The following is a 72089-nucleotide window of genomic DNA, read 5'->3' as shown; positions in this document are numbered from 1 at the left end:
TGCTCTATAGGCTTAACATTAATTATCATATGAATAGGGTAAATTTTATAAGAGAAAAAAGACCAAAATGCCCAAATTGGCATGTTCAGTTGACCGAACTCAGTTATACTGAGTTCCTCGGTCGACCGAACTCCCACCAGGTCAACAGGTTGACCTCTTGGTAGCCAACCAGAAATATATGGGCAACGTCCTAGTCGACCGAACCCCCACGTGGGAATTGCAAATCGCCCGGTCGATAGAACCACATAGTTCAAATTGACCCAATCGACCAAACCGCGCGAAATTGGAAAATCGCCTTAGAACCCCACGTACGATTGACTATCTTCCTAGTTCAAAATTTTCCCGATCGACCAAACCCTACCACTTGGTCAACCGAACCTCAAGTTCAGTCGACCGGTGCTCTTGGGTTGGCGAGAATTACCGAGGTTAAAACGCAATTAAAATTTTATTAACCTCATTTAAACTTTTCCAAAAATCCATAATATGTCCCTAACGGTCATATTTTCTAAAAATTAATAAATACTCCCTCATAACTCTATATTACCAACTTTGATTAACTCTAAATTTCTCTCTAATCCTTTGTTAATCAAAGTTCCCCCAACCAATTTTTATTGCAAAAATTTCTTCTCTGGGGTAAAATTTTTTAAACTAAACTCTCCAACTCTCTTTCCATCCATTCATTTCAAAATCATTTTGTACAGAGAATATATTTATTTTGGGAATTTATTTCGTATTCACATGCTATAATCTCACATACTAGTTATTTTTGAAAATCATTTTTCAGAATATAGTTTAGTTTTCTCCCGGATTATTTCTTTGATAAATATCTTTTGGGAGAAAATTATTTATTGCACAAATACTTCCTTGAACATAAACTCCAGATTCTCCAAACACTTTTATTTGCAAAAATATTTATTGGAGAACATATTTCTCATTTATATATATTCATATATATTATTTGTGCAAAAAAAATATTGAAAGAGCAAAATCCTAGGTTCTCCTATATTATTATTGAAATATCTTTTTGGAGAAAATTTTTTATTAGGGTTTAAATATATTTTAGCACCCTTACTCTACTGAGCATAAATCATATCATATTGGAGTGCATGTATTTAGAGCTTAAATGTGCACATTTCTGCTTGCATTTTTCAGAAGCATTTTCATGTACAAAAATATTTTTCATGTACTGGTTAGGTTTAGCCCATTAATTGAACTGGGGAGTCTCAGCCCCATAAGTGAGACCGATTCGGTTTAGCTTGGAAATTAAACTGGGGAGTCTCAGCTCCGTAAGTGAGACTAGTTTGATTCAACATAGTAATTGAGTTGGGGTTTTCCTCGCCCCATAAAGAGAGGATGTAAAAGGCATCTGCTCCACCCTTTTAAGTGAGCAAGGTTAGTGTAATCCTTGGGAGGTATGCCCAAGGCGGGGACGTAGTCTGATTTGGTCGAACCTCGATAACAAATATCGTGTGTCACTCTTTCCCTATCTCATTTAAATTACTAAACTTTAATTTCTGCATGTGTATGCTTTCATTTGTCATTATAATTATTTGCTTTCTCACCTCTATTTTAAATGAGATATGTTTCATGTGTATGTCTATTTTTATTGTTTTATTAATTTACTTACACACGTGAAAATGGGATATGATATGTGGTGAATCGGCGAAACATTTAAATTTGATGAAAGGTTTTAAAACCCAATTCATCCCCCCCCCCCCTCTTTGCATTGCACCAAAGCTAACATAGTCCCCTAAGTATCTTCCTGATCAACTTATAAGTAGGGTAAGATATACGAGGTGCACTTAAAGAATTCGTGATATGTGTAAATCTTGTGTACATGGATTGAATAGATTCATCAGCAATCATTTTAAATGCTTTATATTCACTAGTAAGCATGTCTATCTTACTATCTTTTACTTCCTTAGTACCTTCATATGTGACTTCTAACTTTTCCCAAATCTCTTTCACAGTGTTACAGGACATCACCCTATTAAACTCCTTTACATCTAGTGCACAGAATTGCAAGTTCATTGCAGTAGCATTTATTTGCACAGATTTTCAGTCTTCCTATATATCTTCATCTTCAGTCTTAGGAACATTTACCTTATCAACTACTTTCATAGGAACATGGTTTCCCTTATAAACTATTTCCCATACTTTCCAATCTACATTTAATAGGTATATACTCATCCTACGTTTCTAGTAAGTGTAATTTACACCACAGAAAATTGGTGGTCAAGTGGATGAGTGTCCCTCACCGAATGGAGTTACACCGATGTGTGTTATGCAATCATTTTACAAAAATAACGATTTTGTCTATGTAAACCTCACTCTAATACCAAATGTGAATTCAGGTGTAATCCCAAGAAGGGGGTGAAATGGGTATTTTGAAAATATTTTAATTTACATCAACAATCAGTCCCTATTTTAAGATTTAACACAGACAAACACCTGAGCTTGAAATTAATTCAATCCAATAATTTTATATTCAATTATACCCAATTAATTACCAAGTGCTTGTATGGTTATTCAACATACACACATGCAAGATAGGTAATGAAATGAGTTGCGTAAATTAAAAAGAGTAAAGGAAGAGAGAAGGCAAACACAATTTTACGAGGTTCAGCTAACTCGGCCTACGTCCTCACCTTAAGCAACCCACTCAAGGATTCCACTAAATCCCTCCTCCTTTAACCGGGATGGAGCTTCCCTTACAATCCACTACCTACAAAAGGTACGGCTTCCTCCTAATCCGATGCTTGCAAGATATAAAGTTTTCACCTCAAACCCGTTTCACAGCCCGAACCGTGATTACAATATAACAACTCTGCAAAAACTCAATAACGCTTCTACACAAGTTGGTGAGTATAATAAAAATTCCTAACAATATGATAAAACTTGAAGTTCAATATGTATGTAACGATGAAATCGTTATATGAATGATATGCTTCACAAAATTACCCTTTAATCAATATCTCCCAAAAATTGATTTCTAAAAGATAAGAACTTTGGAGATCTTAGGGTTTAATCTCAAATAATGTTAAGCAATATTTGACAATAGGATCCTTTAAAATAATATTGAATAATGCTCGAACTTATATTCATGCTATCAAACAATTTGTTAACATGGAATCTTTGAAAAAATATGACTTTGAATATTTTGCAAAGATTTAAACAATACTTTAAAAATATTCCTCAAAAATTGTTTCAAGAAGTTCTGAGAATTTCCAATCAAATACCCAATTAACAAATCTTTGAATAAAAAAATAGCTTTAAAATATCTCAAAGATTTAGTTATTTCAAAAAATAACTTTCTCAAATATATATTCAATCAATCACTATACAATACCTAAATATTGATTTATTCTCCCAATAAATATATTAAAATAATGAATGAGGAAAAATTAAAAACAGACTTGTATAGTCAAAGTTACTCAAACCTCAATACCAACGTTGATGGCTAAATATGTCCGTGAATGCCTTTAAGATCAACGTAACGAATGCCCAAACTAGATGTGAATACTTTGGAGTGCAAGCAAGAGGTGCATTTTCGTTTGATGCTCTCAAGATTAATCAAAAATGTTCAAGGCTCCCAAGATATGTTCAAAAGTGAGGCACTAGGGTTCTTAGATTAATTTTATATGAGTTATCGACCCTAGGTTTAATGTTAGCCATTGGATCAATTTAAATAGACGAAATTCCATGCGTATCCCCGCTAAAAACGCAGTTCTGTGCCTGACATTCATCGACGAGAGGACACCTTCGTCAACGAGTGTTCAATACTCGTTCATCGACATGAACGTGAGTTCATCAATGAGATACCTGTCTGAAATTTTTGGGCTCTCGGTATTTTCTCATCGACGAGAACAAAGTGTTCGCCACCAAGTGGCCTTCATAAGTTTGTCGACGAGGCCTCTAAAAATTTGCCTCTAAAATCCTTTCTAACTTAAGACATTGTAAAAAAATATTTCATAATATGCATGTGTCTTATAGTCAGCGTACGGTATAATTTTGAGCTTCTAGTTATATCATATAAAATATGCAAATACAATAAAATCTAAATACCCATTCCCATGACTATCTTGAACTTGACGCTTGCATCTCCATTCGTCTACTCTTTTAGTTTTATGGATTTTGCCTGGTTGTATATTCTTTAATCCTTATGACTTCCAAGACTTCCCCAACTTCTGTGTATGCTAAATAATGTTCCTATTCACACTCTCAATACACAAATCAAATACCAAACGATTTGTCATTATCAAAACAGGATTGGACTCATAGAGTCAACAATCTTGTTTGAGTTTATTATTTGATTGAGTTTTTTTTTTTAAACTATTGTTGGGTTTATTTTAATTTAAGTTATTCTTGGGTTTATTTTATTTTATTTTTGAATGGTTTTTATTAGATTAATGAAGTCCTCATTTTTTGTTCATTATTTGAATGTTTAAAGGTTTAGTTATTTTGTTCGTTACTTTCGTTATTGTTTATTTGATTGATTGAATGAGTCATTCAATGGATTATATTGGTCGCATTAGTTTGGCATAATTGTTTAAATTTAATTGGTGTTTTAAGGGATGTTTTTAAATACAAGGAGTCTAGGATTTGGTTAAGTGATGTTACACACAAGGTGTTTGTTAAATTATTCGTTAGAGCATGAACACCATTTTTGGCCATTTATTATTAGAAATGGTGGATTAGATGATGTTTTTGAATGAGGTTTAGCTCCTCGAAGTAAGGATAATCATTATTTATTCAACACACGTCCACGATTTCCTATAATTTAGGGACAAAAATAGGGTTGGTGATACAAACATCGGCAGGTGAATTTTTGAACTTGTTACGTAACTAAATTTTATGCCTTACTTGGGTTATTTAAGCATGTTGTGTGTTTAATTTCAATTAGTCCATTGATTAGATTACATACCATCTCACACAAAAGCAAGAAAATAACCATCTTCAGATCATGTCCAGAAACCCCATTCCATTGTGCATGCTGACCTAATTGGTCACATCCCGTTTTGATAATGACAAATACACTTGGTACTAATGTTTTCCCTGAGCTTGCATGCAAGTTCACTCTACGTATGGAATTGAAAAGAACAAAAATGCAGAAATATAAACAAACACATGATATGTTATCGGGGTTCAGCCAACTGTGCCTATGTCCCTGCCTCTAGCTCGCAAGCCCGAGGATTCCACTAATGCTCACTTAACGGGTGGAGCGCCACCGGTTACAACCAGGTGGGGCTAACCTTAACCTACAACCACACCTTACCAAGATTGTGCACCTACCTTTCCTAACAGGGTCTAAGCTAATCTGGGGCTATTCCACAAGGCTAGTCTCCCTCTTCAGACCCACGCCTAGATACAACAAATGTATAAAAATTTACGTACACGGAAATACTTCGTACACTAAGCAGATATGTACCACTACGCACAATATCACAAATCAATGCACACCAAACATGTAAGAACGATAAGCTTAGTGGTGTATATGTGCAATCTACACTCAATACAATGATAATCTCAAGTATGCACAAGAGTGTTCAAACAAGCTAATCTTTGAAAACAAAGTATGTCAAATCTCAATATCAGATTAATGTTTCAAAGATGCTAGCAATAATATTCAAACGAACTCAAAAATATTTTCTCAAATTGTTTCAACCACAGGAATTGTTTGAAATCTAGTTTTGTAAAATATTTTGCACACAAAAAATTATTACTTAAGGAATCTTGCAATGACAATTCAAAGATCCTCAAGCTAATGAGTTTTCCCAACACAAGATTTATCAAGTTAAATCTGTGGGAAGAACCCTAACCAAACTCTCAATGCAAAAATCAAACAATACAAATTTCAATGAGAGTATAGGGCTATTTAGGATGAAGCACTAATAATCTAAACACTCTCTTTAAGTTTGGTTGATCAAAGAAAATGAAGTACGAGAGTATTTGGGATAGTATTTGGCAAAATAGGCTTTTTAAGTTTGAGAGGATTTCTTGCTAATGATTTTGCTAATCTCTTCTTAATTTTCACAAATGAGCCCCTGTATATAGAAAAAGTGAAAATTATAACCGTTAGGGACATATATGTCATTTTTGTAAAAGTTTAAGTGAGGTTAATAATAATAATAGCATTTTTAACATTGGTAAATTTTGACAACCCGAGAGCATCAGTCGTCCGTCTTGAGTGTTCGATCGACCGAAGTGCTCAGTTTGGTCGACCAGGGAAAATTTGAACTATGTGTTCAGTCGGCCATTCATAAGGCGATTCCAGAACCTTTGAGGTTCGGTTGACCGTACTGGGTTCAGTTGACCAAACCGTACAAACTTCGGTCGACCAAGTTCTTTTGAACTTGGAGGTTCGATCAACTAGACCGTTGGGACATCCCCTGAGGTGGTTCAGTCGACTAGAGTGTTGCAACTCATTTCTGGTCGGTTGACTGAAGAGTCAACTTGTTGACCCCAAAAAGGTTCGGTAAACCAAGACGTTGGAGTACATTTCTGGTTAGTCGACCGAAGGATCAAAAATGTTGACTTGGTGAAGGTTTAGTCAACCGAATGCTTCTATGCATTACAGTTCGATCAACCGAACATGCCTTTTTTGAGCATTTCGGTCCTAGTCCCTTTATAAAATTATCCATATTCATATGTTGATTGAATTTAATTCAATAGGGCATATTTTAATGCAAACATGAGGGTCTTAAGATCAGTCTAGGTCTTTTTTAGCTTGCTTATCTTATCATGCATGTAATGTAGGGATTAATACAGACCTTTTTCCTATGTTACTATTACAGACCCAATAATAGGAATTACAATAAACAAATATGTTAGGGTCTTCATTCTTCTTCAAGTTGTCGCATACCATCAATATAATCCAGTTAATATGATCTTGCACACAAACTTGAAAGCCATCAAATACAAAGAGTATTTGTCATTATCAAAACCGAGTATAACCCATAGGGTCAACAAATAATATTATTCTAACCCCAGGGTTAGAATAATAAATTCCTTATATGTTTTAACCTATTTTTCTTTCAAAAGCTCGATCCATGATGAGATAAGGGGAAGACCTCACTTGAAAATGTCTTCTTCCCCTTATGACAAGACAAGGGGAAATTGATGTCTCAAAAGAAGTGGGGATATAATAAAATTCTTTCATTCTTTTTAGTCTACTAAGGTCTTTCACAATAACAAAGTCCCACCAACATTTTCAATCACATGTTTTCAAAAAAAGATTTCTCCCTTCTTTTTTAAAGTGACTAATGATGAAACACTAGACTTCAAAATCCCCAATTATTTCAATGTGGGTTTTTTAGCATCAGTATACAAATCCAATACTTGTTTTTTTTTTTTTTTTCAAACTAATCTCTTTTAAATAGTTCTCCCCATTTTTTTTTTAATTTTAGTTCAATTTCCTTTTACTTCATTCATGTGTTTCTAAAAAGAAAAATGTGAATGCATACCCAATCTTTTCCAAGTTCACCTCTTCTTTTCTAATATCAATTTTTCAAAACATTTAAAATTTGAGTACCCAAGGCCACCCTTTTTAAGAGTAAAATCAAGAGCTCGGTTTCCTTTTCCCATTCTTGCATGATCATTGATGGTAAGTTTCTTAACTGACTAAAAAAGGAGATTGATTTTCTTTTTCTTTTTTTCCTTTTACTTTCCTTCTATCAAGCATAAAACACACATATTTCATAATTGTTCTTATAACAATAGATCATAGGGGTGTTGATTGACATTTATTTTTAAGACAATTGGTTGATCACCTTCTTTATGCACAACTGTGTTGTCAATCACATTCTTTGTTTTTGTAGACTTTCTCTTTATTTTCCTTTTCCAAAATTTAAATGGCGACTCTACTATCTATCTTTTTTAATTGCACGCTAGGTTGTCTATTGCTCCCCCCCCCCCCTCTCCCACAACTAAATCTAGCATTGACACAATATAATGTGACAGATATAGTGTTGGGTGACATAATATAATTGCCAATGGGTGACCATGCAAAATGGTATGTAGATTGTGCTGAGTAGTCTTAAATGAGCCTACTCAAATTCCAATAATTTAAGAAAGGATTATGCAATGTTAATTCTGACTTCACTTTTAAAAGTGAGATAGGGAAAGCAACAAGCCCCCAATTTTAGCAAAACATTTATTTGGAAAATGAATTCTTTGTTTTTAAATGATGTTTGATAAAGAACAATGATGTTTCTCATAAGAGTATGGCTCCAAATCCATTTTGAATGCAATGATGATCAAAAAGGTGCTTTTATTTTGAAAAAAAAATGGCAAGGAATAGAAACAAGCTCCCAAGTTCAAAAATTCCTTGAAAATTTCCCTATATATAAATAATGCATTACATCATAACATACTGCAAAGACCCTCATCCTACAAGAACAACTCAATCGGATTTAAGTTCAAACTATTTTGTTCCCTATATATAAAGAATGCATCACATCATAGCATATTGCAAAGACCCTCATTCTACAAGAACAACTCAATCGGATCTAAGTTCAAACTATTATGATTTTCATGCAACATTTGACCTTGGGTCCTTGACCCCATGCTTATGATCATAGGCTTCCCCTGATTCTCAAGTTCTATGTTGAATTCTAATTACCAATAACCAATTTAAAGCATGTATAGCTCATAATGGAATTTGAATGGATTGGAGCACAAGAATAGCTAAGAGATCAATGTTAAGATAATTAGCATCAAAAAGGCATGTTAATTTCAAGAGATGTAAAAGGGTTTTTGTCTATCGGTAACATCAAGGTTATTCTTCCCTATTAAGGCTTCTAAAATGATACATAACATGCAACCAGATCCTAACCTTGTTGTAATTATGTAAAGTGGATGATGCATTGTTGAAGGTGAAGCTTGCACATTTCAAACTTGATTAGTGTTGACTTCTAAAAGCAAATAATGTATGCTAATCTTGAGGCTATGAAGAAACACAATATATCCAACTCAAAATGAAATGTGTATGAGGGTATTCACTAAGATTGATTGCCATTATAAGACCTTGATTGGTTCCTCCCAAAATTAGTGTCCTACCATTGACTTGCTGCTCTAGAAGATAGAATCTACCTAGGTTGCCCATGTGTGTTTTCAACCTAGTGAACCACTTTCATTATCATAATTTTTTCATCATGCTTATGAAATTTTCAAGTGAATCTTTTCAAGTTCCATGATAGGAGTTGTGACATCGAGGTGGTCTTCCATACATAGGATAAAACGTAGGCTCGTGTTAATGTATCTCAAAGGCACCCAAGCAGGGGTGAATTGGGTATACTTTAACAAATTAATGTAACTAAATTAGCACAAGATAAAACACAAAAGAAAGCAAATAAAGAGTTTAAAAGAAGAAGAAAGCAAACTCTTTGTAGTGGTTCAACTTGCCTAAGTCAATGTTCATTGTCTCAAGGCCTTAACTACATTAATGTTTCACTATTCCAAACTCTTATTTACACTCCCCTTTCTATCAGAAACTCAAGGACACCAAACTTTTCAATGAAGAAGAAATTGCAAAACCAATCCTTACAACAATAAATTTACAAGCATAGCATAAACAATGTTTCAAATATTGTCACAAAGTATGATGTTTATAGCACAAGGAGTTTTTGATATTTATTTTTTTCGAAAGAAAGTAAGCAAGTGTAAAGATTCATAACAAAAGATACCAAATTAACTTGTGTTTGCAAAATATCTCTCTTGTCATAACAAGTTATTTGCAATAGAGTCTCGGCACATTTACAATCTATTTAACACAAAACTCAACTTCAAAGTCATCAGTCACTATAGTTTGTTATTATCAAATTTTAGTTCAATAAAACCTTGGGGCAAACAATCTCCTCCTCTTTTATGATAAATAAATCTTTTTGAAAATTAAGATAAAAGACTACTCCAAAACTTATGCATATAAATTCAAGATTTTTTAACTTAGTACAATAGCAACTTTAACATCTCTATTATCTTTAATACGCATATTCGTCGACATTCAACCTCATAACATATCCATCTAGAATAATTTAGCATTATCTCAACATTCACATTCATAGCAAGAAGTGCATTATTTTTATAAGGAATCTAAATGCCAACATACATAAATGATCATCATCCTAAATCCGCACAAAACAAATACATATTGCACTAAGCATATTTTTCGTACTCTGATACTTGTCAACATCAAAAACCAAAAAAAAAAGATAGGAAAATAGCAAATAAACTAGAAAGATAATGTGCAAAACAAGTATTACAAAATAAATTGTTTCCCAACTGAGTCAAACAAGAAACTACAAAATACACTATCAATCACAGCAAAAAGTCATAATGATCATATAGGAGGCCACATAGGTGGAAGATAATGATGTATCGAATTTTGCATCAACTACTAGAACTTTTATTTGTTCATTTTAGTAGGGGTTGTAAAGGGAAAATCTTCTAATCCAACAATTTGCTACAACTCTCTAACCCTATGTTTGGAGAGGCGTTAGTTTTGGATTTATGTTTGATTTGGATAATATGTTGTTGGAGTGTCAAGCTTAGAGGAATCTGGGCCATCCATTTGATGGGATGATCAAATGGCTGCTGTGTTTTTATTTGTTAAGGAACGGCATTGTTGTAATTTGTTTTTCTTTAGTTGTAATTAAACAGAAGGGGCAGGGGTTTTCATCTTGCGGCTTGGCAACTTCAAAACATTCAGGGCAGAGGAGACGTTTCCCTTCCACAGCCGCGAGTCTTCAGCGCGCGAGAGGGACTTGCAACCGAGAGAGATCCTTCACCTACGCATGAGAGAAGGAGACGGCAGAAGAGCGTTCGGCGTTGGGGATCTCCAACGGAGGTGCACGCTCGGGTAAAGGGGAGGTAATGCACAGATCTATTTCTTGAAAGGGTTTCTTTAGGGAAATTAGGGAGAAGGATAGGAAGAAGCCTAGGGTTCTTCACAGGTGTGAAGAGGGGCTTTCTTGGGTCATTCTTGAGCTGATTTCCAAAGGAGATTGATAAGCCAAGAAAGGGTAAATCTGTGTGTACTTGTATTTATTTCCACCGATTTAATATAGCGTCTCCGAAGGTGAGTTCCTACTATGGATGTAGGCCAATTTTTGGGTCGAACCACATAAATGTGTTCTTGTGGATTGTGATTGTGGCATGTTTATGTTTTGCTGAATATTGGATTGGTGAACATATATTTTTCTTGATCAAGCTTGGCACACACGCACACATTAAAATAAACAGGTTTTTGTTTAAGTGTGATTGTGGTTGATGCTTAGATAAAATCATATTCTTATTGTGGTTTGTTGATATTTGAATAAATTTTGAAAATTAGAGTTAGCAATCAGCTAATACACACAACAAGTGGTATCAGAGCCTGGCTAAGTGAAGGGGACCGCTAAGTTTGAAATAGAAAAATTCACCGGAAAAAATGACTTTAGTTTATGGAGAATTAAGATGCGTGCCATCTTGGTACAGCAGGGGCTTAAGGAGGCTCTTCTTGGAGAAAAGAAAGGGGCTTCCACTTCACATAAGGGGAAACCAACTTTACCCTCCGCCGACAAAGTGAAACTCGAAATCCTCCAATAGGCACATAGTGCCATTATCTTGTCCTTAGGAGACAAAGTGCTTAGGGAAGTTGCCAACGATGATACAGCAGTTGGAGTTTGGTCAAAACTAGAAAGTTTGTACATGAAAAAATCCCTAGCAAACAGACTTCATAAGAAGACTAGACTTTACACCTTTAGAATGACCCCTGGAACATCTATTGATGAACATTTAGATGAATTTAATAAAATTCTTTTGGATCTTACTAATATTGATATTAGTATAGATGAAGAAAACCAGACAACTCTTTTATTGAGTTCTCTTGATTCCACATATGAAAATCTTAAAGAAACTATGATGTATGGGAGAGAGAGGCTGACTTTAGAAGATGTGTAAGCCGTTTTGCACTCTAGGGAATTGCACACTAAGTTTGAGTCTAAATCAGGGTCAAGAGAAGGGTTAAATGTGAGAGATAGGTCTGAAAAGAGGGACAAGAAAGGAAAAGGCAATAGGTCTAGATCAAAGTCTAAGAGTAAAGCACTAAAGTGTTTTGCATGTCACAAGGAAGAGCATTTTAAGAGGGACTGCCCTGAAAGGAAAAAGGTTGCCAATGCCACCACCTCTGAATCAAAGGGTAAGGCAGCTATAGTTTTAGAGGGGTATGATAGTGCAGAAGTGTTGAACGTCTCTGAGAAAGATTCGAGAAAAGAATGGATATTAGATTCAGGATGTTCCTTCCACATGTGTCCATTGAAAAACTGGTTTGAGTCCTTTACATGCTTAGAAGGAGGTCATGTTATCCTAGGAAACAATAAGTCATGTAAAATACAGGGTATTGGGACTGACACTTCTAATGCATGATGGGATTGAAAGAGTTCTAAGAGATGTGAGGTACATACCTGAGCTAAAGAGAAACTTGAATTCTCTTGGTAGCTTAGATAAGACAAGGTACACATTTTAGTCTGAAGGGGGTAGACTAAGAGTATATAGAGGTTCACTGGTAGTGATGAAAGGGATGCTAAAGAATGGGTTGTACACCTTGGTATGAAAAACAGTGATTGGTGAGGCTTCACCTATCAATCACAAGGTAGAAAATCAGGTTTCCTTGTGGCATAAGAGGCTAGGACATGTTAGCCAACACGGCCTAAAGGAGCTAGAGAAACAGGGCTGCTTGGGGATAGGAAACTTGAGGAATTGTCATTCTGTGAGGAGTGTGTCTTGGGTAAGTCTACTAGGGTTAGTTTTAAGAAGTCCACTCATACCACGAAACAGACTCTTGATTACATACATTCAGACTTGTGGGGGACTGCTACGGTTAGTTCTTATGGTGGTTCTAGGTATTTTCTATCAATTATAGATGACTTTTCTAGGAAAGTATGGGTTTATATTATAAAACATAAAAGTGATACTTTTGAAAAGTTTAAAGAATGGAAAACCTTAGTTGAAACTCAAGTTGGCAAAAAAGTTAAAACACTGAGAATAGAAAATGGATTAGAATACTTGTCAAATGAATTTTTTGAATTTTGTAAAGTTGAGAGCATTACTAGACATATGACTGTTAGGGATACTCCCCAACAAAATGGACTAGCTGAAAGGATGAATAGGACTATTCTGGAAAGGGTAAGATGCATGTTAGCCACTTCAGGTCTGCCCAAGATCTTTTGGGCAGAGGCAGTGACCACTGTTGTATACCTTATTAATAGGTGTCCTTCCACAGCTCTAAATTTTAAAACCCCTCAAGAAATCTGGTCGGGTAAGCCTGCTAATTATCAGGGTTTAAAAGTTTTTGGGTGCGTAGCCTATGCCCACATTAGAACTAATAAATTAGAGCCTAGGGCTATTAAATGCATTTTTGTAGGATACCCAAAGGGGGTTAAAGGCTATAAGCTCTGGGTTGCAGAACCTGGAAAATAAAAATGTATTATTAGCAGAGATGTAGTTTTTAATGAAACTCAAATGGGGGCAAAACCAGAAAATTTAAATGAAAGTATTAGGCACTCTGATACTAGTGACCTGCAGCTTGAGGTGGAGCAACCCTCCACTTCTCATAGCCATTTAGTTATAGATGCTGCAAATTTTGAGGAGCAAAACTCATAACCATAAACCTCTGAATTAAGTAAAACCTACCTTCTAACACGGGATAGGAAGAGGAGGGTCATAAGACCTCCTCAAAAGTATAGGAAAGCTGATATGACAGTTTTTGCTCTTTTTATTGCTAAAACAAAAATTGAGGCAGAGCCTAGAACTTTTAGAGAGGCCATAGATAGTAAAGAGGCTGAAAAATGGAATCTTGCAATGCAAGAAGAAATTGAGTCTCTAAACAAGAATAAGACATGAGTGATGGTACCTAAACCAGAAAAACATAAACTCATAGGATCCAATTGGATCTTTAGGAGGAAAGAAGGAATCCCTAGAGTTGAACCACCTAGGTATAAAGCTAGGTTAGTGGCTAAGGGATTTACACAAAGGGAAGGGGTAGACTATAATGAAATATTTTCCCCTATTGTAAGGCATAGCCAATTAGAATTCTATTATCTTTTGTTGTTGTACATGACTTGCATTTGGAACAACTTGATGTTAAAACTGCTTTCTTGCATGGTACTTTAGAAGAAACAGTTTATATGCAACCTCCTAAGGGTTTTGATACATAAATGAATAAAAATTATGTATGTTTATTAAAGAAATCTTTATATGGGCTAAAACAATCACCTAGACAATGGTATAAACGATTTGATTCTTACATGATTCAAAATGATTTCTATAGAAGCAATTATGATGGCTGTGTTTATTATAAATCATGGGATAAATGTCATATATATTTGCTATTATATGTTGATGACATGTTGGTTACTTGTGGAGACTTGGATATGTTAAATCAAGTTAAGTGCATGCTTAAATCTGAATTTGAAATGAAAGACTCTGTTAAAAGAATACTTGGTATGGAAATAACTAGAGAAAGGAATAAAAAGTTTCTCTACTTGTCTCAAAAGTCTTATATTTCAAAAGTGTTGAAAAGATTTGAAATGAATCATGTTAAATCTATTTCTATTCCTGTTGCACAGCATGTTAAATTGTCTAGAAAACAGTGTCCTAAAACTGAAAATGAGTCATTGTTTATGAATAGAATACCTTATGCTAGTATGGTTGGTAGTGTAATGTATGCTATGGTATGTTCTAGACCTGATCTATCTTATGTTATAAGTCAAATGAGTAGATTTATGAGCAAACTTGGAAAACCACATTGGCATGCTTTGAAACAAATTTTTCAATACTTGTCTGGAACAAAACAGTAAGGATTAATATTTAGAAAAAAGGATATGCATTGTGAAATAGGGTTAAAAGGATATGTTGATTCTAACTATGCTGGAAATATAGATACTAGGAAGTCTTTGTCCAGTATGGTCTTTTCTTTTTTAGGTAGTGCTATTAGTTGAAAATCACACATGCAATCGGTGGTAGCCTTGTCTACCATAGAGGCTGAATATATTGTCATGACTGAAGCCTTTAAGGAGGCTATATGAATAAAAGGACTATGCCTAGAGTTAGGAATATATAGTGAAACCGTTATAATTTATTGTGACAATCAAAGCATTATTCATTTGGCTACGAATCATGTTTATCATGATAGGTCCAAACATATAGATGTTAGGTTTCATTTTGTGAGGGATATTATTTCTAGTGGTGAAATAGAAGTAAGGAAAATTCCAACAGAGGATAATCCTTTTGATATGATGACTAAAGCAGTACCTAAATCCAAGTTTGAACATTGCTAGTGTTTGTTTTACAGGAACCGCCATAGGAGATGCTAAGGAGGTGCAAGGGTCACAAGCTTGTCAAGGTGGAGAATTGTTGGAGTGTCAAGCTTAGAGGAATCCGAGCCATCCATTTGAAGGGTTGATCAAACGGCTGCTGTGTTTTTATTTGTTAATGAGGGGCATTGTTGTAATTTGCTTTTTGTTTAGTTGTAAATTAAACAGCAGGGGCAGGGGTTTTCATCTTGCAGTTTGGCAGCTTCAGAACATTCAACGCAGAGGAGACGTTTCCCTTCCACAGTCGCAAGTCTTCAGCGCGCGAAAGGGACCTGTAGCCAAGAGAGATCCTTCACCTGCGCGTGAGAGAAGGAGATGGCAGGAGGGCATTTGGCGTTGGGGATCTCCAGCGAAGGTGCACGCTCGGGTAAAGGAGAGGTAATGCCCAGATCTGTTTCTTGGGAGGGTTTCTTTAGGGAAATTAGGGAGAAGGATAAGAAGAAGTCTAGGATTCTTTACAGGTGCGAAGAGGGACTTTCTTGGGTCATTCTTGAGCTGATTTCCAGAGCAAATTGGTAAGCCAAGAAAGGGTAAATCTGTGTGTACTTGTATTTATTTCCACCTATTTAATATAGTGTCTCCGAAAGTGAGTTCCTGCCGTGGATGTAAGCCAATTTTTGGGCCGAACCACTTAAATGTGTTCTTATGGATTGTGACTATGGCATGTTTATGTTTTACTAAATATTGGAATGGTGAACATATATTTTTCTTGATCAAGCTTGGCACACGCACACATTAAAATAAATAGGTTTTCGTTTAGGTGTGATTGTGGTTGATGCTTAGATAAAATCAGATTCTTATTGTGGTTTGTTGATATTTGAATAAAGTATGAAAATTAGAATTAGCAATCCTCTTATACACACAACAGATGTAAAATAAAATTGTATTAAAATTTGTTCAAAACCACTCAAATCCAAATCTTAGCCTAAGCCCTCCAATTTGGATTTGAATGGAGATTACCTATGGGATCTTTAACACCTCTGTAATATTGAATGCACTTCGATTCAATCCAATCTTTTGTCCGCCAACTGAAGCTAAGTAGTTGAAATTATACAAGAAAATCTAGCTCTTGCCTTGAATCTTAGTTGTTGAAATTATGCTAGATTCAATTCCTTTGAATAGTTGTCACCTTTGCAAAGTTTGTAGGTTTATTTGTTGCTAGAAATTCAAGCATCTGAATGTTAATTCTCTTTAACAAGTTTGTTTGCCTCCTTTTGCTTTATTAGGTCATTGATAGCTCATGCTCCAACAAGAAATTGCACTCATTATTAAAGATAAAGTGACTTGGGTTTTATTTCTCAAATTTAATATGAGATGTTGGAAGCATACTTACCTCCCTCCTTTTTTCCCTTCCATGTTAGTTGTTCTTCTAATCCAATCATTGGGGCTTTTCTTTATTGGCTTGTTACCAATTCTTTTGAGTTTTTTGGAACTTCTCAAGGAGTTTGCATCGTTATATTTTTATCGTTCTCGTTTTGATCACACTGCCATATGGTATTTCAATCTGTTGTTGATCAAAATTTCACTTGTCTGTTCTTGTCTTCAATTCACAACCCCATTTTTTTCCATTTTCACGTTGCTTCTTAGTCTCATTATGTTCCCCCCCATTACTAGGATCCAAGGTCTCCTATCGGTCCAAGTATTTCTTAGTCTGTCATGCCTGGCTCTTTGGTAACTTCTGCCTCTTTCGTAACTTCTTTTGGCCTCCATTGCCTCTTTACCAGTGCAATCCCACAGTTAGGTTTCCCTACATATTCAACATTGATTGCGAGTCTTTTCATGCCTTTCAAACATCCCACTTGAATATGGATCCACAAGGATTCCCCAGCCTCTCAACTTCTAACTTTGAAATGTTGCAGCAGGCCTAACTAATCCTACATATTAATGTTCGGACAGATTTCACCAATGCATCTGCATATTTTGACTCTTGGAGAGCTTGTTTCTCCTTTGGTGTTTCTCCATATGTATCGCCTTTAAAATCCTTCCGGCTATTTCCCCTTTTTTTATTAAAAAAAAAAATTTGTTTCACAGATTTCCAACAAACTGCTTTTGACCCTAGCTTGGTGGTAGCTTTCTGTGGGCATGCCATACTACTAACTTGCAAAGAGTTTTTAGTTTCCAAATTTTTTTTTCCCATTTCATCATTATCATTACTGTTGTTATTAAGAATGTACAATCCAAAAAATCAATTAAATAGCTTTGTCAATCAAATATCTTTAAAAAAACAAAATCAAACAACTTTAGTGTTAGCCAAGTTTTCAAAAACTTGTTTTTCATTGCAATGCCATGTACCACTATAGAATACAAAATATTGAAAATGAATCAATGATTCCCACAGCTAGTGTTATCAAGCAAGTGCAGTAATCACAATTCCAAGCGATTCCATCCGCCACAATTCCATTCGTACATGAATTCTATTGGTTCAATTCTATCCCACAAACCATGCAGGTTAATCTTGAGCAGGAATACGGCACCTCTTAAAAAACCCAACATTAGAAGGTTTCTTCACCCTAAATCATTCAAAGAATCATTGGGAGAAATAATGTATGGCAAAGTTCTTACTTAGGCTCACTGCTCAAGAGTCCAGACTGAAATTGATGCTCAAGTTATTCCTTGGAATAGAAAGATGGACAGGTCCCTTTTTCGTTCCAAACAATATAGTTAAGGACACATTAAACTTCTCTGAAATTTGAAATGACCTCCACTTAAGTATTAAAAATTCCCAAAACTTCCCCTAAACCCTTTAGGTTTATCAAAAAAATCACAAATCACCCCTAACATTTTGCAAAAAATAAAAAATAAAAAAAAAAATATTCAAAGAAAAATTAACCTTGTTAACAAACCTCAGGAAGAATTGTAATATTTTTTAAATCTAAAAACACGTCCACATTTTTGAAGTTATCTTTTTGCCAAATTTTAAAGATAAATATCTTTTACCCTATAATTAAAGTTGAGCCCCAATAGATATTAAAAATCCTAGTAGTTAAAAGGTTGAAACATTAATGTAGGGCTCATGTTCAAGTCTTATAAAGTGCAAAAAAGAATATGAAACGAAAATATACTACCTTCTATCGTGTAGTCCAGCTCAACTGAACCTTCAATCTCCAATATAGCCCAAGGAAAGATATGTTTAGGAACCACCACAAAAATTTGATACATATGACAAGCCAAACATCTTAAAATTTTGAAATTTAGATTAAACTTCAACGCACCTTTAGTTTAAAGTACCAAAATTTGGTACTTTATTTTAAATTGGACCTTATCAAATCACACAAATACTGCAGTTCTCTCTACCTCTTATCTCTCATGCTAACGCAATTTTCAATTTTACATTAGGTGATTAAAAGTTTTCCAACCCACAAATGTAAAAAGTTAACAGGGTCACAATCATCCACAGGCCTACACAATCTGGCAATAGCCCAACCAAAGCTACCTCAATCCGCTACTCAAAACAAGTCGAGCAATTAGCTTCCCAAAAACAACTTATAAGCATGGACAAAAAAATTTAGTTCATTAAATTGGAACAATGAACCGTGAATCTTGGGTCTTCGACTGAACACAGGTCAAGTTAAACCAAAAGCAAGCAACCCAGCATCCACTACCACTACAGTAACTAATTAAATAATAATTTGGTACTACCTGCCCAGACAACTTATCAATCCAGTTGCCACAGCAGTTAAAAGAGGCACAACCCCCTGAAATCTTCAAATGCACAAAGGCAACCAGCTTCCATCCGGAACCCCCCACCCCTCCCCTTTCTTCCTTTTTCCCAAATATATAAATAAATAAATAAATAAAGGGATAGATTAAAACACCAGGTGCAACGGGAAATGAATTGCAAACACAGGTGGTCTTCACTCAGGCTAGTTGCCTTTACTTTGATCAGTAACCCTTGCCACAGTAAATTTGGAGATTTAAAAAAAAAATGGGGGGAGGGGGTGCAAATAAAGAATAGTGTCCATTCCAGCATTGTGCCTAGACTTGCAACCAAGGGCTCCAGTTCTCAATCCATCTCAAGCTTCACCTCTCACCCTAAAACAGTCAAAAAAGAAGAGAGAGAGAGAGAGAGAGAGAGAGAGAGAGAGAGAGAGAATGAGTGAGTCTTAGACTAATCTGGTCAAGGACTACGCTTCACCAAGGACAAATACATAGCAAAGTAGAGCCTCCTACATGAAAATTCTACAAGGAGTTCCCTGTTTTATCAGCAGAATAACTGTGATCTAATAGCATGTGTAATCAAAACTAGGACTGGTAAATTATGCATTCTATTTATTGAGACGCATAGGGAGATACCTATATGAATTAAATCCAAAGGAGATCAAAGCTACATTGGATTATTAAATGAAGAGATAATAAAAGAAATAAAAACCAAAAAATATAATAAATATACTACACTACCACTGAAGGATTGAGAACTTCAAATGACACTGGCTTACTGTGAAATATCTGTCAAGAAAGACGGTGTGGAGTAAGAAGATAGTACCCACCTCACAAGCATGAGAAAATTAAGAATTTAGGTTCAAAAGGTTATTACAACCTACACAACCAACCATCCCATCCCCAACCCCCAAAATAACTCCAAATAATTATATTTAAAAAAAAAAAAAAAAAACAAAACCCCGGAAGAAGATTTTGGCATCTATCAACAAACATTTGAAGACACTAACTGCATGCAATACAACACAAATAGCCATTTGACAGAAAATTACCTGCTGAAAATCAACACCCATATTTCACCATGAATTAAGTACAATAAATCAGCCAAGCTGCTCACACTGAAAATGTGCAACTGCCATGCTATTCATCCCACCATCAGTCTCACTCGAACTAGGTAGTTTACCTAACAAAACAATTTCCGGGGAAGAGAAGAAAAAAAGAGGGAAAAAAAAATGGAAAAAAAAAAAAAAAAAAAAAAAAAAGATGGGGAATGGAGTGAGCCACCACGATTTTAGCATAATGGCAGAAGTACTGGCAAGCTTAGTTTGGAGAAAAGAAAATTTTTCAAGTCCCCAAATAACATTCAGTCATAACTCCCAATTTTCAAGTTTTGGTGAAAAGTCAACAGCATATGCTACCACCAAAAACTTTCAGCTGCTTACCTCCATTTACAATAAGAGAAAATCAGCAAAAGCTCCAAAGGAAACCATTGTGTAAAACCTGCAAGTGTTAAAAATATAACACACCCATGACACCATTAAAGGGTAAATGAACAGAGTCAATGATCAGCCACACCCTAGAATGGCCAACCACAGAAGCCACAATGTTTTCACAAAAGAAAGCAAAAAGGAGGGAGAGAGGGGGGGAGTATATAACTCCAGAAAACATTAACTGAAGGGATTGCATTATTGAAAAATGAAAGCATGATGCAGGCTCATGTAATTGAGAATGATTATTTTATCCACCAAAAAACATATTTGTATGCAGCCCAGAAATTGTTTGAGATGCATATAATTCCTACTCAAAATTGTGTCAAGGACTCAAAACATCATAGAGCATCTTCCTTGCATCAATCTTTGAATGAAGTCTCAAAGGAATAAGAAAACATGCCAAGTGATAATTATCATTAGGACAAACATGTTAATAAAGATAGCAACAGAGGCAGTTATCCAACATACATCAAATAGTAATAGAAACTTGCTACAAACATTGCTGGGCCAATCCCGGAAGGAGTCAGCAGAACACTTGTTGAAATAATTGAATCATATGAAAATCAGCCCAGACTTCCAATTCCAATCTCCCCCTTGATCCTGCAAAAGAACACACACAAAGTGCACATTTATGAAGAGCAAAAAAATCAGCATCAAATTTGTAGTACCGAAATAAACACTGAGCAATCTCCAAATTGAACCAACTCTTCTTTTTAGTAGCAATAGCACATTCCAAGGAACTTGGGACACAGAAATATTTCTTGAAGAACGCCCACAGGCATCTCAAATTAGACCTGAGCTCTGATCATGGTTGTCAGAGTCATCCCCATCTCCCATGCAGGAAAAACTTGAATCAAAGGCAGCCCCAGATTCCATTTGCTCCATCTCATGATGGTTTATATCTTCTCTACAGGGTTCAACATGATTCATTTCAACCTTGAGTGACAAGAAATTTGTCCTGTCAGCCTTTGACACTGGGGATACTGCAAACATATCATCTTCTAACATGACCTTAAAATTATCATTAGCGTAATGCTGGTCATTCAAATTACCAACACTTGATCGTTTAGGGTCCACACCATCAAATCCATTCTGTATGTTTTCCTCTTCCAGAATGGAATTCTTCTCATTAATCATTGTCATCAAAACTGGAATCTCATCATCTTCCATTTTCATCAAATCCCTAGCTGCAGAATCTGGCTCCTTACCAGCATTTTCAATTTTATCAGGTGCTTCATGATGCAATGCTCGCTCATCTCTTCTATCATTTGATAGATGTTTCACTTCTGGAGACTTTGACCTTGAGTGCACTTCATGGAGTGACCTATTTACACTGTGATGCTTTGCATCCACAGATATTGACCTGGACCGCCTTCTGTTTCGATGCTTTATTTTTTCATCTCTGCCTTCATCCTGTCTGTAACTGGAGCGATGAGGATTCTCCACAGATTTTGACCTGGAACGCCTTCTGCGTTTTGATTTGTTTTCTTCACTATCTCTTGCAACCAACCTACTTGATCTGTGATGCTTAGTTTCTACTGACACTGACCTGGACCGCCTTCTGCCATGATACTTCCTCTCATCTCTGCTCTCATCTACATTGTCAAAGGAATGCCGCATACCCTCCAAAGATTTTGACCTGGAGTGCCTTCTGCGTTTTGATTTCTTTTCGTCCAATCTTCTACAGGGTGATCTGCTTCCCCTGTGATTCTCTCTCTCCAAGGAAATTGATCTCGACCTCCTCTGAAGAGGCTTTAATTTTTCACCTCTTCTCTTGTCTAGTTTGTCAATAGATTGATGCTTACCCTCCACAGAATTTGACATGGAGTGCCTTCTATCCCGATGCTTTAATTTTTCATCCCTGCTTTCATTTAGTACATCATTAGACAGACTCCCACCCTCAACAGATTTTGACCTGGACTGCCTACTTCGTTTCGATTTGGTTGCATCCAAATCAATAGGCGACCCACTTCCACCTTGATGATCAATTTCCACAGATACTGATCTGGATTGTCTTCTGCGGCGATGTTTTAATTTTTCATCTCTGCATTCTTCACCCTTGTCATCAGCGCACCGCCTACCTTCGATAGATTTTGATCTAGAACGCCTTCTGTGTTTTGATTTGTTTTCATCCAAGCTTCTAGGAGATGACCAACTTCCTCTGCCACGCTTACCCTCTACTGATACTGATCTAGATCGTCTTCTGTCACGACGCTTCGACTTCTCATCTCTGCTCTCATCTACTTTGTCACTGTAGTGATGCTTAGGCTCAACAGATCTTGACCTGGAACTCCTCCTAAGCTTTGACTTGTTTTCATCACCATTTCTAGGAGATAATCTACTTACTCTGTTATGTCTTGGAGATCTTGAACTAGCACGAGATGATTTCTTCCTATGTGATGAACTTTCTCGACGTCGATTTGGTGATTCTGAATCAACTCGATATGATTTTCTCTTTCTAGGGCTCACACTCCTACTTTTATGTCTTCTTGAGACAGATGGATGATGATCATAAGTTCTATCTGAATCCCGCCTTCTACTTCTGCCTCTGCTGTCCCTTGTGTCCCTGTATGGTCGCCGTTCATAATCATAGCCAAAGTAACGGCGAGATCTCAATGGTGATCTTGACCGACGATCTCTAGAGTGGAGAGATGGAGGAGAGAAAGAGCGAGACTTCCGCCTTTGCCAATAACTGACGGGTGATCTTGACTTGGATCTTGACCTTGCACGAGAGGTGGATGGTGACCTGTGAACCGAAGCAATAAATTGGGTCAAACAAAAAATGATCATTCAAACAAGAAGTCATAATGTTTGCAAGGAAATTTTGAATTAAAAATAAACTAGAAATCTGCATTTTTCCCTGAGAAATAGACTAAGATTTCACAAACAAGGTAGATGCCTATGCAAAACATAATACAGAAGCACGCTCAGCGCACCAGACATCGGCATGTCACAAAATGGACAAGGAGCAGCAGAATACTTAAAAATTTAGAACATAGCATGACTACTGCCACAGCAATCAAATATTAATTAATTAACATGTGAAAATCCTAATATATTGATAATTAATGGGAAAAAAATACATCAATGTCAAAATAATAACTAAAAATAGGCATCCCAAAAAAAAAAAAAAAAAAAAAATCCTTAATGGCCATAATAAGAAAGATGAAACAAAGCAGAAACTCAAGATGATTAGTCCAATTGAATAGCTAACTAGGATGAAAGATATAAAGCCCGCTGTTCCAACATTGCCAAACAACCCTTTTTTTCCCTTGTCAAATGATTTAGAGTTTTTAGGGGCTTCAATCTCCCCTTCTTTGGATTTTGCCATTTCAGGAGCATCTCCCAGGGAATCAATGAAATCAAGGTGTCTTCTTCATTTTCATATTGTTTTGCCAATCAGCCCCAAAGTTGGTTAGAAGAAAATACCAAGTTAAATCAGCTCAGCATGTCCCAGTCCAACACCTTTTTTTTTTTTAAACTTCTGGTCATTCTGTTCCGTGCCTGACATGTGCCCAATTCATGTTTAGCATGTATCTTTTTCTGACACTGCATGGCCCCTCCTAGATCTGTAATGTGCATCATAATGTTCTCATGAGGCACCAAATTAGACGACAAGGTAATCCAATGTGATTAGCAAATCTTTGATGTCTTAAGAATGAAGAACTGAAATATTTTGACTTCAGCCCATGGTTCTATACAAGGGCAATGGTCCGGTCTAGGAGTAACAGTTGCAGCCATCATGGACGTTACATAAGAGGTAATGAACACGATGTTCATAAATTCATTTTTTCCTTTAAACTTGTTAAAAATATACAGATTCACATGTTTTCATCCAAGAATCGTATATACTAATGCTTTAAATGATTTTTAGTAAATTTTAATCAATTTAAATATAACATATGCTACAAGTACTGGATGTTCTTTGGTTGCTTTAGTTGCTCTTGGCAAGAGGAAACATGCATTTGCTACTTTTCACTACTTTATTGGTTACAAGTGAAGTTCAAACTAAGAAATTATAAATATAAAGAAATATAAATATAGAATGCCATCGATTGTGCTTTTAGTGAAATTTTTGTTATCCAAAAATAAATCATAGAATGTTCATATGTTAAACAAGAACAAAAATGCATATCAATAGAACATATTTTTTGTCCCCAAATAAGGTGCGAGGAAAATACAATAATAATAATAATAATAATAATAATAATAATAATAATAAATTGAAAGCATATAGAATATGAGCATATGTAATTTATTGAGAGAAAAAGTTCCAACTTTATTTAAACTCTAGTTATTAAAACAAAAACAAAAAAAACCAAAAAAAAAAATGCATACAAAATGTCATGGAAAAAAACCAAAAATGAATTTTTAGTCAACAAATTACTAGTGAAAATAAATCAACCTAAAATTGAGTTTTTAAGTTTTAATAAAAGCAAAAAACAGAAAAAAAAATTCAAAACAAGGGATTAAAAACCTATTTTAGTCATCCACAAACGAACTGACACTGGAATGGCCAGTAACAGCCCCAGATGGTCCATACAGACTGCAACGGAATGATCCGCAACAGCTGATAACTGTAATGGTCCGTCAAGTTCATGAAACAGAGGACCTCCAAGATATCACCCCTGTAACAATCCCACTGATGCCATTACACATCAGCTGTCAAGCACTAATTTTTGAAACTATGCTTCAGTCACAAGAAGATTTTAAGAACAGATGCCATTACACATCAGCTGTCAAGCACTAATTTTTGAAACTATGCTTCAGTCACAAGAAGATTTTAAGAACAGGAAACCTTTGAAAAAAACATTCCAAAATGCATGAAGTGGAATGAGGAGCATAAATAATTTTATATATATATACTTTTAAAATTAAAAATTATAAAAGAAAATATGGAATTAAACTTAAGATTTTCCAACCATGCCATTGTCAGCCGAGACCAAACACATCCACAAAAATGCATCAACAAACACCCTTAGTGACTGTTTGGTTCATATTACCTCATATCCCCTTTTGAAATCCCATTCTGAAGAATGTGTTCAAGGCTTTGAATTACCAAGACTCCAGGTTGGACATATTTGGTTAGCATAATAGTTTCCAAGGGGCGTAGCCATAGTCTTACATTGTCATCCTTGGTTCCTAAAGCAATTTCCCAAGAATCTACTGATAATTTTCCAATATATCCCTTATTTTTATTTCTGTTTCTATTAACAACAAAAGAAGGAAAAAAAGCCCCAAGCTAAAAAGGATGATAAGCAGCGGGAGAATTTCAGCCCAAAAAATACCCCTTAAGCAGTTGCTGGATGGTGGCTGTCAATGGAAATGGAGATCTGAAATTGAGGATAAATGGTTTGAGGGCTTGATGTGGGACAACCAATAGGAGGAAAGGAGAGAGAAGGAATAGAGGAGATTAGAGATAGAATTATGGGAAAAGAAGAGAGAATACATGGTGAAAAGAAGGAAGAAGAAAAAGATAATGAAGATGAAGGATGAAGGAGAAACAGATGAGAGTGAGAATGAAATCTGAGTTCAAGTCATAACATAAACATACTATACACCCAACAAAGTATTTATACACCTCACATTAAAAGTAAAATCATTATAAAACCATCCTTAAAAGAACAAAAAATACACAAATTTTTACATTAAGTAAAACTTATAAAATAACAAAATTTTCCAAACTAAAATGAAAATCCAACTTTTAAAATCTATAGCTATAACATAAGCATCTAATATTATCCATTGGTATTCCACCATCAAACTCCCCCTGTTGAAGAAAACTCAACCTCAAGTTCTGAAATGGCGCAATAGCTGCAACTCCATGAGTGAGACAAAGTTATCAAAGGCAAACATTCAATAAAATCAAGAGGCACAAACTGCATTGCATCATCAACCACTAGGGGAAAGTTTCTACAACACCCTCCAACTACATGCAGCAAAACGGCTCCAAAGTCCTCTAATAAATAGGAAGTTCTCTGAACAAGAACTAAAAAAAAAAAAAAAATTTAATCTATAAAGAAACTTCATCAAGAAGCAAAAAATAAATAAATAAATAAATAAAAAGTTAACCCAAAAAAAAAAAAAGAACAAGTTCTTACTCAAATTAATATCCAAATTTATGGACAGCTCAAAAAAAATATGCATTTGGTCCATATTCTAGATGATGGAAAATGTTCTTCCACTAGATAGAATATGTGGAGGGAAAATACGCTACCGATGGAGGCACACATTTAATGGAATAAGGAGAAATCATCTCAAGGGGATCTCCAACAATAGGTTCCATGACTAAGGAAATTTCAACAAACTCTAGAGCAACTCTCTCCATGCATGACCTCGTGCAAGATGGGCACATGGGCAGTTACCCAACAACAGATTCCAATTCCCAACCAGTTTGAGCAGAAATTAGAGAGAGAGATGATAGTGATGGTATACGAATCTCCATTTTTTTTCCTCAATTTGCCTCACCTCATTTACCAATAATAAGACCATAAAATACCTTTCCCAAGTTGCATGCTCTCATGGGAAAGTGTCTAAAAGACCCTCCAATTACATGCAGCACAGAGCTTCAATGTCCTCCAATAAAATAACAAATCCCCAAAAAAGAACTAAAATTAAAATCCAAATCTGTGGAATACTCAAGAAAAAGTGCATTCAGTACAAATTCTAGAATGACAGAAAATGTTCCACTAGATTTAGTTTGTTTTTTTATTACAAAAGAATGTATATTAGATAGAAAGAAGAGATGGTACGGTGTGCAGGTACAAGGAGTCCACCATATAAAGACACTCACAAAAGGAAAAAAAGCAAAAAGAAAACCCCAAAAAAATAAAACACACGCACACACAAGATCCAAAATAAAACTAAACAAAATTAACCAAGAAACAACACACCCCCCCCCCCCTTTGTTTTCAAACCCTTTCCATCATAATTTACCAAACTCTTCAAATTTGTTAATTCCCTCTAACTCTTCACCTTTGGACTTCAATGAATTCAGTAGAAATCATGTCAAAGGTATTTTCAACAATAGATTCCATGACAAAGGAATTTTCAACAAACTCTAGAGCAACTCTCATAGTGTGTGCCCTTGTGTACAGCAGGCCCATGGCCAGTTATTCAATAACGGATATTAAACCCCAAACATCTTATGAGGAAATCTTTTAATATTATAGCCATGCTCCTCTCTTGAAAAATTTCTCCCCACAATTCTGCAAATTTGTAGCCCTGTTTGCAAGTACCGTGGCTGCTGCCATCACCACACATCTATGGCTACCTTTTGTGCCCAAAGCAGCTACCCTTGGCCATCAATGCTCTTCCAGAGCTTTGCAATGTGGCCATAATCGCTGCAACACCACTATCTCTCTCTCTTTATGATTGCGTGAATAAAATTGAAAACAACAAGGAGAGGTGCATATCTATATCTCTCACCACCATCAGGGCCCACGGCAACCACACTCAGCCACCGTTTCTCTACCAACGTTCTGCAATGCTACAGCCATCGTTGCAACTCTAGTATTTCTCGTGGCCATACTCATTCCACTCCAATTAAATTTGTACAATGGAACTTGTGGCAATGGAAAATTTCTGACTGGTTGCTGATAAATTGCAGTGAAACTAAAGAATGAAATAAATAAGTAATGCGATGCACAGTAAGTGGAGAGACACATAATTCAGTTTTGTGAAGGAATATGGGTTTTACACTTGTTTCAAAGAATACAAGCATGAAAGTATTTCTTGACTTGATCAATTTGAATGGACTCATCAATCTGGGAAATTCCTTTTTTTTTCCAAGGATTGCAGTCTCCTCCTGGAAAAAGTTCTCTAGGAAAAGTATTTTCCTAAAGTCCAGTCTCCTACTACCAAGGCCCACCTCTGATCATTTCCAACCCTCCTCAACAACATGAGAATTATACGGGCCCAACCCCTTTCTGTTTCGAAGACATGTATCTCGATCATGAGGATTTCAAAGATCTTCAACTCAAGTTGTCATGGTCCACCCTCCAAGGTCATGGCCATGCTAATTTCATCCTAGCTTCCAAATTGAAGGGGCTCAAAGAAAAACTTAAATTTTGGAACAAAACCACTTTCAGTGATAGAAGTTTAAAGAAAGAAGCAATCCTCATGGACCTCAAAGGGACTGATGAAAAGGAGGGTAACCAGAAGCCTTTCCCTTGAAGACAAGAAAAATAGGATCTCTCTAAGGAAGAATCTGTCCAAGATCATTAACATGGAAGAGATTGCCTGGAGATAAAAATCTTGAGCCTTTTGGCTCAAAGAAGGCGACCAAAACATAAGTTTTTCCACCAAACAGCAATCTCTGATAAAAGATTTAATTCCTTAATCAGGTGGAGATCAACGGGGAGGTTTTGGAAGAGGACAGGGCTTAAAGAAGGCATTTGCAAGTTTAATGGGGATCTTACACCAAAAGCTGATGGAATCAGCTTTATAAAAAAGATAAGGTTAGCCACAGTTGAGAGGCTGGAAACCCCCTTCAAAGAAGAACAAACCATTCATGCCCTCAAGGAGGGCAATGGTAGTAAAGCCCCTGGCTCCGATGGTTTAACTATGGCTTTCTTTCAAGACAACTGAGACATCCTTAAAACTGACACCATCAAGACCTAAGAAAGTCAGGGCTAGCAACATCAAGGACATTCGACCCATAAGCTTGGTGGGAAGTGTCCACAAACTTATCACTAAAGTGTTCATTTGGAGGCTTAAGAAAGAAGTCTTGGAGGTTATTGGCCAGCACCAACATGCTTTTGTTGAAGGGAGACAAATTATGTTTCAAAAGTGGACTCTCACATTAAATAAGGCAATAGGGAGATCCTGTGAAAGATGGACAAGGAGAAAGCTTTTGATCACATGTATGGGAATTCCTCCTTTTTGCCTTTTAAAAATGGATTTGGAAGACTTGGTAGTGCAAAGGGATTGAGAAATGCATCACCACACGACTGTCTCCATTCTTATTAACAGCTGTCCTAGTAGTTTCCTCCACCCCCCTCTAGGGAGCTGAGACAGGGGATCCATTCTCTCCTCTGCTATTTATCCATTTCATGGGTGTCCTTAGTGGGCTGCTTAATAAAGCCATTAGGGAAGATTTTTTCAGGGGGGCAAATTGGAAGAAATTGATTGGAGATGAAAATATCTCACCTTCTCTTTGCAGATGACACCATCATATTTTGGGGACTAAATCCAGTTCTGCTGTGCTTTGAGGCTATTTTGGGTTTTAAAAGTAAACCTTTATAAAAGGAAGCCCATCCCTATCAGTAACGATTGTTCTCTCCTTGCAGGAATTCTGGGATGTAGGTTGGGGGCCCTCCCTGTGTATCTTGGGCTGCCCCTAGGAGCTAAGTACAAACACAAAAAGATTAAGGATCCCATTGTTGAGGAATTTTGCCGGGAAAAAAAATACACTTGCAGGCTGGAAGAGATGCTACCTTTCAAAGGTGGAAGACTTACCCTCATCAAGAGCGCACTCTCAAAACTTCCAACGTACTGTATCTCCATCTTCCCCATCCCTTGCTCACTAGCTAAAAGATTCCGCTACAGCGCTGGGGATATTTTTAAATTTCGCTAGGGCAACTAAATATTGTCCAACAAACCTCTTCAATCAGGAGGTTTAGGCATCAAATCGCTTGTAGATTTCAACAAAGCTTTACAATTCATGGAAGAAACCATTACTGGAGAATGATTATTGTGGAAAATATGAGCTTGATCATAATGGCTGGATTTCCAAAGAAACTCACGAGCCTTTCAAATTGTGGGCTAGGAAGTGGACTAGAAAGAGCTAAAATAAGTTTTTTTTTCTCACTCAGCATCATGGTGGGTGATGGAAATAGCATGTTCTTCTAGCAAGATATTTGATGTGGATCACCTCCTCTTCGCTAACTCCACCTATGACGCACTTAATGTCCTAATCTTTTAACACACACCTGGTCCCAAGCCCGAGTAAAGGAGGAGAGTTGCTTAGGTAGTTGATAGTCAACGTAAAATTTGTCAGATCACTATGATATGAATCTTTACTGAATATTCGTTGAGGCGTCCCCTACGAGCAATGCATTGCACTTATACCACCCATGTGTAGCAAAAAGTGGGCAAGGGTGGGCTTGGTCGTCGCCCCAAAGCGACGCGCCGTGTCGTCGCGCAGGTATGGTGTCAAATATGCAAGGATTCCCACATCATTCTGGACATAGGCGGGTAAAGAAGTCAATTCAGGAGACTAGGATTAGATTCGCAACTTGGAATATAAGGACACTTACATGTAAAAGCATGAAAATTGTGGACAATGATTAGAAGAAAAATTAATATAATTTGCCTTCAAGAAACTAAGTGGCTGGTGGAGAATCCTAGAAAAATTGATAAATCAAGATTTAAACTTTGATACACTGAAAAAGAAAAACATAAGAATGGGGTAGGAATTATTGCATACAAAAAATTAAAAATAGCATTGTAAATGTAAATAGAGTAGGAGATAGAATTATAAAAATCAAGATGGTCTTAAGCCAAGAGATAATAAATATCATTAGTGCTTATGCTCAATTAGGCTTAGCAGAAAATCTTAAGAGACAATTTTGAGAATATATGGATAGTATTATACAAGGCATATCAAGGATGATAAAATATTCATAGGAGCATATCTGAATGGACACATTGGAAGGAATATAATAAAGGTTATGAGAGGATACATGAAGGATATGGATATGGAGACAAAAATGAGCTTGGGGAGATTATCTTAGACTTCGCTATGTCACATAATTTTATTACAATGAATATTTGCTTTAAGAAGAGAGAAGAACACTTAATAACCTTCAAAAGTGGATAAAATAAAAGTCAAATAGATTTTGTCTTAACTAAAAGGGTAGATTGTTTATCATGTAAAGATTGTAAAGTTATCTCAGGTGAAAGCTTAACCATGCAACATAGAGTTTTTATGTTAGATATATGTATTTAAAAATGGAAGAGAAAGGATAAAATAAACTAGTGTAAGAGAACTAGATGGTGGAATCTAAAGGGAGAAAATATAATAAAATTTAAAATAAAATTATCAAAGATGGTGATTGGACTATAGAGGATGATAAAGACAGCAAAAGAAATTTTAGGTAAATCAAGAGAAAGATTCTCAAATAGCGAAAAAAGTTGGTAGTGGGATCAAGATGTCCAAAAAGTCGTAAAGACAAAAATAATTTGTTATAAAACACTGCAAAAATGTAGAAACATGGAAACTTTAAAAAGTATAAAAAGGCAAGAAAAGATGGAAAAAAGGTCGTTAGTGAAGTTAAACATAGATCATTTAATAATTTGTATAATAGATTAGATACAAAAGAAGGGGAAAAAACATCTATTCAAACTTGCTAGAGCTAGAGAAAGAAAAAGTAAGAGGTTAGGTAAATGTAAAATGTATAAAAAAATGAGGATGATATTGTCTTGGTTAAGGAAGAAGACATAAAAGAAAAAAGGCGAAGTTACTTAAGTAAGCTATTTAGGCAAAACCAAATAGGAGGCTTAAACTTAGAATTGAAAAATGAGGAAAAGACTAAAAATATGAGATTTAGTAACAAGATTAGAGTTAGAGAAGTTAAGTTTGCACTAAAAAAGATGAAAAATGGAAAAGCCATAGGACCAGATAACAACCCAATTGAAGTTTAGAAATGCTTAGGTGATAATGAATTATATGGTTAACAAATTTATTTAACACAATTATAAAAACTAAGAAAATGTCAAATGAATGGAAAAAAAAAAAAGCACTTTAATGACTATATACAAAAATAAAGTAGATATCCAAAATTGTAATAACTATCGTGATATTAAACTTATGAGTCATACAATGAAATTGTGAAGAAGGGTAGTTGAACAAAGATTAAGACTTGAAACGAAGGTCTTAGAAAATCAATTTAGTTTTATGCCTAGGGAAGCTACATATCTTTTAAGAAGATTAATGGAAAAATTTAGAGAAAAGATGAAGGATTTGCTTATGGTATTTATTGACTTAGAAAAAGTGTATGATAGGGTACCTAGGGAAATTCTATGGTGGGTTTTAGGAAAAAAAGGTGTATGTAGTAGGTATACTGATATCATTATCGATATGTATGATGGAGTAACGACTAGTGTAGGACTATAGGTAGAGAGACTAGAGAATTTCCAATCACAATAGTGTACATCAAGGATCTGCTTTGAGCCACTATCTTTTTGCTTTAGTGATGGATCAACTGACTATGAGTATCCAAAATGATGTTCCACAATGTATGATGTTTGCAGATAATATTGTATTGATTGATGAAACAAGAGGTGGAGTAGAGGCCAAGTTAGAATTATGGAGAGAAGTTTTTGGACCAAGAGGCTTTAGGATAGTAGAAATCAGACAGAACATAATTTTAGTAATAGTAGGAGGAATATTGGAGACAGAATTAAACTTCATGATGAAGAAATAAATAGCACTAGTAGATTTTGATACCTTGGATCTATTATGCAAACTGAAGGAGAATTGAAGAGGATGTAATGCATAGAGTTAAAGTAGGTTGGGTAAAATGGAAAAATATTTCAAGTGTGCTTTGTGATCATAGAATACCCTCAAAATTAAAAGGGAAGCTTTATAAGATGGCTATAAGACCAACTATGCTGTATGGATCAGAATGTTGGGCGACTACGAAACAGGATATCTGAAAAATAAAAGTTTCCGAGATGAGAATGCTTTGATGGATGAGTGGTATAACATTGAAAGATAAATTAAGAAATGAAACATTCGCAGTAAGTTAGGCATAGTTCTTGTAGAAGATTAGAAAATGGAGGGACGACTCAAATGGTTTGGGCACTTGCAATGAAGCCACATAGCGTACCAGTAAAGAAGAGTGAGTTAGCTAATGTGAGAGGGCAGTAGAAGGTGTAAAGGTAGACCTAAGATAACTTGGAATGAGATAGGAAGGATTTAACAGCCCCTGAATTTGTCAAAAAAAATTATCCATTATCGCATAAATTGGCCAAAAAAAGATTCAGGTAGTCGACATCCACCCTAATGGGAGTTGAGGCTTGGTTTTGTTGTTGTTGTTGTATCACCTCCTCCCCTTTGCTCTCTTTGGGTTCGATCTCCACATAACAATGATTGATGTGAAACATGAATGAGCATATCTCTCCCTCTCTCTAGACAGAGAAATCCCCCCTTTCCAAAACAGAATCATCTTCTCCATCTCTTGTCCCTGTCCTTTGATTTTCCCCATGTTTCTCAACACCCAAACAAGCCATAAGCCCTGAGCCTTACCTCTGAAGTCCCCAATCAGCTGCTCCAGCTCCCCTTCTTTTTCCAACAACCCCATTTCCAACCAAAAACAAATTGTTCCTAAAACCCACGAGCTAGAATGTGAGTAGAGGCTATCCATTTGATTCCATAACTAGTTAGTTCATTTTAATAATCAAAACAGGTTCTGTTTATACATCCTATTTTGATTCAGCTGATTGAATACAATCAAGTATTCATTAACAAAAACCTTTTGATGTAGTGAGCAATAGGCTCTGGTTGTTTGCTGTTCCATTAATAATGAGAATTCAGAATATCATAGATTGATCAATCAAAGAGAGATTCAAAAACTAAAATAAAAACTGAATTACAGACCAAATTGAACCTTGGGAGTGGGGAGAGAGAGCTTCCCATTTGCTTTGCCATGGGGATCTCTGTCGATCTGGATGGAGAATCCCCCTCAAATCGTCTTCTCCATTACTTGTGCATTGATTCTACACGGCGAAGCAAACGAGAAGCTCTCTCTCCCCCTCTCAAGGTTCAATCTAGTTTGTATCTCAGAGTCTAGGAAGAATTTTTGTTTTTTATCAGAGAGAGATGGAGCCATTGCAAAAAGAAGAGTCGTCTGAGCAGCTGATCAGGGACTTCAGAGCTCAAGGCCTAAGGCTTGTTTGGGTGCTGAAAAACATGGGGAAAATGAGAGGAAAGGGAACTTTGAAAATTTTCGATGGTTTGCATTTGTGTTGTTTTGGGTTTTACCTGTTTGGTGGCTTCAGGTTTAAGGATTGAGTAACTGGAAGGTTATTGATATGCTTGATTTGTAAGGTGTACATAAGGCAGTTGATTCAGAAGCTTGCTCTGGTTTTTGCAAAGAAATTTTTTTGAGGAAAATAAAACAACTAATTTTTGTTTTTGGTGTTCTAGTCTCTAAACGAAATACTCATGTAAATTAATGACAAGTTGTGATATTTTACTTTATTAAATTAAAGTGGTATTTAGTCTTTAATAATTAGCCTATTCTATGGATGTTAATATCTAAACATGGGACATGATAATAACTGTAGCATCCAGTCAAATTTAGTCGCATCCAGTTTTGTAAACCTTATCCACCAAACCAAGCTGAACCCTGAAGGGAAATTGACAAGTACAATAATTTTTCTTGGAAAAACAAAATGTTCAACTTCAAAAAATTATCTAATGTCCCAAAGTGGACCCTGAACACAAATGGCATTTTTTTCTGTCAGTTAATTCCAAAAGAATCTGACCAATAAGGCTGAGATCAGCCCCCACCAAAGTTGCCCTTTTTTGCTTGGGAAGCCACCTTGGGGAAAGTGTTCACTATGCTGAAAGACAGATGGCTCACCACTCTCACTTCTAGGTTCAGAGCCTGCTTTGCTCCTGATTCTTGTGCTGTTTCAGATTCTATGGACATTCTTCACTGTTGATGATTCCTGGTGACACACCCCCCCCCCCCTAGTGTCCATTAATGAATTATACTTTTTAATCAAAACAAACAAACAAAAGGTTTGTGTATTTTACTATTCTACCCTCATTTGCTTATATTTCTTAGGAAGAAAAAGATAGTGATAGTTCAACTAAGGGCATATTAGTTATTTCAAGGAAACACAAAAAATTTATCAAAATCTTGAAATTTTAGCAAATTTTGTTGAAGTATCAACTTTCAACCACAGAATGAAATTTTCTTGGAATTAAAATGTAAGATTTCAATCCAAAGTGAAATATCAATCCTAATTTAACTTATGTTTTATTGAAACAAAAGATTATTACAATGGATTTTGATGTTATATGAATAATTAAACTTGGATATTAGCGATAAACATCTTATTTAACCATTCATGTCTAAATTATCTTTATTTATATAATAAATAATAATTAATTGATTTATGAATTTCATTCATACAAATCAAATATATTTAATACACATTATATATTAGAACTATTGCACTTCATACACAACATTTAATTTATAACATATTAGTCCTAAAACTTACATTCTTATGTCTATTAATCATTTCCAGAGTTCCATGAAAGAATTTGATGATTTACTACTGATTTCCATCATTTTTTTTCAAATCAAAATTGAAATCTTCATCGATATTTCTGTACTTTGGACCTTATAAATCTTAATCAAAACATATTTAAGACCTTGGTCACAATAATGATATCACTCTTGAGAGATAAATTACAAATATGCTGGCCATAAACACTTATTAGCTGATTATAAATAAAAAATAATTACTAGATAAAATTTGTGCATCTCTATTTTTCTAAAATATTCTTGAAACTTATTATTATCATCATCATATTGAGTCAAACAATAATGAGACACAGAGGAGTTTGATTCAATTAAAAATTATTTAAGTTGGTGCCCAAGGGCAACACCTGTTATGGAAGTCAATTATTACATGGTTAATAAGCAATCACAGCTGGTTGAGTGGTAACTCTTTTCTGTGGAGTTGTTGAAGTCTTGAGTTCAAATTCTTCCTCCAACAGTACATCTACACTGCATTTACATTTTTGTGCAAGGGAGTGGATTGACCTGCCAGCGACCCTGGTCCATCGTTCAGGCTGGTTCTAACAATGTTGGCTGGCAGTTCATCTCAAATCTGGTTTCTATGCAGTAACCGACCCAATGAATAATCCCGGCCAAACCCGAACAGACTGGCTGGTCTGGTCCACATGCAGTCTTTCCAACACTCCTCCTGACCCCAAAAAAAAAAAGGCACTCTAAGCCTGCAAAATAATATCACTTAACACCAAGCTCAGGCTATTTGAAAGAAACTTAGCCATAATACACACTAGTCAGTAATTACTAAGCTAAAAGGTTGAAAATCCGACACCTTAATGGAATGGCCCTTTTTAAGGACAAAAGCAATAAATGTGGATATAATACTTCTCCCAAGAACACAATTTACATAAAACTCATTCAGAATCTATTAAAAATCCAACCTTACCACATCCCAACAATCCCTGAAGAATAAGTTATAGAAAAACCATCCGAACCTGGAGCCTTACCTCCCTCCAAGCTGTCCTCAAAAGGCCTTTCCAACCAAGACATTTGAGCATTAGAGATAGGACTCCAATCCAAACCTTCAATCACAGGTCCAAATTATTTCCTCAATATAAGGATAAGTAAAACAATCAGCAATCTCTTCAACAATCAATCTAGCATCTCAAACACCCCCCCCCCCCCCCAAAAAAAAACAAAAAAAACTCAAATCTCTAACTAGAGTCTCTCGTCTTCCAGTATTTTAGCCTTTTGGACCTTAAAATCACTAAATTCCATGCAACACCTCTCTTTCAGCTCTAAGTTTTTTAATCCTAAAGCACTCTTACGCCCTCAAAGAACACTCATTCCAAGTACCCCTAATCAAGGAACGAAAAGAAATGATGATTAACCCAAATATTCTGAAAAAGAAACCGAGTTAGACCCCACCTCACCTTCCTAGACTGTAACAAGATAGGAAAATTATTTAAAAGTGGTCTAGACTACACTTACTCACCACAAACCATAAACCTACCCAAACGGCTTGCTAGTGCCCCCTCCCTCCCCTCTCATTGACCAAGAATACAAAGCATCTCCAAAGGAAGATCTCTCAACCCACACCTCCCTAATAAACCTATCAAAATTTTGCATACTTGACAAGAACCTAAGACCATTTTTTTTTCCTGACGGAAATCTGATTATAGGTTGACATCACCCTCACAATCCACCTAGGAGAACAAAACCTATACAGAGTACAAAAGTCTTCCCAAGAATATGAGTGAAGAGTAGGCCTAGTAGAACCATAAAAAGAATTAAACCACCAGGGACCCTCCCTCTTAACTTCAAGAAAGAGAAAAGAAACCTACCAAAACATCTTGAATGGATTCAAGAATAAAACTTGAAATAGCCAAAAGAGAAGCACTGGGGAAAAATATTATTTGTTCTGGCTAGGTTCTTGCAAAATCAGAGCCTCGTCGAAACACTTAGCTCCCTCAACAGCATTATTACCCTGAATGTCCAGTGATGAAGCCTTTAGGATTAGCTCCTCCCCTTCCTTATCTGCCTCCTGATATTATGTTCTGCATTCATGACGCAGATTCTTCTCATGTTGAGGCTCATCTGTAACATTTTTATCAGAACAAACATCCTATGTATCCTGAAAATTTGTGACCCCTCTGTTCTTCGTAGACACTCAATCAAGATTCCTCATTTTCAAAGATGAACGAGGAAAGAGATTTTCTCGTTGTCATCAAAATATGCAGAGGATCACTGCCATCAAACTCAACGATCTGTTTTCCTTTATTCCCCAGATCAGGATGCTCAACTCCTATTTTCGATTTGACCTTGTTACAGGCCTCTTAAGAGTCTTCATGCATGATCTAGCTGCTCTGACCCATTCAGATCTCCAATCTGCTTGTTCCCTTTTTTCACTGCAGCCTGTGCCTTGTCCATCTCTACCTATGTTGCTCTTTGGGTTGCTTCTGAACTCTAGTGCGACTTTCATCAAGGCCCTAAAACTATGTGAGCCCAGACGATGCCATCCCTATACGAAGATCATTCATGAACCTCCAATTTATTCAGCGTTGGGACCATCTTATCAATAAATTGGTCTTTAGTGCAAGGTCCACTGAGTTTTTTTTACAAAAGCCCACCCACCTTCCCTCTCTCTCTCTCTCTCCCAAAAAAAAACCCATCTTAAAAGCCATCAAGTTATTCGTGGCTAGTCTAATGCTCCTTGAGCTCGCCCAACATTGGACTATGGAATTGGTGCTTAAACGACTAATTTAGGCCCACACCACTCTCGTTTCCACAGAATAAATTCAAATTTGATGTTTTTCCTGATTTAGAAAGAAGTTCCACTGCATAATGTCGCCCCGATCAACCTTTCCCTTTCCGTCATTTTTCCTTTCAAAACCCATCTTGCTGGATTCCCTCCATTCTGGTGAATAGGAGCTTCCAGTTTCACAAATATGACCCATAGAGAGCTGTTGCTGCTGCTTGTTTGCAAGGCAAACGCTAGAAGAGCCGCAACAAGGCAGCACACGATCTGATTTGAACTCAGTGTTCCGTTTTTTCCACCCATAGTTGCTTTCCATAACTTCTTCCACCCCATCGCCTCCTTTCCATTCGGCACACAAACCATATGCATTGCCCCTTTGACTGGAATGTTCTCCAACAAGATAAAGCAACCAAAAGCATTAACTTTCAGCAAAGCATGATGAAATGGTTCAGAGCCTCAAAAATTTTCACATAAGGGCTTGCTATTTTTGAGAAGTGGACGATCTGTAACTCCCTCATTAACCATTGTCACTCCTCTGCTAAAAGGGGAGATAAAGAAGAAACATGTTAAACCCTCTCAGCAAAGACAAAATCTCTCCTTTTTCCTCAAGATCAAAACATTATTTATTAAGTAATTTTAACTTCCAACGAGTTCTCAATAGAAGGCGTCAGCGAAGGGGGTTCAAGCTACGAGAGACTGTTATCGTAAACATTTCTCTTCAAGATTGTGGTTCTGGTTTTGTGAGAGGGCAAAAGACAACAAATAGTGTATCTGGTTTAGAAAAAGCTATTTTGCAGACCTGATCGCAAGGATGAAAAAGATGAGGCATGAGATTCCAGTGGAATGTATCAGCAGAGACGTTCATCAGACTTACTTTAAATATAATTCTGATAAAGACCAATTCCAATAACCTATCTCATATTCTAACAACTATCCATAAGTAACAGCTATGAACCAAAAATAAGAATAATTCTTTTGGCATTAAAAGCAAAATGAAAGAAAAAGAAAAAATAAGAGCTCGAGCAGATGTTTGATTTCCTCCAAGTAACATAGGCAATCCAAGCAGCAGTTCAGACAGATGAAAAATCCACAATTATAAAATCAAGGAACGCATGAGCCTGACATTACTGTCTCCCAGATGTTTAGATCCACGTCATTGAAGATAACCAATAAAAAAGCACTTCCATCATACATTTCTGCCAAAACATATCTAAAGTCATTTTTTGGAGACAAAAAAATCACCCACAGCCCTATAAATAATTTCACTTTAATTTTCTTTAAGCCATCGTCAGGGGAAAAAATGTTGACAATTGTATTTCAGGATGAGATTTCAGAGGAGGATGGAAAAAAACCCTTCTATATTTTGAAGTGGCACAAAAACAACCCATAATACCAAAAATTAAGTGAAAAATTAATTATATACCTAGATTTACAGTCTGCATCCTTGTCCTCATTTCCGATACCATCAGCCTTCAATTTTTTGCTTATTTCGGCAGCTCTAGCTGATGCTAATTCTGTAGCAGACTTCATCGTTGCAGCTCGGTTAGCAGCTTGCTGAGCAGTCAAAGTTTGTTGCATTAGCAGTGCTTGCTGGAATTGCATCTGCTGCATGGCAACTGCTTGCTGCATCACCATGGGCAGAGATGATGAAGCCATTGGTGAATTTAAGATAGATGGCTTTTGAGGAAGTGATTTTGCCATCTCTACATTCATAGGGCGACCACCAACATCCATATTGTTCAATGCCAAGGCAGCAATTGCTTCTTCAGGTTTTGAGTATTCTATGTATCCAAAATGCTTTGAATCAGTGATGCTACATTCAACAACAGTGCCACAAAAGCTAAAAAGTTGTTTCAGCTGTTCCACTGTAAGAAGCGGGTTTAAATTGCTAACTTGCAATGTTTTTTTCAATGTGTCGGTCTTCCCTGCTTTGTCATCCAAAACTGAAAAGAATTGCAACATAAAAATCAAAAAAAGGTTTCATAAAAATTTACAGAAGGCAAAGCAGTGGGAAAAAATCCCTTCCCAGAAAAAAAAAATAAAAAAATAAAAACCATGCGGCATTAAGCAAGAGAAAATATATTTGGAAAGCAGGTCCAAGGAGCAGAACTGGATAGCTTTTGGACAGAGAAAACAGCACAATTTAATTACTAATTAAGTTTTTGTGAGAAGGTGAAATATCCAAAACACTAACTACAAAAAGACACCCACAAAAAGAAGTAAGAAGTCTATTGAAGAAGTGTTATTTTGAACTTGCAGAAAAAAATGACATAGAAATATATGGCAGGCCTGTTTCCCAAGAATAGCTACAAATAAGTCACCAAGTACACATCAAATGATTTATACTAATTATGGATCCTTGCTATGAGTCAATCTCTCCATTTTTGTTTTTTCTTTCAATTTCTCAATTTTTTACACATGTTGCTCCCTGTGCACCAATGCCTTCTCCTATTTTTGTATCCTAATTTCATTGATTCTTCTTCTTCTTCTTAATACATTGCTCCTATCTTGGAGGTTGCTAGTGGCTCTCTTTATTTCATTTTCAACATCTGGGTTTCAATTGCAGGTTTGTGAGTGCATTTTATTCAAGTTTCCAAACGAGACATGATTGTATTTTTTTTTCCCATGTTCTTTTTATCTTATTTTAGCTTAATTTAAATGACTGCCAATTTTTTTTCTTTTGCAGTTAAAACCTCAAGTGAAGTGATCACTGACATCATGAAAGATGTTGATGAACCTGATCACATCACCCCCCAAATGCTTACGCACTGGAGGCACATAATACATGATAATCCAAGGAGAGTCTGGGGCTGTCATCCATGGAAAGAAAGTTTTCTCAATCTCTACATATAATTATTTTTCAATATTGCTAACACAGTAAACGTGTTCCAACTAAAGTCAACAAGATCTTTTCCCATCATGTTGGTAGTCTATTCAATCTCTTCTATTTAGACTTCCAGCCCTCATGTGGAAGTTTTTCCCTTTATTTGTCCAATATGAAAATTTTTCAGATCTTTTAAGAGCTGTAACTGCTGAAGAATCCTGACTATGCCCTTGGATTTTGGACCGTGTTCATCATCCAGACATGTTCCTGCATCCATGTGTCAATTTCAAATTTATCACAAGTTCTCTTTAAATTTTCATGCATCCAAAGTCTTCTTTGGTGAAGACCTCCTATGATGGAAAAACAGAGTCAGATTGAGTTTTCCATCCTCACCCTCTAAACCACATATAATGCATGGGAAACAAGTCCTTGGGACCACATTTACAGCAATGTTTATGGATACTAGCTAAAGCAAGGTAAATCAAAATCTTAGTAGGCTGTTGGTGGTTTAAGCTTCCAAATTGGATCACGGCTTTTGAATTGATTTGTGTTCCAATTCTCAGTAGTTAAAATACATGATTAAAATAATGGTTTCCAATGCTTATGCCAATTAATTCTTTTCATTATGTAAATATTAATGATGCTGTTGAATGCATAAATGATGTTGGTTAAAATGTTTTGCTTCAAGTAATGCACTTTCTCAGCCTAATCAGACCTATTCTTCCTCTAATACTGTTATCTCAGAGGTTAGTCAATAAATATTTCTATGTTGTTTTCTGTGTCAACTAAATCTTGAAATCCATCTCTTCTTTCTCCTTCTCTGTGTCGTCAGCAATTTAGAGCATAACATACTAACAACTTTGAGTGTGTGTGTGCACCTAGTAAACAGGGTGTTTGCTTAAACGGCCCAATGAGGTCTTTGCCATGCATTTTCTTTAAAATTTTACGGTAGTAAAAGAAAAAATATTAAGGAAGAAGAATAATGACAATACAACCTTAAAGAGGGCAAGAAATCCTCAATATCAGAAGAAAAAAATCCAAAAGAAAGAAGGAAAAAAAATCAAGAGAACTAACAGGAGCTAATTGAGAAAACCCCTCTTTAAAACCACTGCCATTGTATCATAATTCATGGGGCACTGCAAGTTTGCTAATTTCCGCAGACCTTTCTTCACCTTTTTTGTACCAGCATCCAGACTGAACTTCATTTCCTCCACGGCCATACAGCCATAAATCTCCTCCACAGGAAGAGGCAAAATCCCGTCTGCACATTGTTGCTCTTTACCCAGTCCATATTCCTCAAAATTAGGCACTCCCTCCAAACTTTCCATTGGAAATGATGGCACATATGATAAATCCCCAAGTCAGTCAGAAGATTCAAACTCATACTCATATTGTTCCCCAAATCATCCAATAACAAGCCATCATCACAGACAAGCTCACCAGCAACATCATTCTCATCATCTGACAAATCTCCCCATTGCTTTTTTCTGCTTTTCCTTACTAAACTTTTCATTCCTATCCCCTTTTGAACATTAAGACCCGCCTGCAGAGCTATCAGACAAGGAAAAACCTTATTGTACCTTGCCCTATCACCAGACTAATTAGCAACATACAATTTTTTATTTGAATCATACGATTTATATTGATTAAGACCCAAATCAATTCGAACTTTATGGGTGAATTGCAGAATGATGTGAATCTAGAATCAAATCATGTGATTCACTTCATCCTAGATCCAGTCGGATCTGGCTCCTTCAAAACCCACCCAAAAGCCTTTTAGACTCATTTTCTTGCATAATGACATTCCATTTGTTGTATATGAGAGTTCAGAAGAGGAAAAAAAACAAATAAAAAAAAAAAAAAGTCTGCTGACCTTCTCATTTTGTGCCTTTGTTTTCTGCCAAGACTGCCATTGAAAAGAAAACCTAAGCCTGGAGAAGAAAACCAGCATATCTTCTGCTATTGAGAATAATGCTAGTTGATCAGGGTGGGTGAGCTTCTGACTGCCTTATCCAGATTTAATGTTTTTTTTCTAGTTTTTAAAATTTTTATCAGTTTTGTTTTGTGTTTTTTTGTCTTAGAGAAAGCCCATGCATTAAAAATGGCATTTTATCAATGACCATGAAGTTCAAATTTTTCTTTTCTTTTGTTGATTCATTCCCTTAAAAACCACAAGGATCAATCTTCCCCCACCTTAAAAGTTTTTTTTTTTTTTAAATTCATACACATGATTTTTTTTTTTACTGTTAAAACATGTTACACTTGCACGATAAACATAAAATTTTTTTTTTTCAAAATTTTTCTTGAATCCTTATATTTTTAATGTATTTAAACTCTTTGGCTCAAGTGTTTTAGTTTTTGACTTTAAAGCTTTCAGTGTATCAATCCATATTAGTTGAAATTTCATTGTATTTTACCATCTTGTTTGCCATACAAATATGCATGTCATTTGGAATCAATGTTTCAAATTTTGTACCCACTTGATTCTTGATTCTCAATTTATGAAATGGAATTTCAACTCACAGTTCAAATCTCAATTTGACAACTATGCTCATCACAACTATTTCCTTATCCCTATAGTCTCTCCACAACATCAAGCTTAACCTAAACATCGTCCCCAATCCCCATCAATGGAAACCAAAGGATGATCATTGGATGATTACAGATCATAAGCATGGTTCTCATCCATTAAGGAATTAGATACATCACCTGAACTCCCAGAATTGACTGAACAATTATGACTTTTACCGAAAATTTTCATTTAAGTCTATCACGAGCCAAGCTTGTTTAAGGTATTATGCTTGTGTATGACGGCTTGTCTTGTGTGCATGGCAATGGTAACCATCATGCAAATATAGTATAGATTTTATTCATCGAGTGTGTTTATGCTATAGTGTAAAATGGGAGTATGACTACTCTGTCAGTTTTATGTCTCCTAGTGACAGAACTAGAATTGCATAGAAAGCTCTTTAGGGGAGGGGGAGTGTTCATTAGTGATCATAAAACTCACTAGCTTTTGAAACATGTTTAGTGTAAAATGAAAGTATGACTACTCTGTCAGTTTTATGTCCCCTAGTGCCAGAACTAAAATGCATAGAAAGCTCTTTAGGGGAGGGTGAGTGTTCGTCGGTCATCATAAAACTCACTAGCTTATGAAACATGTTTAGCCCACTGGTCTCCCCTCGCTAAACAAGCATTGCCTATAAAGGTGTTAGTAATGAATTGTGTTGCTTTACAGTTTACCGCATGATTCCTAATTGCTTACATGATTGCTTACTGATTTCGCTTTTGAATGTGTTATTGTGGTAAGCCAAGGTATACCTTTGGCTAACTAGTTAAGCAAGAGTGTTTTAGCTAGTGCCGCACAACCCTTCACAAGGCGCAAAGTGCTTGGCCCATAACAAATCCCCCACTTGTGATGAAAGATTTAGCCAACCACACCCCCAAATGTGGAACAAGTGAACAACCCTAAGGGTGGCTAGAACATATGTACATGCATGCATAATTATTAATTGGTTTGCATAAATGAATCCAACCAATCATGTATACTCATAATTGCACAATTGCGTACACTCATAAGCAAAACAAACTAATTATGTACATATAATTACGTAATCACTTGCATATTCGAACCAAACTATCAATGTATTACAAAATCATGTACACATATCCAAATAATAGAATTCATCATGCAGTTATGAATTTTAATTTCAAAAAATACATGTAATTAATACTATAATTACATATCTATATAATTACGGACATATATATCTAAACCAAACCAATTACATACATGCATGCATATTAATTAGTTTGGGAAACCAAACTCAATCAATTACTTACATATTCAAACAGAATTGTCCATGACTATAAAGTTATGTCAATATATTTCCAAATTATAGAATTAACTACGTAATTGTGCTATTTAATTACATAACTAAATAATTGCGAACATGTTTAAACCGAACTAGTTATGTACACATATGAACCAACCCAATTGCATATATTTAGAATTGTTCTTAATTACAAAAATATGCACATAGATTCTCCGAATAACGGCATTAATTATGTAATTATGTAGTTTAATTTCAAATGATAGGTGTAGACAACAATTAATATAATTACATACCAATAAAATTACAAACATATCTAAATTGAACCAATTATGTAAAGTATGTACATGCATTCATATTAATTGGTCTAGAAAACCAAAGTAAATCAAATTACCTACATATACATAATTGAATAATAATGTACATATTGCAACCAAGTTGTCCATAATTATAAAATTAGCATGCAGATTTTTTTAATTATAATATTAATCACTTATAATTTAATTACAAACAATAAGTACAGACATTACTATAATCACATACCGATATAATTACGAACATGTATAAACCGAACCAATTATGCAATTACAACAATACATAAATATTAATTAGTTTGAAAAAAAAGTCAAATTATCTACGTAATTATATAAATATTCAAATCGAACAATACATAATTACATCACACACATAGAGATTCAAATTATAATATTAGTTCCTTACTTGTATATTTTTAAATGTGATAAATTAAATAGATTAACTACTACTATAATTAATAAGATTGGAAATTTAAACGGATGGGTTAAGCAGGTACACTCATCTAACCCATTCAATAAACGGATCTAAATGGATTACCCATTTATGACCCATATAATTACATGGGTGTACCCTAACCCTTTTATTTATGATGGATATGGATGGGTTGATGGGCAGGGGTAGTAATCGCCACCACTACATTCAGTTGTCACAAGCGATTCATCAAAATATGAACTGCATGATGGCTTCAATTCTGCTGGAAGTTGAAAACCATCACTGGCCAGTTTGTCCCCCTCACATGGAAGGCCTGCAGGTGCGTGTGCACGCATGCATGCATGGTGTGATTGGTACATGTGCGGACTTTACTGAATTTAGGCATGAAATATTTTTACATCATGTTTGATTTGCGGAATATAATGAAATAGGAAGATAAAAGTTCGAACCGAGGGCATGACAAAATCAAGTTTAAAATTTAATTTCATTTTTTTCTATTCTATTCAAATGTTTTAAAAGGCAAAGGCATAAGCCGAGGCATTTTAACCTCAAAAGGAGACGCGTAAACCTTAAGGCATTGGGGCGTAAGCCTTTTGAGAATTTGTTTTTTAAAATAAAAATATGTTAAATAAATTATATAAATTTAAAATAAACTAAAAATTAAGAAAATCACAAATATAATGTAAAAAATAAAAACTAGATGTACCACGCAAAACACTTGTTGGTCATTCAAAAATTGCTAACTTGAATACATGACATAAATCATGACAAGAGATAGTTATACCATTACAAAGTTCAAACTATTTTCATGATATAAGATACAACTCTCAGTTACTTTGGAAAGATTGAGGCTCAAGAGTTTTAAAAATAAACTCATATTATGACATTCCTTTTATACAAACATGTAGTTAAAATTTTCTAACCAATTCTAACTTGAGAATCACACACCCAAAATGTGGGCCTCAACTATAAAGGCGCAAAAGGCATGTTTTTTTGTAAAAATGCGTAAACCTCAACATGTAATGCGCTAGCCTTTTCAGAATTTGGTATTTTAGATGGACCCTCAAGGCGTTTTAAGCATGCCTTGCCTTGAGGCTTGAGGCAAGCCTCGATTGAGCCTTTTAAAACACTATTAGTTATCAGTGTTTTAAAAGGCGTTATTAGGGCACGTCTCAACTTTTTCTACCTAAAATGCACCAAGGTGTAATCATAAAGGCGAAAAATCCCCAAAAGCTTGTGCCTTCTCGCACTGGGGGTACGCTTCAACCCAAAAAGCGCACCTTTTATGCCTTTACCAAAGATGCATATGCATTATAGATTATGTATAGAATGTAAACGTTAGGGTTCTTTCTTGTTCATTGGTTGAGATTCTTCAAATCACGAAACCTCAATTAACAAACGATCCTCTCTCACGACTGTCAACAACGTTTCAAATGATCAATCGGCTCCAAATCCTCCTACTCTAGCAACTTATCTTCTTCGGTGATCTCTCTACATGTCAAAGACCTAATAGATCCTCAACACTTGAATTACTTCAAACCTCCGAATCTCTAGTGTCTTCTCTCATCTTCATGACCTCTATTTCATATCGTGAGTAGCAACGACTGTTCGACGACCTATCTTCCACTGCACAACCTCTCTCCCATTGCGTTTGGAGATTGTTCAGCAGAAAGAGACATAGGGTCTAAGAAGCAAGCAAGGGGAGAGAGAGAGAGATGAGAGTCAAGAAGGACAAAAGACTGGAGAAACATAGGACTGGGATCTGCAGTGGAGTTTATATATATTTATATATGTTAGGGACACGTGGCTCTTTTCAACCAAGAAAAGCACACATATGCTGAGACCTAAACTGGATGTTCTGACCTTAGCCCCACTTTAAGTTATTTAGGGTTTAAAACCATAGAAAGTTTAGTATTTATAATTTATTTATGTATATTTTTGATAAAAAATTAAATTCCCAAAAGGCTTACGTCTTGCCTTATCAGGCGTAAAAGGTTACGCCTTTGCCTTTTAAAACACTATGTAACTTAAACCCCCATCTCGCCTCCAAACAAAAATAAAAATTGGTATGGTCGTGGGAGAAAAGTTAGCAGCTTTAATAAATCTCTCAACACACTTGTAAGGCAGTCGAGGGACCATTTTGTGAAGAAAACTGGCCAAGTGGGAAGTCAAAAACAAAATATGCGCAGAAAATGACTAGTCTGCACATTACACATCAATCTTCTTAATTGCTTCTGGCCAAGTGGGTTTGTCTCACACTCCCACTGCCAGCCCTAGCTGTATACAAATGTTTGGACTCTCTCCCCTTGTCTCACTATTAGACATGTTAAATGGGTGGGTATGGGTCAAAATAAGTAGGGTCAAAAAGGGTAGGGTCATTTATGACCCATAAACCCATTTATATAAAATATTTTATCCATTATGACTCATACACATTTAAACATGGGTCAACCCATTTTACCCATTTAATTTTAAAGCATACAAAATCAATTGTCAAATATTGAGTGAAACTTATAACTATCTTTGAACATTATCATTGTCATATCTTCCCGCCATCTTTGAAACTTCTTCTATCAATTACTCAATGAAAAATATCTACATAATTATGTAAATTACATACATGCATGCATGAATATTAATTGATTTGCATTACCGAATCAAATCAATTGAGTAGACTCCAAATTGTGTATTTACGTACATATTTGAATTGAAGTGTCAATAATTACAAAATTATGTATAGATTTGTGAATTATAGGATTAATTACATAATAAATTATATAACTTAATTTCAAATGGCAGTTGTAAGTTGTAACAAATACTATAATTACGTATCTATAATTGCAGGCACATCTTAACCAACCAGGTACATAATTAAGTGCATGCATGCATGCATGCATATTAATTGGTTTGCATAACCGAACCCAACCAATTATGTACACTCATAGTTGCATAATTATGTACATACATATATTTAAACCGAGGTGTCCGTACTTACAAATTATGTATATAGATTTTTGAATTATAATATTGATTTCGTAATTAATTATGTAGTTTAATTTCAAAAGGTAGTTGTAGCCAATACTATAATTACGTTTATATCTATAAATTAGGGACCTATCTTAATCAACCAATTACATAATTACGTACATGCATGCATGCATATTAATTGGTTTGCTTACAAATCCAACCAATTGTGTACACTTATAATTGCATAATTTTGTACACTCATAAGCAAAACTAACAAATTATGTACATATAATTACGTACTCACTTGCATATTTGAACCAAACTATCAATATATTATGAAATTATGTACATAGATATTTGAATTATAGAATTCATTACGCAATTATGAATTTTAATTTCAAATGATGTGTAACTTGTGTTATAATTAAATATCTATATAATTACCGACATATCTAAACCAAAGCAATTACACAATTACACACATGCATGCATATTAATTAGTTTGGAAAACCAAACCAAATCAATTAATACGTACATAATTGTGTCATTACATACATATTATAACAATATTGTTTATGATTATAAAATTACATATATATATTTACAAATTATAGCATTAACTACATAGTTCTGTTGTTAAATAACATAACTAGATAATTATGGACATATTTAAAATGAACCACTTATGTATGCATATGAACCAAACCAATTGCATATATTTATAAATGTTCATATTTACAAAATTATGTATATAAATTTTCCGAATAATGGCATTAATGACATAATTATGTAATTTAATTTCAAAATGATAGGTGTAGTCGACAATTAATATAATTATATACCGATAAAAAATGTCCATATCCAATTTGAACCAATTATGTAAAGTACGTACTTGCATGCATATTAATTGGTTTAGAAAACCAAGTAAATCAATTTACTTACATATACATAGTTGCATAATTACGTACATATTATAACCAAGTTGTCCATAATTATAAAATCATACATGTAGATTTCTGAATTGTAATATTAATTATGTAGTTATTTAATTTAATTACAAATGATAAGCATTGATAATACTACAATCACATATGGACACAATTACGGATACTAAACCGAACCAAATATGCAATTATTAACATGCATGCATATTAATTAGTTTGAAAACCAAATCAAAATATGAACATAATTATATAAACATTCAAACCAAACAATACATAATTACATTATGTACATAGAGATTTAAATTTATAATATTAGTTACTTACTTGTAGCATACTTTTAAATGTGATAAATTAAATAGATTAATTAATAATTATAATTAATAAGATTGGAAATTTAAATGGGTTGATGGGTTATGACTTATGAGGGTACACCCATCTTACCCATTTAATAAAAGGGTCTAAATTGCTTACCCATTTATGACTCATATAATTATATGGATGTACCCAAACCCTTTTATTTATGATGGGTGTGGGTGGGTTAATGGGTGTGGCTAGTAATTACACCACTACCTGCATCCATACCCTCAAGTTTAGTTTCATGCAAGAAGATAAAGAAAGGAGAATGTTTAATCAAAACTTTCTTGATCAACCCTCTCTTCCTCACCTCACGACCTCACCATTCCAGCTAATCACCCCAAAGGACACAACTAAATACCCATCTCTTCACCCCCACTCCCCCAAAAAAAAAACAAAAATAAAAACAAAAAGGCTAACAGAAATTACCCCTCCTGTATAAACTTAATCTCTTTGGCACAGAGATGCATCAATGAATTTAGGCAAAGTTTTTGAGTATAGGAAGAATACTTTTATGGAACATAGTTCTCTTGATTGTCCTTCGCAGGTTTTAAAGCAATTTACCAATGAGACATTCAAAAACACAATCAGCAACCAAGTCATGAACAACCACGGAAAGGAACGAAGCCAAAAGATGCCCACTCCTTCAATGCAAAGATTGGTCTTCTTCATCCTTCGAATGGAGAACACCAAACTGGGCATTCTCAGGGGACCTCTCTAGATTAACCTCCCCCCCTTTTTCCTTACGCTTGAAGCCAAAAGATGCCCACTCCTTCAATGCAAAGATTGGTCTGCTTCATCCTTCAAATGGAGAACACCAACCTGGGCATTCTCAGGGGACCTCTCTAGATTATAACCTCCCCTTTTTCCTTACACTCAAACAAGAAACATCACCCAAAACTACCTCAATTTCCAAAATAATATCGTACTTTGGCTATCAAAGTGCCTCTTTAAAAAGATTATTAGCATCTTCAAATCCATTCTCTGTCATTAGATGATCAAATACCAATCGTTTCTCCAATTTGCAGACGCTACCTAACTCAATCAACTATTTCTTCCAACATATCAAATTGAGAATCACAAATTGCTTGACTCAGTATCCTCATTAAACTACTACTTATTACAAGATATAACTTTCGCCCCACACAGGGATGACAGTGTCTGGATCAATGATACTGAGCCTAAATCATAGCAGATCCTTTCACATCATCCCCTTTCTCTTTTGAATAATCTCGTAATCATGGATCTTTCATGGCATATCTCTTAACTTTGGATTTGAAATAGTAGCTTTGAAATTCCTCCAAAAGCTTTGAAATACCTCTAGGCTCCTCTTCCACACCCTTCTTTGCAGCATTTTTTCTACAGAAGATCATCAAGTTCTTCCAATATCTGCATCAAAGACCCTTCTATCCTCATCTCACGTGATCCTTTCCTATTCGTCTTGGACTCTTGGTTCAGGCCCAAACAACATAGCCAACATGACACTCTAGTTGCTCAAAGTCGGGCTTCACCAAACTTTATAGCAACCTTTACACCCACCTTCTTTTCGACCCACATTTGCGCTGGTATTTCCCTTACAATAAACACTTTGTACCATTTGATATCTCAACCTTAGGCTCATAGGAGAGAGGCCCAATCAATATGAAAATTGAAATAGTGCTATAAACATAAAAACTCACCCCAACCTAGGAGGTACATACTACATACATTAATAGGAAACTTTTGTTGCTTATATTTCTCCAAATCCTTGCATTTGTGAACCACAACTTTGGCAAAAGATTTTGAATTTATTGACATCCACTTCCCTGAGCATATCAGCATACAACAGTCCTTCCAAGAGTCTTTGGAAAGCCTCAACTCTTTCTCCAACCTTGCTTTCCCCCTTGCCATTTCTCTTATTTTCTCCATGTCATTTGACCAACAATCACAGATCTCTAGGCAACTGCCTCACTTTTCAGTGTATCTCCTTCAAGGCCCAAGAAACAACCACCAACTTGAGGCTTTTACTCCCTCTGGAATAGATTCCACCCAGCCTCACTGATTCTTTCAAGGCACAAGAAACAACCCCATCTATTCATTGGCAGCTTCAGGCTAAAGGAGCCTCCTTCTGCCCTCATACCTACCCATAGATTATAGCCCTTCTCGCATGGTCTGGACCAGAACAACTTTTCTTGTCTTCAACTCCACAAAAATCACCACTGCCCATCACCAAAAAGAATAATAATAAATAATGCTTCAACTTCCAAAAAAATTTGAAATTCAAAGTGATACATACTCAGTCTATGTTAAGTCTTTTTTTCTGCTTTAACCCCATACTTTTAACTAACAATCACTTTTTTGTTGATACCCTCCATTTGTAGCAGATCAGACAATGCTCTTTGCTGAAAGCAACCCCCGTCACCTATGAATATTTGTATATATTGCTTGAATTTTTCTTTTAGTTTGTTAATAACTTGATAAATGCTAAAAAATAATAATAATAATAATAACAGCACCCACTGCACAAGGCTCCCACGCCATCAAGGGCCAAAGGCAAGATATGCACAATATTACCTCCATTCTAGGAGAGGCTGTTTCTACAATTTGAACCTTTCGATCTTCAGATTGGATATAACACCCTTGCCATTCAGTCAAGGCTCGCCCTCTGTCATTATTGTGTACTTTATCAAAATGTTGGTGCAGTATTTTCAAATCTTTTTGCTGCATTCCTTATCAAATATTCAGAAATTATATTGTTAATATTGCCTAGAATACACTGGAATAAAAAACAAAGGAGTGGGGTAAGATTGACAGCAATTACTTCAAAAAGTCACCAATAAAAAAGTTTAAATTTGACAGCTTGCCATGAAAAGAAAGGCCGTGTCTGTTTGGCTAAAAAGTGTAACAAATCCCTGATTCCAAAAATAAGTTTTGATGGTATTCCAAATCATCTCCCTGACATTCAATCTTCCCAAGAGCAGAATCCAGAATCAGTAGATTGACATATCGTTGCAGTTCTCTACACATGATGCTATGAAATTATTGTTCAACATATTCAAGTTCAACATTCCCAAGGGATTCTATAAGAGGCTGCTGCTGCTGCATTCCTATGGCTCTCTAATTTCTTGATTCAAACATTTACAGCTCTCTAACTCCAGGATTAAAGATCAACTTGTCTAAGAGTGGAGTGGTCAGCACTAATATGGGGGTAGGGAATTAGACCAGTTTAGGGTCTTGGTGAGTTGTGTCACTTCAGATTAGCCTCTTCCTTATCTTGATCTCCCCCTCAAAGGAAATCCTATTTCCACAACCTTTTGGGAGCCTGTCGTTGGGAGGGTTGGTAGGAGGTTGGTGGGTGGAAAAGGGCATGTTTATCTCACAGAGGTTGTATTACGATCATTAGTGCCTCCCTCTCCAACAATACCATTTATTTCTTACATCTTTTAAGAGTTCCTGAGAGTGTAGCTAGCATCCTTGAGAGGCTGATGTATGACTTTATTTGGTCCAGTTTGGGGAGAATAAGAAAGAACCTCATTATCGGGAGACTTGCATGAACCAATTCTTGGTATAGGCTTCACAATATTTTATCATTTCATAATATGAGTGAAGAGATATATGGATATATCCATTTCATGTCAAAAAAAACATATTCCTCCTTCTTCTTCTTTTTTGTATACAATATCGGGCCTTTTCTTTTTTATTTTATCTTTTTCAGAGAGAGTTCTTTTTAGAAAAATTATCCTTGTCTTTGTTTATGTGTCAGATTGGAACAAATTACTATCTAGACCTAAATCAAAAGAGATCTGGGCCTTGGCAATGGGGATCGTTTGGAACCATTTATACAAAAGTATGTTTCTGAAATAAGTGCTTATCTGGAAAAGTAATGAAAATCATAAGTACTGATTGGTTGTGTCCTAGAAAAAAATAATGATTATAAGTACTTAAAAATAAGTAGTGTTTGAATGCTCTTTCTTTCATAAGTGCTGTATAATCTTATTATAATTTATATATTCTAATGCATAATAAAATAATGTCATTATTAAATTATGTTAGTAACATTATTAATTAAATTAATGTTTTTAATTAATATAATTTATCATTATTATTTTATAATTAACAATATTATATTGTTATTAAGTAGAAAATATCATAAATTATTAAAAAAAATATTGTTATTAATGTGGGCATTGGGCAAACAAAATTCCCCTTCCAGATCCAAAATCTAACTTGGGTGCAAGGACCTAATCAGCAACATCAGAATGAACTTTGGGAGGCGAGAAAAAACCCAATCACTGAAGCCAGAGCTCAAAGCCTTGCTCTGCCAAAGCCTCCAAGAGATTATCGTTCTAAAGCTGGAGTATGGAGTCTCTACAGGTGCCAAGAACGCAATCAAACTTGAAGACGAGGAGAAGCCAATAGTGACGACAGCCTGATAGCGGGACTTGGGGCTCCCTTCTCTCAAGTATTATTTGTCCAGCTAGGCAATGTGAGAGCGCCCGACACTACGGCCACGAATGCTCGATTTCTAAGCTTTGGCCACGACACTGGATTTCTAAGCTACATCCAAGAGAGAGAGAGAGAGAAAGAGGCAAGGCTCGGGGAGATAAGGAGGAAAAGGGAGTGATAGATAAGAGGGTCAAATTACAAATAAGCCCAGCAGATGATTGCCACCTCCTCTCTACGACTTCTTACAAGTAGTCAAAAAGTACTTCTAGATTACTTTTTGAAGGACTTTTTCTCCCCAAAAAAGGGTAGCTTTAAAATGTACTGGGCCATCTGACATTGCTTCTCATGCAAGCCCCTAGAAGTTTGTTTCTCAAGTTACTTGTTTGTTTTTTCCCTCTCCCTCGTTTCAAAGTAGATAGTGAGTGGCTCAGTTTTGAGAGGATTTTTGGGCTGGTGAGAGTTCACTGGAGTTAATGGAGAAAATTGTTTCTCAAGTTACTAGTTTGTTTTTTCCATCTCCCTCATTTCAATAGATAGTGAGTGGCTCAGTTTTGAGAGGATTTTTGGGCTGGTGAGAGTTCACTGGAGTAAATGGTGCCCCGTCTTTTTAAGATTTCCACCCTTCACAATGCACCTATCAGCTCTTTCTTTTCTATGGAGGAGGCCTCACATTCTAGAGCCTTTTGTTACTCCTAATAGGGGGAGATGAGACAGATTGGGAGGGGGATTCTTCAAAACTTATTTCCACAAAACCCTTTTCCTTCACCTCCTTAAAACTCCCTCCGATGTTTTCACAATCATTTTCTTTGGAGCCATATCATTTGGAAGGCTATGGTTCCTTTTAAGATCAAAATGTTCAGTTCAGATGTCTCTCTAGGTTTGATGCCTGCAACCTAGTTAAGTGCAGAAGACCCTATAAGGCCCAAAGTCCCTGATATGTGCACCATGCGTCATGAGTAAATGAAACAAACATAAACCTCTTCCTTCACTCCCAGGTGTCTATATTCGGCGTGCTCTCATATCATGTTTTAGTGAAGCTTGGGTGGCTCCACAGGTCATGGGTGATTCCTACAAGTGAGCTTTTATGCTTTCAGAAAATCCAGAAAGGGTAGGGGCTGTAGGGCTTGATGGAGACAAGCAGTTTTTGCTACTTTATGGACCCTTTGGATAAAAATCTCCAGAACGCACAACCTCTGCTCGTTTGTTATGGGATGAGTTGAGTTTCCCGCCTCTTTTTGAGCTCTTTCTTTTGGGTTTTCCAAGGGGATATCGCTGTTCAACCTGCAAAGGGATTGGGGGGACAGCTCTTATTGTTTACACCTTTTCTTTTCTTTTCTGTTTTTTATTTTGTCTCTTTGAAGAACAGTCCTCTATTTACACATTGTTTCTCTCTTAATATTTTTTTATAATAATTAAAATATTTAAAAAAAAAATTGGAGATCTCAAACATCTTTGCTTGCAAAGTGCCGATACCATTCACTGATCTCATTTTTTATCAGCAAGGAAATTTTATTAGAAGAAAGAAAGGCATCAGGAAGATGCCAGTCAAACACAGATAGAACAAAGATAAACAAAACACCAATCACTGAAGTACATCAAGAAAATCCAGAATCACAGAAAAGTCCCCCCCAGATTTCCCACTATGCCAACTACAGATCATACAAATCCAGTTAACTTGCCAGCCTGCACAGTAAGAGGCCGTCTGATCGAAAGCCCTTCTGTTTCTCTCCACACCGCCCAAAAAATAGCATGGGGAATAAGGGAAAGAGCTCTTCCCTTTCTCCCTCCTTCCTCTGCTAACCAATCTATCGGCATTTGTCTGTAATATTCGTATCTAATCTAATAAGATAAATTATAGTATGGAAACTCAACATAGAGGGTGAATATGTACACTACAGCTGACATTAACTACCCTTAAATCTATTGGTCTTTGTTTTGTAGTAGTCACATATAAATCTAAATTTTATTTGGTTTTTGCTCAACTAGGGTTTTAATAGTATCTAAAATAGATTTGCTTTTGCTCATTCACAGTACACAATTGCCTGTAAATTGTCAGTTGAAATGGCTAGCACGCAAAGTACATAAATATAAATTTAAATTTGTTCATATAGGATGCAATTTGGATTCACCGCTTTGAATAAATTTTTGTGTTGCAATTCTCTGTCCTTCACTTTAGATTATGGGTTCAATTATGTCAAAATGGTCAGACTTGCTTCCCACAGTTGCTTTTTATATATTTCCAAATTCTTTTGTTTGCTGTTAGCTAAGTGTTCCCTAAAAAATGCATGTTGAGCAGGAAAAATCCTCTCATTATGACAAGTAAACATGGTTAGAATTTGGATGCATGCATTCTTCTTCAATTTTCACAATGAAGAGGAAAGAGAAGGTGATTTTTCCATCCCCATAATGAATAAAATTAAGTAATTTTGTGGCATGAACGTGAATGAAGAAATCAGCTTCTTTAAAATAGACAGTGACCATAGAATCAATTCCATTTTATTTCTTTGGGAAAAACATTTTGGCTTGATGAGGTACACATCATTATAATTGCTTTATATTTCTTTTTTTTAGCCTGTTCATAATGCCATAACTTCAACAATAAAAGCTCGCATTTCATTTTCATATATAGATATCCAAAAATGTTGAGCACGTTGAATTATTCATATTTCTCACATTTTTGCAGGAGAATACTAATTATAATCAACAAGCACTACAAAACTACATGCCAACTTAAAAATAACAAAAACAGCTGTACTACTTGAATGATATTTTTCGTCAACATTTGGTTATTGTTTGCTTTCTTAATATGACATGGCATCACACAGATGTGGTACTTGTGAGCATTGCAGAAGCATGTTTTGATAGATTGTGTTATTGATAATGCTTTTTAAAATAAGGAATAGGCAACCTCCTAGTGGATTTTATAATCATACTTACAACCTTGAGTTTGAAACTGTAGCTTGAGCTAGCAAATGCACCAAACACATCGCGCAAGCATTCACCTAGTTATTATAATTTATAAGATAATGATATATGAAGGATACCAGATGGGTCTCTGGTTGACTGTGCTTGCGCTTGCACCTGAGCAGCGTGGGCTTGAAGGGCTTGAGCAGCAACAATTGCTTGAGCAGCAGCCATTGCAGCTGCAGAAGGGGCCATGGGTACTTGACTCACAGTCCCCACATTTGTTGTTGCAGCTAATGCTGTCATCAACAAATTGTGGGGTGGATGGCTGAACTTGCAATCAGTTTTGGCACAACGCCCATTAAGGTATTCTCGGCAAACCTCCCCAAGGGAGGCCCCAATTCCAGGCAAAACTGCCCCTCCCGAAGCACCAGGAACAATGCCAGGAATCATTCCAAGTAATCCTGGAAATGCCCCAGACACAGACCCTGAATAATTTGGCATGTTGGGCATTGTTTGGTTAACTAGATTTGGAAATGTTGATGTAGGGGCTAAACCAAGCAGTCCTCCAGAAGTCGTACCTGTAGCACAGCAAACTTCTTGAATTATCAATACATTGAATTTCAAATTTAATGACAATCAACCACAAATAAGTCAAAAAGTATTTTTCAACAAAAAGTTGTATGTGGCAAGAAAATAAAACATAACTGTAATTAGAAATTTCAAATATGGGTCCAAGACAGCAAAATAGACATAAAAAAAAATTTGGGGGGGGGGGGGGTGTTGGCGACACACATACACAAACAAACAATACAAAAAAAACAAACACATAATGGAATACAATTATGCACCAACTCACATTTTATAATCAAAAAACAAGACATACCCCTAAGATATGCAAAGGAATAAAAAAAAGATTAAGCACTTAATTGTACTTCATCAACGGAATTCAATAATCCAAAATACCGTGTTATTCTTGCTTACTAGATAACAAATTGATAAATCTATCAACCACAATTTTGGGTTCTACGAGTTCCACATCACTGCATGCTTGTGCATATGCTTGCAACAAAACACGCATACATTCACTTTCATAAAGTAATAATTGATGTTTGCACATGTACCTGCACCAATACAAGTACGTACACACTCCACATTTCACGAAGTAATGAAATTTGGAACGGGGACTCAGAAAATGCACTTATAGGCGCATACATTTTCAAGCATCCACATGCACCAACCCATAGTAACACAAAAAACTTGTCAAAACAAAATTGTTAAAGCATGTACCTGCACTGAAGAACACTGGAAACGGGCTCCCCATTATAGGTTTCCCGTTACACTCAACATTCACCATGTAGTTCCCTCTCTTCGGAACCACATAAGTAACCGTATATGTCCCGTCCCCCTGATCTTTAACAATCCCTTCTTGTTCTGATCCCCCCACACCCACGCCGGGTGAAACATTCACCTTAATTTGCGCACCACCATTTGGGACTTTCCTCCCATCCACGTCCCTCGTCACCACAACAAATGAAGATGGTGCACAAGCAGCTCCACCAGCTATACCAGCCCCGGCTGCAGTGCACTTTGCAGGCTCCACCGGCCCAATTGGCTTCTTCTCCAGGTCCTCAGCTTCTTCGCCCTCACTGTCGGAAGAAGTAGACCCCGCCTCTTTTTCCCGATTCTTGTCTACATCCTTAAAAGTGGCCTCAAAAGCCGCTTTTGCAGCTGCAGCTTTTTCAGCTTCGCTCTTGAGTTTCGCCTCCTCCGCTTGTTTCATCCATATTGGTTTGGCAACCGCGGAGCTACGATCAGCCATAAAACCCTAGTTTTCACAAATCAACGATTTCTGAGAACTTAAACACCCAACAGAACTTAGCCGATCACACTCACAAAATCAATCAACGAAGCACCGCAAACCATAGATCTTAAACGCACTTCACGTTCAGATACTTGAGAAATTAGAAGGAACTCCAAAATCAATCAATCCGCCCCTATCATATCAGCGTGCAGTCACAAAACCCTAACATTCAACCACGGATTGAAGGGGGGAACATTGAAATCAGATTGGAGGTCAGAAATCAAAGCAAACAGAGCAAAAGATATATTTAGGCTCTCGATGAAATACAAAAGCCGCGGCCAAAAATTTTCGTCCACTGGCGAGAGATTTGGACAAATTGGAGAGCGAGAAGAAGCAAAGACGCCACCCCCGTTTGGTTCGCACTCTAGAGCTGTATTGTGACCACGATGCCCTCGTGTTTCGTTCGTTTTGGCTTTGGGTAATATCCATTTCTCATTTACCTCATTAACCTCGAGCCTGTGGCGGATTGTCCATCTTAGGAGAGAATTAGTTATAATTTATTATAAGTTAATGCAATTAGTTTATAAATAAAATTATATTATTATTATAATAAAAATTAATAACAAAAAATAATTGTTGCACCAAACAGTAGTCTGTTTAAATTTGAACACAACACCAACACCAAATCATAATTCTCTACAATTTTGAAATCAGCAGAGTATACAAAAATTATTGAAAAATTGAAAGCCGAATTGAAATCAAATCATTTCACAAATTGATCGATTTTTCCATTGCATATTCAATTTTATTTTCCCACATATTTCAAAATTGGTTGTCAATTTTGGTTTTGGTTTTGGTTTTGTTTTTGGAAATATAACAAACCTAAAAAATTGAATAATCAAAATATATCTCATTTCTTTAACTTTTAAGGTTGGTATTTAATTGTTAAACTATTTCAAATTTTTTTAGTTCAATGTTTCAATGGATCTATGAACATGTATAGATTTTAAAAGAAATGAAAGTCTTGTGCGTAAGTGCAGTTGTTTTGAATTGAAGAGTTCAGGTCTGTTAACGGTTTTGGCTAAAACTAAACTGACCATAACCGAATACAGCCCTAATCATGATGTTCTTGTATTGGTTTTGAAAATAGGTTATGACTTTGACTTATGAACAACACAAGAAAACACAAGTTCTCTTCCTGATTTTAAAGGCAGTTTGCATTCAATTTTTGAAGAAACACAATCATCAACTAAAATTTGAATTTTTATATTAATACACAATAATCCTATACATCGAATACTATCTATTTTTAAAAACTAAAGATCAAATAAATGTTGATTTTAGAAACCCTACATTCATCATACATCCTTTCATCATATTTTGATTATGAACGCAATATACACAACAATCTTATTTTGATTTTGATTTCTATAAACTTATAGTCTAATCAATGCAAGAACGTGAATCGAATAAAGTAAGATTAGATCATGAACTCTGTAGAGTTTTAAGCTTCGTCTTTTCAATCTGCCTTTTCTTCCTTCAAGCTCTTAATCATCAATTATGCTTTGTAATTCTCCAACTCCTTATCTTTCATTCTCTCTAAGATCTCAAACTCTCAATTCTCTCTTTAATTCTCCCCTTAATAGTCATGCTCCCTCTCCATTCTACCCTTAATATGTTGGGAGTCCTCTACCTCCCAACCCCGCCTCTGGCCGCGCTCTCCCAAATCAGGTATGGTTTTTTAAATATTAGAGTTGACCTATTTTGAAGTTTCCCAGTTGAGATATGAGAATATACAGCATCATCCATGGGTTTTTTATTTTTCTTATAATTATTTATATTTCCATAAATGGTTTTATTTATCAAGGATTTGAAATTTCCCATTTATATATGATAAAGAATTCTTATACATTTCAATTATAAGCAATATAAGATGAGATTTTGGAGAAGAGTGGAGATTTTTGAGAAGAGGTTAAGGCTAAGATTGAAGATGAGATACCAACTCTTGTCGAGACAAATGGTGATTGGAGAAGAAATTTAGGGTTTTAGTTTGTTTTATTTTTTTATTTTTTAGTTTTGAGTTCTTATTTAGTTAGGGCCTGAAGAGGGAGACTAACCCTGATAAATAGTCCCGGACTGACTTAGACCCGGTTAGGAAAGTTAGGTGCGTCATCCTGGTAAGGCGTGTTGATTGAGCTCAGCCCCTTGAATTGACCTGATTGTAACCGGTATCGCTCCACCCGTTAAGTGAGCATTAGTGGAATCCTTGGGCTTGCAAGTTAGAGGCAGGAGCGTAAGCAGTATTGGCCGAACCCCGATAACATAACGTGTGTCTATTTATATTTTCGCACTTGATATTTACAGCACATGTATGTTATATTGTGAATGTTGTGCATGATTTAATTTCCGTATATGATTAAAAAGACCCTGGGTTGTGTTATAGGGGTATCTCGTTTAACCTAGGAGATAAATTTTAAAATTTAAATTCACACCCCCCCTCTCTTTGGAATACACCAAAGCTAACAATTGGTATCAGAGTCTCGTTGCAGTAAACTTAAACGTTTTTGCAAAAAGATCGCAACAACTCAATTTGGTGTATCCTCATTTGGAGAGGGACAGTCACCTTCTAGGCCTACTGTATTTTGTGGTGTCGATTACACCACCTAAAAAATGATATTAGGTTAATGCATGTGAATTCATATGCCATGGACATATTATATCTTGCATTAGATTCTAATATTTTACTTGAGAGTTTGGCATGTGTAAGTGCAAGTGCAAAGGATATTTGGGATGAACTTAAAAGAAAATATGGAGAGACCTAGGAGAAAGAGATCACTCCTCTGGATGCTCCAAGTTCAAATGATCAGGAGGAGGTAAATCATGAGCATGTAGCATTTACAGACAGTAAGGTATATGATTCTCACTCTATCTCTTTTGATGACCCCTGTTGTGAATGTTGCTATATAACATGTACTGAATCTAATGATAAATCGATTGATGATTCCTGTGCTGAATGCTATGTTATGTCACATGCTGAATCATCTATTGAACATAATGATAATTCTGTTAATATTACATATGATGATTCATCTGTTGATTCCAATAATATATTTTGTGATGAATCTTCAAATGTTTCTTGTGATGATGATGGTATGAATGCATGCAATGATTCATGTGTTTTTCAATTTAATAAATCCGGTGATGAATCATTTGATGAGATGTCTTCATATGGAAAATTAGAAAAGACTTCATTTAAAATGCATTGAATTCTAGTTGAGATATCAAAGAGGAAAACATTTTTGAAAAATGAAAATGAAAAGGTGGCGAAGCATTTAAATGATTTGGAAGAATATCAAGCCACTCTAAAAAGGAGAAAAATTGAGAAGGTTTTGAAATTCATTTGCTTAGAAAGAAAAATTAAATATTATTCTAAAATGTTTTTAAAATCCTCAAGTGAGAAAGATAACCTAAACAACCCCTTCAGACTTAAAAAGAAAATTCTTTTCAAAAAGGATTCAGGTTGTTTGCATAAAACCAATAGTCTAACCTCACTGAAAAAAAAAAATAAAGAATAAATAAGCACAATCTTTTATATATATTCAATACCTGCTTATTTTGCAAAACTATGTGGCACGCATGGTTTAATTGCTTGCTTAAAAGTACCATAGGTTTAGAAAAGGAAATGAAATAGATAATCAGCAAAGCAAACCCTATAGGACCTAAGGTAAAATGGATCAAAATTAATATTGCATAATTATTTAATTATTCCTTAGTTATTAGGTTTAGGGGTTGTGATCACTGTAGGCTTGGAAAGTGATTGGTGCTTAAAATGAAAATTTTTAGTAGATGCATTCACTATACACTATATTGAACACTAAGAATCCTAGATAATTAAGCCAATATGAAAAGTCAAGTAAAATATCCAATCTAATCACTTAATAAAGAAATATCATGATGATTGGGCAAAATATGAAAACATTTGTTGTAGCATACTTGAATGGAAATCCACTTCAAAATGGACAAAGCATATTTTCTTGGAAAATAATTCAAATGCTTAACTCATGTTTAAAGATAAATCATCTTAAGTTAAGCTACTATTGTCCATAGCACAAGCGTGTGGTTTAGGGGATTCACCTCAAACTATATATCATTTAATCCTAAACCCATCCTTGAACTTTAAAGTCTTGAACAAGTAGCAGTCATTACTCTAGGCTTAAGCACTAATGATAAAAAATGTCTATTATACAAGTGCTTGTTTAAAAAGACATCCCTTGTAATCAAAATTTGAGGTAATCACTAAGGTAATCAAAATGTTCCCTTTATGCTTAAAAATGTAAAATCTTCTATTTTGGTTCACCATCACACCAGGTAAAGATTCATCTTTTTTCTTGGTTTGTATCCTTATTCTAAATTTTGATCATATTTAAAGGATACTTCCAATCACCGAAGAGCTATGTTCAAAAATCATATCTTCCTTGTCGCTCTTTGTCAAAATGGTTTGGACATATGCACTATCATAAAACTACTTTAATATTGTCCACATATGCTCACTTCTGAATACTTTTCTGAACCTAATGATAATTCAATTGTTAAAAGTATTCATTTGAATTATTTTCATAAGCTCTCAAACATTAAATCAAATCCTTTAGAGCTTCAAATCGTTTAAAAATGTGTTGAATGGCTAAAGGGATTGCACTAGATGAAATGAAATTTAAAAGAGACCTATGCATATGTAGTTAAAATTCAACGCCATTCAATTTTGTGCCTCTTACACATATTTTAATTCTTAAGAAAAGAGGTAGACATAGGGTTATCATCTTAATGAATACTCATTGTGACTTTTTGGTCCAATAAGCCTAAAGCATTCATGCCAAGTCTAAATTCATTAAAAATCTTAATAACCTTGGCTAAAGAAATTAGAAAATGAAAAAGGCATTAAATGGTTGAGTGCATAACTCAGGGGGAGCTTTTATTCTTCATGGTTATATAAACTAAAATGCTTTCATATCCTTATATTGTTTGTGCCTTTATGTCTATATGTATATAACATTGCAGCACTATCCATGATTCAATAAATGATTAAAATTTCTTTGATGGATAGTTTATGTATTTTCCTAGCACAAACTACTATTGAGATATATTGAATATTTTGAGTGCATGCATAGTCTAGAATGCCTCCTGCATGGCGGATGCAATTGATGAGAATTATATATTGTGTAATAACCCAAAAAAAAAAAAATGTAGAATAATGGTCATTTAGTTAGTATCAAAACGAAAGTGTTTCTTTATTATTATCCTTGATTTCATGTTTGATGCCTAAGAAAGACCTTATCTAAGCGAGCGTTTAGAGACCATTGTGGTTCAGTCGCTCCTTAGAAGTCGGCCTAGTCAAAACGGAATTTCATAGAATAAATAGGGTAGACACTGTTTGTATACGTAAATAAGCATATAAAATAATGTTTTGACTGACATATTTGTACAAATATATAATAATAATAATAATAATAATAATATAGGTATCCTATGCGAGGCCCACAAGACCGTGTGGGGCCCACATGAGTCTCGAAACTGTGTAGTGCTCATAAAATCATATAAGGACTATTGGAGTTACGCAGAATCCACTTGGGTCTCAAAGTTGTGTGGGCCCACATGAGTTTTCGAAATTCGAACTTATTTTTTTTTCAAAATAAATAAATACTAAAACATAGCTTAAAAATAATAATAATGATTTAAAAAATATATTTAAAAAATTAATTAAGTAATTAATTAATTAAGTAAATTAATTAAAAATTAATTAAATGGGAGTGTTGGCAAGCACTCCCATTTCCCCCACATGATACCCATCCCCATCTCATACTTAGCCCATACCTAGTCCATCCCATGTCCATTTCTTAATTTTAAAAAAATTATAATTTCACCTCTCTCCCCATACTTTTACAAATTCCATTTCTTCCCCAAAATTTTCCTATAAATAGAAAGCTCTCAACCTTTATTTTTTACAAAAAATTTCCAAAAAAGAGAAAGATTAGTGAGTGAAAGAATTAGTGGTGGAGACAGAAATTTGGTTATAATTAAATTCTTACACACCTACTATTTCTGATCTCATTTTTTAGAGATATTCGTTGTATTCAAGGTAAAGAAAGATATAAGTAAATTTAATTATGTTAGATTTTCATTTTAAATTTATACCTGAGTTTACTTGTAAGTAAATTTCGATTATGTTACTTAGTTTCATAAAATTCTCCTGAGTTTATTTTTACGCATATTTAATTATACCAGTTTTAATCTTTAAAATTCTTATATTTATTTTTTGGTTAAGAAATATTCTAATCTACTCAGGTAATTTTCAGCATTTCTTTCTATTTAAAATATATATATATATATATATATATATATATATATATATTCAACACAAAAATTGTGTGGCATGAGTTTATTTCTACGTTGCATGTTTCATGAAAATATGAGTAAAGATGAGATTTTCATGCTATTATTTTAAATTGCATAAATTATAATAAGATGATTTTAAAACCCTTTATAACAAAAGAAATTCAAAGTTACAAATGTTCGGTACCATAACTTAAAGTTTAAACGGATCAGAATGTACTCACACTATTTATAGAGTGGTTTTATATGTTAGTGAATTTCTCCTGAGTGCAAACATGGTTCCGGATTAGGACTTAATAAGAAAAATCTCACTTAATGATTACGTACATTGATTTCGTTTGGTCGACACTAAGGCTAGTCTTTGGACCGCACAAACCAATCATGGGGGTAAACATGACTTACGACTAACAAGCCTAAGGATGATTTTTACAATATATGTTTATACATATTTAATTACGTGTACAGAGTTATTGATGATTTGAAGGAAAAGTATATGTTTATATGAAAAGGATCATTCTTGTACCTAAATGACAATCTAAAGGAAACGTATAAGGAAAAATATATATATATATGTATATAATTAAATATTTTTACAATTTTAAAGTTAAAAGTTTAATTTAACAGTCACAATATAGTTAAAGAATCTAAGCACGTACTCAAATTGATAAGGAGAACATCTAAACACAAGTTCCTATTTTGTTTTGCTCACAAATATGTTTAGTTTAGATTTGTTGTTAAATCAAGTGTGACATTTGTTTAAATGAGATGCTTTATTAAAAGTCATAAATTTGAAATATGTTATTGTTGCCACAGTCACTTGATTTGCCCTATGATCTTGCATGTGATTGTTAAATTTTTATGATCATTATGGTTGTGGTTTTCTGGTTATATTTCAGTTTGTGTGCTTAATTGACAAATCAGAAAATGTTGCTTGCTTGCATTAAATTAAGTTTCTTTTTTAGCAAGCACCCCCAGTATTTTTTTTGCAAATATCAAAGGGGGGTATATATTTATTATATACATATCTATTTTTTAAAATTGCATAACTGGTTCGGTAATTTCATATGAAAATGCATGCGAACTTGTTAGACTGTTTTTATGCTCAAACCTCCTTTTTGGTATTATATGTCATATGTCTTTATCTCAAATCTTTCACGGGTCTTATGATATGTTTCAATTGAAAATGGTTTGTGTATGTTTATGGTCTAACCTTATTTTCATGACATTTAAACCATTTAAATAACCAGTTATATTGTTTGTGTGCTTAACTGCTGAGGTTATCTTTGTCATTCTTTTGGCATTATATAGCTATTATATTTCTTGAATGACTGAAAATTATACTTCTATTTTATGTGTTAAGAATACTGGACTGTTTGAATAAGTAGTTGTGGATATAATGTCAATATATTACTCAATCAGGTCACTTGTATACATGTATTTTTGGGAAAAATATTCTATTTTCAAATGGCATGCTACCGAATTTTCTAAAAACCTTTTCCCAAACATATCTTGTATTCAGATGATTATTTGTCTATATGCTTAAATGTTTATTTAGACCCTTTTTGTTATTGCAAAAAGGGGGAGAAGTAGACAAATATTTGTTATCATAAAAAAGGGGGAGATTGTTGACCCTATGTGTCATACCCTGTTTTGATTATGACAAATACTCAAGTATTTAATGTCTGCCGAGTTGATGTGCAGGTTCATTTTGGCAACATCATATGATGACACTCAGAGACCTAGAGGAAAATGAAGACCCTGAAGATCATTTATGTTGTAATTCGTTATTATTCATTTGGGTCTGTAATAGTAAATAGGAAAAATGTCTGTAATATTTAATGCATATCATACATGTAGGAACGATAAGCTCAAAGACCTTATAATGACTCTAGGTCCTTACACAAAATCATGACCTTAAAAAGACCTTAGGGATAACCGTTTGGTCGAATGACCCCAGATTTTTTCAGTGTCCTAAAGAAGACCTAGACTGACCTTAGGACTCCCTATAATTTATAAAAATATGTCTCATCTTCTTAAATTTAATCATCATATGAATAGGGTAAGATATACTGTACACTTGTATGTTTACTTTCACTGTTAAAATTATTTTGCATACACGCGTGTACATTGAATGAGATATGATATGTGGTGAATCGGTGTAAATGTTTAAATTAGTTTAAATATTTTTAAAACCCAATTCACCCCCCTCTTAGGATCACACCGATTCCAACAATTGGTTCTGCGGGTTCTATTGGGTTTGTAGTGTGTCTTTCTTTATACATCACATTTTCATTAAATATCACATCTCTACTTCTGATCACCTTTTTGTTTTCATCTTCCCAAATGCGATACCCACACTCATCTTTACCATAACCGACGAAGGTGCATTTCGAGGTCTTTGGATCAAGCTTGTTTTTAACATGATCACTAACATGCACATATGCTACACAATCAAAAACTTTCAAATGTGAAAGTCCCACCTCTTTTCTATTCCATACCTCTTATGGTAGACTGTGGTCTTGTAAGGACCTGAGCCCGAGTGGGTTCCTACATATACATTTTTCAACGAACGCAAATAAATCTAAATTATTTTTATTACTAGAACACTAATTAGCTTTATTACAAATATTTGTCTCAACTATTAAAATGCAAATTTTTAAAAATCTAGAATATACAAACATATTCTAATTGGTATTATGCTAATTTTTTTTATTTTTGCTTTGCTCTTTCTATTCTCGCCCATGCACTTGGTACACTAGATTTCTGGTACACTTTTCAAAATGATTTGAAATGTAAAATAATGATTGGGGTGAGACGACGTTCAGTAAGTAAATAAGATTATTATTAGTGTGTGGCCAAAATGAGTTTTCATAATTTTGTAAAATACTATTTAATACTATAACTTCAAAAAAATGCTTTTAAAATAAATATAAAATTAAAATTTTCTACATAAAAACTTTGGTCATCAACTACAACAGTAAAATTTTATAATCTTATACTACAACTGTTTCGAGACTCATGTGGACCCCAAGTGGGTCCTACGTAAGTTCAATAGTCCTCACACGATTTTATGAACCCTATATAGTTTCGAGACTCATGTGGACCCCACACGATTTCGAGACTCATGTGGGCCCCACACAGTCTTGTGGGCCCCACATAGGATACTTATATCATTATTATTATTTTACCATGTATTTCTACAAATTATGTCTATCAAAACATTATTTTATGTATATGTACTTATTTAGTTGTACAAACAGTATCTATCCTGTTTATCCTATGAAATTCCATTTTGACCAGGCCGACCTCCAGGGAGCGACTGAGCCACAATGGTCTCTGAGCACTCGCTAAGACAAGATCTTTTTTAGGCATCAAACATGGAATCAAGGATCCTACAAAAAGCACTTCTATGTTTATATTAACTTAATTACCATTTTTATTATTTTATTATTATTATTATTATTATTATTATTATTATTATTATTATTATTATTATTATGCTTTAATCGTACATATATTTTTGGGTCATCACATTCTCCCCTCCTTATAAAAATTTTGTCCTCGAAATTTGCTAATTTAAAATGAGTACTGTATAATTGGTTGCGCTATTTGAAAGAGTAAATTGATGAACGAGTTGACTAAGTCTTAAAATAGACCGATGGTCAATTTTGCGAAATATTTTATTTTAGGAACTGAAGCGTGAATCGTAGGTCTAATAGGGGTTGAAATGGAAAAGAAATTCAGAAGATGTGGAAAATGATAATTTTATATATATATATATATATTATACATGTCCTATAAATTAAAAAATATATATATATATATAATGAAACGAAATCTGGTCTTTATAGCTTTAGATCAACGTCAACATCTATCAAAGTGCTAGCGGTGTCACTACTAACTGCCTGGGTTCTTTCTTGGCTGAGTTGACCTCTTGTAATGTCACCGGCTTGGGTCGGAAAAAGGGAGAGAACGTCCGTTTGTTCGACGAGGGACGAAGAGCTGCCTTTTTCCCCTTGTGGCCTTTGGTGGAGATGATCATAACGAGTCATCAGTGACCTATACATGAGTCTCGATGCGTATTGGATCTCTTTGCAATGGTGGAGTAGGCCGGCATTATCCGAAACCCTTAGTGTGGTGACTGCGATATTGCCATTGTAAGGGGTATGACTCATTGGTGTGATGTTAGTTGTAAGTTTCATAGACGGAATATTATCAATAGGGATGAGGGTACAAGTGGTTGGAAAAATGGCAGGGGCACTGCTCAGGGCGGTAGTCGCGGAGGAGGTAAGATGGATAATTGGTGGGGCACTAGTTGAGATAATGGCTTCTTCAACTGATCCTCACCTACGCATACGGTTCTCAAACCAAAAGTGTACATTTATCGACTCGATTGGACCATACCGTCAGAATTGTGCTGCAAGCAAGATAGCCCACTCCATAAAAGGGAGTTCCCCTTGACTGCTGTGGAAGGCCTCCTCTAAAATCTCCAGTTGTTCCTTACTAGGTTTCCATCTTTGGATCGACGATCTAGTGCTGCTCTCAGCAACTTGGGGAGTTGGGTGATTTGGCAACATTTTCGAGTAATGAGACAACTAAGAAACAAGTTGGGAAGAGCTAATCTCTACAAACCGAAATGTGATTGTTCAAGATGATAAAAAGGTGTGATGCTTAGAGCTCAAGAAGGGAAAACCCTTTTTATAGGGGAATGGCCGCGTGCTGTGGAAATCGAGAGAGAGCAACGTGTGCCGCGAGAATCGAGAGAGAGCAACGCATGTCACGGATATCGAGCGACGCATTTTGCATAAATCGAGGGAGAGCGACGTGTGCCGCGAGAATCGAGAGAGAGCGATGTGTGTCACGAGAATCGAGAGAGAGCGACAAATGTCATGGATATCGAGTGATGCATTTTGCAAAAATTGAGGGAGAATGATGTGTGTCGCAAAAATCGAGAGAGGGTGATGCGTGCCTCGAGTGATGCATTTTTTAAAAATCGAGAGAGAGTAATATGTGTCGCGGAAATCGAGAAAGTGACGCGTGCTGCGAAAATCAAGTGAGCGACACGTATTGCAAAATTTGAGGACTCAAGGTTCTGTTTGTAACAACCTGCTAATAAAATAGTCAACCTGAACCCGTGCGTAGTGGGGACACCTGTTATACACAGCGGAACCTAGGCAGCAGTAAATGTAAATCACATTCATCAACCAATAATTACATAATACCAGAGTCTACTATATTCCCAAAGATGCTGTATTTATATATACAATCTCCAAAATATCAAAATAAACCTAAGATCTTATAACAAAAATTTCCTGTTCCTAGATCATAACTTACCCTTCTAGTAGGGAAGCTCAACTCACTCAGCGGCGGCCTTGACTCACCGATCTCTCCGAGTTCTCTGAAATAATTTAAACTTAGGGTGAGATACCTCTCAGTAAAGGTAGATAAATTAAAATCAACTATGTGGCGACATGAATATTTAATGTTGTAATACACATACCATACATTTCACATAGCACAAAACATAAATCGTAATATGGTTTCACAAACATATAATTTCATACTTCCAAGTAATCATACTAATCATGTATTATCTGATATAATCTATAATACTGAAAGCTACCCAGGATGAATAGCTAGCTGATGTCATGTATTACCCCCCATGACGGCTTGTACAGTCCGAAGGCGGGACTCGATAATGGCTGGCCGATCACTGCCGAGTCAAAAATGTCTGTAAGTACAATGGTCCCGCCACACCCTGGTCCGAACTGCGAGGTGGACATCTACAACTCTACACTGAAAGCCACATTGATCATCCATCTCCCACCCCCTCGTGGGGTGGTTAACACCAATCTGATCATAGATATCTGATCTATAAGCTACGGTATCGTGCTCTTGAAACTGTACTAAGCTAACATTTAGGTTCTGATAACATATAGTACATAATCATATAATGTTTATCGTAAATCAAATAGCATTTTCTAAATCCTACTTTAACATAATAATTACGGCCTTGCGCCGAAAATATGAATAAATGCGGCCTTACGCTGAATAACATAAGTAATTGCGGCCTTGCGCCGATCATCAATTACGACCTTGCGTCAAAGATATCATATATTCTGAAATCATAATTTACAGTGTTTATCATGTTATTCCTGAAAATATTTGTCAACATGCTTATTTTGCAAATTTAACTTAACATGGTATCTATATATATATATATATATATATATATATAATAATACTCACGCCACACGAATTGAATGAAACCATATATTCCGTTCTAAAATCACATTTCTTGTACAATTGTAGTATTTTGCCAAACTTACATTTTCTCATACTCATATATAATCACATGCTTTCTGAAAATTATTCTACTATTAAATAA

At 35.3% G+C, this 72089-nt stretch overlaps 1 protein-coding gene across 1 annotated transcript; it reads right to left on the bottom strand.

Annotated features, from left to right (window-relative positions):
• Nucleotides 1–20700: 20700 nt before the first annotated feature.
• Nucleotides 20701–59820, bottom strand: LOC131151043 (uncharacterized). The gene is made up of 4 exons (XM_058102214.1): nucleotides 58801–59820; nucleotides 57651–58091; nucleotides 39936–40455; nucleotides 20701–23243 (listed from the first exon to the last, which is right to left on the bottom strand). Exons 1-4 carry the CDS (start codon nucleotides 59330–59332, stop codon nucleotides 21281–21283), a joined length of 3456 nt encoding a protein of 1151 aa, XP_057958197.1. The 5' UTR covers nucleotides 59333–59820; the 3' UTR covers nucleotides 20701–21280.
• Nucleotides 59821–72089: the final 12269 nt, after the last annotated feature.

This window comes from Malania oleifera, chromosome 3 (genome assembly GCF_029873635.1).
Source record: "Malania oleifera isolate guangnan ecotype guangnan chromosome 3, ASM2987363v1, whole genome shotgun sequence".
NCBI lineage: Eukaryota > Viridiplantae > Streptophyta > Magnoliopsida > Santalales > Ximeniaceae > Malania > Malania oleifera.
This window is presented reverse-complemented; position numbering and strand designations above follow the sequence as displayed.

What these genes read in the sequence shown, in the direction of transcription:
- LOC131151043 (XM_058102214.1), bottom strand. Translation starts at nt 59,332, where the DNA reads ATGGCTGATCGTAGCTCCGCGGTTGCCAAACCAATATGGATGAAACAA. An exon ending in TCCAGTGTTCTTCAGTGCAG is followed by an intron (nt 58,092 to 58,800) that starts GTACATGCTTTA and finishes GCTGTGCTACAG; the next exon opens with GTACGACTTCTGGAGGACTG. An exon ending in GTCAACCAGAGACCCATCTG is followed by an intron (nt 40,456 to 57,650) that starts GTATCCTTCATA and finishes AATTCTTTTCAG; the next exon opens with TTTTGGATGACAAAGCAGGG.